This window comes from Callospermophilus lateralis, unplaced genomic scaffold (assembly GCF_048772815.1).
Source record: "Callospermophilus lateralis isolate mCalLat2 unplaced genomic scaffold, mCalLat2.hap1 Scaffold_181, whole genome shotgun sequence".
Taxonomy (NCBI): domain Eukaryota; kingdom Metazoa; phylum Chordata; class Mammalia; order Rodentia; family Sciuridae; genus Callospermophilus; species Callospermophilus lateralis.
In genome coordinates this window covers 2,140,085-2,208,881 of record NW_027512846.1, presented here as the reverse complement: position 1 = coordinate 2,208,881, position 68,797 = coordinate 2,140,085, and the positions used below count along the sequence as shown (strand labels likewise).

The 68,797-nt window shown below is 45.0% G+C and overlaps 3 protein-coding genes and 1 pseudogene across 3 annotated transcripts; all 4 read left to right on the top strand.

The window, feature by feature from the left end:
- The first annotated feature begins 10,604 nt into the window (after positions 1-10,604).
- LOC143640320 (palmitoyltransferase ZDHHC19-like) lies at positions 10,605-13,425 on the top strand. Its single transcript, XM_077108165.1, has 5 exons — positions 10,605-10,735; positions 11,084-11,205; positions 11,752-11,891; positions 12,649-12,821; positions 13,272-13,425. The coding sequence occupies exons 1-5, from the start codon at positions 10,605-10,607 to the stop codon at positions 13,423-13,425; spliced, it is 720 nt and encodes a 239-aa protein (XP_076964280.1).
- A 22,649-nt stretch (positions 13,426-36,074) lies between these two features.
- On the top strand, positions 36,075-38,896 carry LOC143389324 (palmitoyltransferase ZDHHC19-like). Its single transcript, XM_077108164.1, has 5 exons — positions 36,075-36,205; positions 36,554-36,675; positions 37,222-37,361; positions 38,120-38,303; positions 38,754-38,896. Exons 1-5 carry the CDS (start codon positions 36,075-36,077, stop codon positions 38,894-38,896), a joined length of 720 nt encoding a protein of 239 aa, XP_076964279.1.
- A 14,940-nt stretch (positions 38,897-53,836) lies between these two features.
- LOC143640328 (guanine nucleotide-binding protein G(I)/G(S)/G(O) subunit gamma-5 pseudogene) lies at positions 53,837-54,043 on the top strand (annotated as a pseudogene).
- Positions 54,044-61,540: 7,497 nt separating this feature from the next.
- On the top strand, positions 61,541-64,361 carry LOC143389323 (palmitoyltransferase ZDHHC19-like). The gene is made up of 5 exons (XM_077108163.1): positions 61,541-61,671; positions 62,020-62,141; positions 62,688-62,827; positions 63,585-63,757; positions 64,208-64,361. The coding sequence occupies exons 1-5, from the start codon at positions 61,541-61,543 to the stop codon at positions 64,359-64,361; spliced, it is 720 nt and encodes a 239-aa protein (XP_076964278.1).
- Positions 64,362-68,797: the final 4,436 nt, after the last annotated feature.

The window sequence follows — 68,797 nt, the reverse complement described above, 5'->3', positions numbered from 1 at the left end:
AACAAAAATATTGTCTCCATCAACAACTAAAAAAAAAGAAAGAAAGAAAGAGGGGCTGTGGATGTGGCTCAAGTGGTAGGGTGCTCACCTGGCATGCTCGGTGCCCTGGGTTCGATCCTCAGCACCACATGCAAATTAAAGATGTTGTGTCCGCTCAAAAAACAACTATAAAATAAATATCAAAAAATTCTCTCTCTCTCTCTCTCTCTCTCTCTCTCTCTCTCTCTCTCTCTCTTTAAAAAAGAAAGAAAGAAACTGGCTGGGATTTGCAGGCGGTTGCTGGGGAATTTTGAGGAATTAGGAATATCCTATATGTAATGAATTCTTAGTAAGTTTCAAACAAAAACCAGGTAGTCTGACAACTTCTGAATATCAAAGAAAACTATCCATTTCTAGAACTTCAATTGCCAGGCTCCTCTGTGTTTGCAAAGTATCTTTATAGCTAATCTGTCATTACTCACATTACTGATAATAGTTGAGAGATGCTATAAGACTCACTTGGCTTGAAATACCTTGGCCAATAACCTGGGTTTCCTCCTACTCTATTTGGTATAAATTGCCTAGTTATAGCCTCTATCAAAGGGTAATTTAAGTTATCTGGCAGGGGAGAAATGTCTCTCTTTGATGATTTGCAGCTGTTGAAGATTTCTAGTAACTAGCTTGACATAGAAATGTGGGGATGTTTCTCAAGAAATATCAGCTTAGAGGGCTGGGGTTGTGGCTCAGTGGTAAAGTGCTCACCTAGCATGCAGAAGGCACTGGGTTCCATCTTCAGCATCACATAAGTGTAAAATGAAGATATTGTGTCCACCTAAAACAAAGAAATAAACATTTTTTTTAAAAAAAGAAATATCAGCTTAGGGTTTAATTCTGCTAATTCTGGGTATTCTTAGATGACCCCTAAAGCTCAAGTGTTGAAGAGTTGGTCCCCAATGCAGCAGTGTTCAAAGATGGGGGTCTTTGAGAACAGATTAAATCACAAGGACTCGGACTTCAACAATGCATTCATTCATTTATGGTTCAGAGTTTACTGGGTTTTGAGTGAGAGGCTTTGTTATAAAAGCAAATTCTGCTTTGCTTCCTAGGCACCACGAGGTCAATAGCTTTGGTCTACCACATGCTCCCTCAGTGATGTTCTGCCTCACTATAGGCCTAAAAGCAACAGAATCAGCTAATCATAGAATGAAACCTCTGAAACTATAACCCAAATATAAATATTTTCTCTTTTCTAGTTGTATATCTTAAGTATTTTGTCAGTGACACAAAGCTGATCAACAAACTGAATTCCAATCTTTTCCTTGGACATATTACCACAAATCAGTTTGGATAATCACTTTGGCAGACACTGAGACTGACTGGGGCAGGATAGGTGTTCAATAAAATTTATTGCATATTCAGTTGAATGAATGGAAGGTTTACTGCATCAGTTCCAGCTATGATTTGCATAGAACAGGGACCAACTCTAGTTATACAAAGCAAATAGAGAAATACCTGGAAGGGTATCAGGAGTTCATAGAATTAAGGCAGTTATCTGGATTGTGGCAGATTGCAGAATCAAGGCAGTTCCAGGGAGCTGGCACAAATCCACAGGTTCATGAATAATCTGTCCCTAGAATTGCCATTAGCCCCACCTCCAGCATCCCTTCTGATCCAGGATTCAAATTCCTGGGACTTCAATGGTCTAAATTACCTGTTTGAAATAATTAACCCAAAGGAGATAAAAGAAGGGTCTTCAACTCCCATGATGGGAGGCTGCAATGGAAGACACATACTAAGAATTGTTCCAATAAAGCCTTCACACAATAAGAAAAATTTCAAAAAAGAATATGGTGGTAATAGAAGAGGGGAATTAGATATTGCACTGTGAAGAAAGACAAATGTCATTCACATTGATACTAAAAGAGAGATGGGCTGCGTGGGGGGGGCGGCGGTTACTGGTAAAGTAGGAAATATAAGGGTGTAGTTTCAGAAGAAGAAAAAAGTGACCATCACAGTCCTCATGTAGCTGGCCAGACAGCTACAAGAACCTGGACAATGGGGTACAGAAAATAAGTATTTCATGGAGTTCCCAGGCTAACATAGGAGCTGAACAAATATTTGTTCATTGAATTCACAAGAAAATGGAAACCTAAAACATGCTATTTAGATACAAGGAACTGAGTTTCCTTCTGTTAGCTCAGTGGGGAATGTGTCCCCATAGACAGTGACTCATCCTTAGAACCAGTTGAGACTTCCCATTTACTCTTAGGCCCTTATCAAAGATACTGGGTTATCTTTTGCCTTCTGTGTCAGAAGTATGGGGTCTCCATGAAGTTAGTCTTGGGCTTTCCCAGACTTCAGCTACACTGGAATGACTGCTTGCATGCTCCCAAGAGACATGCTTCTCTTTCTGGGTTTTCAGATAAAGAATCAGCCCTTAACCAGGTGAATGAGAAGTAAAACTCTATTTATACATGTTGTGTCAAAATGCATTCTACTTTCATGTAGAATAGAACAATTAAAAAAAAAAAAGAATCAGCCCCTAATTCCTGGCAATTATTTATCTCTTTTTCTATAAGAATCTCTTTTCTAGCCAGTCGCAGTGGTGCACAGCCAGTAATCCCAGTGGCTCGGGAGTCTGAGACAGGAGGATCGTGAGTTGAAAGCCAGCCTCAGCAATGGCGAGGTGCTAAGCAACTCGTGAGACCCTGTGTCTAAAGAAAATACAAAAAAGGGCTGGGAATGTGACTCTGCGGTCAAGTGCCCTGAGTTCAATCCACAGACCCCCTCAAAAAAAGAATCTTCTCTGCTGCACGCTGCCCAGTCATCTGGCCCAGCTGACGGTGACCTGTGGACTCTCTGACAGAAGAGTCACCTGGCCCTCGAATGCACCATGTCTTGTTCCTCCAGCGTTGACACTCTGAAGAAGGTGGTTCAGCAGCTCTGGCTGGAGGCCGGACTCAACCACATGAAGGTTTCCCAGGCAGTTGCTGACTTGAAAAAATTTTGTCTGCAGAATGCTCACCATGATCCCCTACTGACTGGAGTATCTTCATGTACAAGTTCCTTCAGACCCCAGAAAGTCTATTCCTTTTTGTAGTCATCTTTCTGAGGTTTCCCAAACCCACTGCTCAAGAACCAGTGAATATTCAAGAGAGCTTAATTTGAAGCCTGTACAAAAAATTTCCCTGTAACACATGTACCAAAATACAATCTTCTACTTTTGTCAATCCTTAACATCTACCTCTCTGAATTTTCATGAATTTCTATTTCACAATGGTAATTATTTTATATACACTGGCAGCAACATACAATAAAATATTCATTTATTTTTTAGTACCGGGGATTGAACCCAAGGGCATTCAACCACTGAGCCACATCCCCAGCCCTATTTTGTGTTTTTATTTAGAGACAGGATCTCACTGAGTTGTTTAGTGCCTTGCTTTTGCTGAGGCTGGCTTTGAACTCTCGTTCTCCTGTCTCAGTCTCCCCGGCTCTGCTAGGATTACAGGCACGTGCCACTACACCTGGCTCAAAATACTTGGTATTAAAAAGAAAAAAAAAAAACTTTCTTCTTCCTCTTGCAGAGAAGCCACATAACCCAGATATTGAATCCTGGTGTACTATAAATCTGAATTTCAATCTTAGGTCTTTCCCATATTTGCTGGTTGTCTCATCTTGTTGAATATGACCAGAGCCAGTTCAGTACTCTGCAAAACTCCTGTCCTACAGGAATTTTGAGTGAAAATATACTTAAAGTTCCAGACACATAAAATACTGGATTTCTCATGATACCCAGCCATTAGGTCGTGTCCAAAAGATAGACCTATTAAAAATAATGCTCAAGGGCTGGGGATGTACCTCAGTGATAAATTGGTTGCTTGCATGAGGCCCTGGGTTCAATTCCCAGCATTTAAAACAAAAGAAAAGTTCAAGATACCACCTCCCCTCACTCCAAAAGAATATGTTAGACAGGTGTGGTGGCACCTATGATCCCAGTGGCTTTGGAGGATGAGGCAGGAGAACTGTGGGTTCAAAGCCAGCCTTAGCAACTTAGTGAGGCATTAAGAAACTCAGTGAGACTCTATCTCTAAATAAAATACAAAAAACATGCTGGGGATGTTGCTCAGTGGCTAAGCACCCCTGGGTTCAATTCCCAGTACCAAAAAAAAAAAAAAAAAAAAAAAAAAGAATATGTTAGCTGGAACATGAGACTGATCAAATTATGTGCATGCAAGGATATGGTATAATGAATCCCAGTATTATGTAAAATTTTACTAATAAAAATAAATAAATAGATTGCAATTTTTTACTTGGGGGAAAAAAAGCAATGTATTTTCTTATCAACAACCCCAGAGTAAATCTGTAAATCAGATGGCTTGCATCATAAGTGTATCTGGTGGGTACAAATAATCATTTTCTAGAAACCCATTATTTTGTCAAAAAGCAACATTTCATTAGGTACTATCAGAGCTTGAATAAAATTTCCCAGTAAAATCTCTCCATTCTGGTCCAACGGTGTCATTCAGTGATGGAGCAATTGCCTAGCTCATGTGAGGCTCTGGGTTTGATCCACAGCACAGGGATCTCCCAAATCCTTTAAAGAAACAAGTGGTTCGGTACACAAAGATGTTTGTTAGATAGAAGGAAGGTCACCACAGTGTAAAGGTAACATGTAAAGCTTGGAATTACTACAGAGAATTAAATAAATTATAATATAAAATATAATAATTTGTTATAGATTTTTATGTAGCCGTCGTTAAGAGATTCTGCAGAAATATATTTACTCACAAGTGGCTTTCTGAGGTAGTAGCATGCAGTGAGAGTGGTCTGTCAGAGATTCCACCACGGGTATGGTCGGGCCAAAAGCACAGAAGGCAATGGTGCAGCCCATCACCCTCTTCTTCAGATGCTTGCAAAATAGGTGCCAATTTCACGGGTGGTTCTATGAGCAAATGAATATAATGATAAGAGCTGTATCATTGGTTTTGATGAGTACATGAGCATTGTATCAGATGATGAGAACAGATTTATTTTAAAACAGTCAAGAAAACAACTGGGTTGGATCATACTAAAAGAAGATAATATTGGGCTGGGTACAGTGGCGCCTGCCTGTAATCCCTGCAGCTTGGGAGGCTAAGACAGGAGGATCTCAGATTCAAAGCCAGCCTCAGTAAAATCAAGGTGCTAAGCAACTCAGTGAGACCCTGTCTCTAAAATAAAATACCAAATAGGTCTGGGGATATGGGCTCAGTGGTCAAGTGTCATGAGTTCAATCCCCAGTACCCCCCCACCCAGAAAAAGAGATAATATTATTCTGTCACAAAGTGCCTCCAACTAGAAATGATAACTGAAAGGCTGGGACTGTAGCTCAGTGGTAGAGCACCCGAATCACACATGTGAGGCACTGGGTTTGATCCTCAGTACCACATAAAAATAAATAAAGACATTGGGTCCAACTACAACTAAATATATATATATATATATATATATATATATATATATATATATATATATATATATATATATATACACATATATTTGGGGGAAACATTTTTTTCATATAGTTTTTGTTACCTTTTTGATATTATCAGATGAGAATGCTGTGGGGTTGATTTTATTTTAAAAAGTTCTGGGCCTGGACAGTGGCACATGCCTAATTCAGGAGGCTGAGACAAGACTATCACAAGTTGAAGGCTAGCCTTAGCAACTTAATAAAAAGTAAAAAGAAATGATCATTGCATCCTTTTTGCCTTGATATTAGCCTCTTTAAGGACCCCATTTTTTGGTACAGGGGATTGAAATAGGGGCTTTCACATGCTAGGCAAGTGCTCTACTAACGAGCACCATACCCAGCCAATCCCCCTTGATTTTAGACAGGGTCCACCTGAGTTGCCCAAGCTGGCATCAAATTTGCCATCTTCCTGCCTCAACCTTTTGCATAGTGGGAATGAGGAGACATGTCCTGCAATGACTGGCTGAGACTAGATTTTTCAAAAAACTTTTTCTCAAGGATATCTCTTAAGAAGATACAGGAACAAAACTGTGTCCAGAAAAACAATTTAAAATGTATATTGAAGGCATGTCTCCCACATGAGCTTTTGGAGGACACACAATATCAAACCATGATACACTGGGTAGAGGATTATAGGCTGGTGGGTTTTCCTTCAACACTTCAAAATTTCACTCAACTCTCTTTCTCTAGCACATTTTAGGAGAAGTCCACTAAGATTCTTATCTTGGCTCCTGTATGAGTAAGCTGATTTCTTTAAATACCATCTCTTTGGCTTTGATTTACAGCAATTTGAAAGATGGTAGGTGTAGATTTTGGGTATTTGCCTTGTTTGATGTTCTCAGAACTCCCTGTATCTATTACTTCATAAAAGTTTTCTGTCATTATTACTCGAAGTCTTTCCTCAACTCTCTTCTATTTTGCTTCTCCTCCTCCTATTCCAACTGCACGTGTGTTTATCTTTTGAAATTATCCCGTTGTTCTTAAATTTTCTGTTTCAATTTTTCTTTTCTCTTTGCAATTTTGCTGAGAAATTTCTTCTGACCTATCTGCAAGTTCACTAATATTCTCCCCAGTCATGTCCAGGGTACTAGTGAGCCCATCAAAGGTGTTAAGCATTCATCTTAGTCATTTTATCTCCAGTCTTTCCTTTTTTTTTCTTGTTTACCATTTCCATCATCAGCTTACATTATCTATCTTTTCTTGAATATTCTTGTTCAGCTCTAACCCTCTATAACCCTTAGGATCTCAATCATAGTTGTTTCAAATCCCTGTCTGATAATTCCCACAGCCTCATCATTTGAGGGTCTCATTCGAATGCTTGCTTTATGTCCTTTCTTCTTGCTTTTTAGCATGTATACCTTATAATGATTTTTGATTGAAAGCTAGACAGTGTACTGAATAATAGGAACTGAGGTAAATAGGCCATTTATTTGGTGAGATTTTGTGCTCATCTGTCTAGAAGTTCAGTCATGTTTACTGTTTTCTGTTGCCAAAGAGGCCAGAAACTTTCAGATTCCTATAATGTGCTTATTTTCATTTCTTGCCCAGAAAGAATTTGTGTCTTCAACTCTTTCGTCTCTAATTCTCTAAAGTTGTGCGGAGGCTTTTTGGTATAGTGGCACAGTAGAGAGGAAGGAAGGATTCTGTGGTCTATGATTAGATCATGGTGTTGAGTGAGCCTGTATTGCCGGGGTGTGACTTTCACTGGTGTTTCCTACTTTTCCACCACCACTAGCACCTTGCAGGAGATAAGAGCCTGGAGTAGGAGAAATGCCTTCCCTCTTGAGGGACAAGGCTCTGGTGAAATCCTTGTACTTGGAGAGTAGGTTTCTGTTCTGGAGAATGGTTGCTCTTTTCACAATGGTTACCTCCATGTCCAGGATCACTATTCTCAAGGGACCTAAATGTGGTCTGCCCTCTGGGATTCACCAATCAGCGCTCCTTTCCATTATTGGCAGCACCCATCTCAGGCACTGATCCCATGCTCCAACTTCATTCCCTTTCTACTCAGCCCCCTGACTGCAACTCCTCCTGGAGTCACTTGCTTGGTGGTTGGTGGCAAGGACTCTGGAGCCAGACCTCATAAGTCCAAATCACAGCTCTACAACTGTCCAGCAGGGAGACTTTGGGTAGCACTTAGCACCTGGTCACTCAATTTCCCTATCTGTAAAACAAGGAATTGTGGGTTAATTCATGTAAACCACATAGAACAGTGGTTGTGCCACAAAGTGCCCTGTGTGCTGAAGACAGACCACGATATATGCTGATGTAGAAGGGGAAAAGGTACACTCATACACTGCTGGTGGGACTGCAAATTGGTGCCACCCAATCTGGAAAGTAGTATGGAGATTCCTTAGAAAACTTGGAATAGAACCACCATTTGACCCAGCTATCCCTCTCTTAGGTCTATACTTAAATGACTTAAAATCAGCATATTACAGGGACACAGTCACATCAATATTTATAGCAGCTCAATTCACAATTGCTAAACTGTGGAAACAGCCTGGATGCCGGTCAATAGATGAATGGATAGAGAAACTGTGGTATATATACCTAATGGAATATAACTCAGCATTAAAAGAGAATAAAATTACGACAGGTAATGAATGGAGTTAGAGAATATCATGCTAAATCAAGTAAGCCAATCCCAAAAATCCAAAGGCTGAATGTTCTCTCTGATAAGGAAAAATGGAGGAACTTTGATGGGGCAAAGGGGAGGCAGAGGTGATGAGGGGGCATGGGGGTAGGAAAGATGGTGGAATGAGATGGACATCATTACCCTAGGTACATGTATGAATGCACATATGGTGTGAATGCTACATCAGGTACAGCCATAGAAATGTAAATTTGTGCTGCAGTTGTGTACAATGAATTAAAATGCATGGTGCTGTCATATATATCTAATGAAAAATACAAAACAAAAAGAGAAACCCTAAGGCTAGCATGGTCTGCTCCAAAGCTCAATAGACCTGGTAGTTGTGATTCTAGTACCACTGCTAACATTTTTCCATGACCCAATGCATGTCATCCCTTCTTCTTGTGCTACAACAGAAATTGACATAAAACTTGGTGGTAGACTGTGACCCAAACATCACTTCATTCTCAGTAGAAACCCATCTGACCAAGAGAAATCTGGAAAAAAAAATATTCAACATTACTAATCACTAGAGAAATGCAATTAAAATCATAATGGGATACCCTCTCGCACCTATTAGAATGGTTATTATCAAAAAGAAAAAAGAACCAGTGGCACATGCCTTAATCTCAGGAACTCAGGAGGCTGAGGCAGGAGGATTATAAATTCAAGGTAAACCTCAGCAACTCAGTGAGACCTGATCTCAAAATAAAAAGTGAAAAGGTCTCCAGATGGCTATCAGGGTTAAAGTCCCCCTGGGTTCAACCCCCATCATAAATAAAAGAAAAAGAAAGACAAAAGACTTTAAGTACTGGTCAGGATGTGGAGAAACTAGAATTCTTGTACTATGTTTGGGGGAATGTAAATTAGTACAGTCATTATGGAAATTAGTATGGGAAGTTTCTTTAAAACTTAAAAATAGAGCTCAGTTGGGAGAGTGCTTGCCTTGCATGGACAAGGCCCTGGGTTCAATCCCCAGCACCAAAAAAAAAACAAAAACAAAAAACAAAAAACTACCCTATGGTCCAGCCAATCGGTGCATGAATGGATACAGAAAATGTGGTTTAGAAATATAAGGGGATACTCTTTAGTCTTTAAAAAAAATATAAGGAAATTCTGTCCTTTATGACAAATGAATGAGGCCAAAGGACGTTTTATTGGGGGAAATAGCCACGCACAGGGCAACAATCACATGATCTCACCTACATGTGGAATCTATAAAAGTTGAACTCATAGAAACAGAGAACAGAATGGTGACTGCCAGGGGCCCAGGAGTGGCTGGGCTGTGGAGGGGGAAGATGCTGGTCCCAGGAGAACAAATTACACTTAGATGAGAGGGATGAGTTTAAGGGATCTATTGTGCAATATAATGACTACAGTTAATAATAACATACAACAGAATGAGTACAGTTGATAATGTTATCTACACTAAAAATGACTCAAAGAGTAGATTTTAAGGGTCCTCACCACAAATAAGAATATGAAGTAATGTATATGTTAAAAAGCTTGACTCAGACGTTCTTCAATGTAACATTTTTCAAATTATGTTATATGCCATAAATATGTACAAATTATTATTAGTATTGTTATTATCATCATCATCAGGGATTGAACCTAGGATTGTTTAACCATTGAGTCACATCCCCAGCTCATTTTATTTTTGAGAGAGAATTACATCATAAATCCCACCATGGAAGTGAGTAAACTGGGAAGATATTTAATTGGTAGATTTCTACCTCCTTCCCCAAACCTGAGCTCTGTTACAACAAAAAGGAAGAAGTGGAGCTAGGATGAGCAATGAGGACTGTTGACTCCAATTAGCACTGGGCCTGAAAGGGGGATGACCATCACCAAACTTCTCCCCATGCCATCTTCACATAATTAATGGCCTCTGTATTAGCCTGATTTCTGTTGCTCTAACAAAATACCCGAGAACAGATAATTTATAAGGAGATAAGTTTTATTTAACTCAGTATCCAAGATTTGGCAGCTCCTGCAAGTGATCTCTGGTGAGGGTGTTCACCAGATTGTGTGTCAGAAAACAGGGAGGGACCAATCTGGCTCTTTTGATAACAACTCCCTCTTACAGGAGCAAATGGGGGCCCATGAGAAGTCCATTACTCCCTTGAGAGGGCATCTTGCAGAGTGACTGAGTTACCTCCCACTAGGCCCACCTCTTTCAGGTTCTACCACCTCATCACTGAGGACCAACCCTCCAGCCTTTGAACCTTTGGGACAAACCACATCATATCATCACAAGCTCCAACAAAGCTACCATCATAAGAGCAGGATGTCCCAGTCTACAACATGTGCGTATGTGGGGGATGGGGAAGGTTGATCTCACAAGTCACTGGAAGCAGCCAGAGCCCCCATTCCAGAACCTCTGTGATGTCACTTCTGTTGTCATGGCAGTCTGGGTGCCAACCCAGAAGAGTTCGTTGGTGGCTTCAGTCTGTGAGACTTGGTGGTCTAGCCATGGCCTCTTCACAGAGTATCACGCCCCCAAATGAACCTCCGATCGAATCCTCATGGCTGAAACCAAGCCTGTTTCCAGCTTTTAATGCAATGCTTCTTATTACAATAAGTGGCATCTTCTTCGCCTTTCCGTGAGTCTCCCATGGAAGGTGTCAGTGTCTTAGACACAGAAGAGAAAATAGACAAGGACAGTACAGAGGCAGGGAGGGAAGTGGAGAGAAAGGGTCAGCAGGGGAAGGAGGATATAGAGTTAGAGGGAACCCAATGTGAAAGCACAGAGGTCTGGAGTGCCTGACGCATTTAGGGAACTATGAGAGACTGGTAATGCTGGTGACATTTTGTGGAGTCTCCATGGTCTGTCTCTAACCTGGATATTTAGATCAGTCCTTAAGGCGAGTGAGTCCTACCTCAGGTGAACTAGGCCTTGTGGGGAGCTCTGGGTTTCCCCAGACTAGGACTGAGTCTGGCTCTGGTTTCAGGTGCCGGTGGTTGGCTCAGAATGGGCAGTGGGAATTTGCCGTGGTTTCGGGCCTATTCTTTATACTGTCCTTCTGCAGCCTCATTTTCCTCAACGGGTCAGACCCAGGCATTTTGCACAAAGGTAAGGCCTCAGACCCCTGGAGAAGGAGGTGGTATCCCAAGGGCTGATGCCTATAGGGGTGATTTCAAACATGCTAACCCCCCTCAACCCCACCCCCCGCCCCCGTGGCCTCAGGAGCCCTTCCCTCCATGTCATCATTACTTGGGCCCTGGCACTTCATTTCCCAAGCCACTGAAGTGCGAAAAAACAGAATCCTGGAGGTGTTCCAGCTGCTTTCGAAGCAAGGACTGGGCAGGCTGGCAAGAGAGGCCAGCAGGCCCTTCCAAACCACGCAGTTCACTCCTCCTCCTTCCCATTTTACACACGACTTCAAGCACTGATCACTATTCCAAAAGGGGAGAGCTCTGTATAGAGCTCCTGTGGCTGGACAGCCCTTTCTCTCTGACTGCCGCCCATCTGAGTGGTCAGCTTGCTCGACAGGGACCGGGATTCCCCTGCCCTCCTCCTCCCCACCCTTCTTGTTGCCCAATGATGCCATGGGGCAGCCCCAAGCAGTAGAGTGGTGGAAGGGCCTCCTGCCACTGCCCAAATCTCTTCCCCTGCCAGGCTCCTTAGAAGAGGACCCCAACATTCAATACATAGCACGAGTGAACAACACGGCCTTTCGCCTGCAGTGGTGCTCGAAGTGTTCTTTCCATCGTCCACCCCGGACCCACCACTGTCCCTTCTGTAATATCTGTGTGGAGGTAAGTACTCCTCCTTCCTGTCCACTCACCAACCCATCCCAGGGCACCTGGCCAGGACCAGGAACCTCACATCATATGTGGTCCAGGGGTGGGTATGAGATCATCTTCCCACACTGCTACAAGTGGCTCTCAGCCACTCTTGGTCACTTATATATGTTATTGCCTCCAGTTCTGCACTTGTCCTGAGACGCTGGCCTTGCTTGCACAGGTGCTGACATGCAAAGGGCACCATCTGTGCTGAGCCTGGTGGAGTCAAGGGGAGGAAAGGCAGTGACTGTCCCACTAGCTTGCTGATACTAGATACCCATAACTTTAGGCCGGCTGCTGCCCTGTTCTGGGTATTGTTGCCTGTCCACCTCTGGGTGTCCAATTGAGGGTTTCCTGGGTTCCGAGTGCTCTTCTCTCATGTGCACACCTTGCACGGGTTTCCAAGTACAGAAGGCTGGCTGGGCTAGAAATTCTTCTCATCCTTACCCAGTATCTGAAAAAATACAGCTTCACAGCTTTTCTGTATCCTGCTCAAAGTGACACCAGGCAGGTCTTGTCTCTAGAGACCTCACTCATGACAAACGACCTGATGAGCCATGGCGTCCTAACTGTGCTCTATCCATGGACGTGCTGGTTTCACCCTGGAGATGGGAGCTCACGTGCAGGGCCAAGAGCAGGAGTTCTAGGGGCTGGGTTGAGGGGGGGCCTCAAGATTTGGGGGTATTGGGCTAAGCCAATAGACCCTCAAGGTCTGCCTTCTCTCCCCTAGGACTTTGACCACCACTGCCTGTGGGTAAACAATTGTGTAGGTCAAAGAAATTTCCACGTATTCGTGCTGCTGCTGGTGTCCCTGTGCCTTTATCTGGTTGTTCTTCTGGCTACCAGTGTGCTTTTTCTCATTCGTACAAGACACATGCCCTTGTCGCTGGACTCAGCCATGGCGTATCCACCCAGTCCCAAGGGCCCACACTGGGAAGAGAATGGGTTGTGGGGAGGGACGGACAGCCAAGGGGCAGGACAGCCAAGAGGTGGGGTTAACCGAGGGAGGGCTGATGTTGTGGGCAGGGCTAAAGGGAGAAGCTACTTGGGAGGACCTATGAAGGACAGATTGAAGGCGAGTGGGGTCAGGGAGATGGGCGTGGTAGGATGGACTATGGAGTTAAGAATCTAGGGAGGCCAAGAAGTGGGGTAATGAAGGTTGAAAAGGGTCAAGTGGGAGGCCAGCATGGTGGGGTGAGGTTTCTCTTGGGTGTGCTGGATTAATTGTCCAGTCCAGGGAGGCAAAAGTGGGTGGGCGGGGCCAGCCAGGGCGGGGCTAATGAGGGCTGTCGGTCGTTGGGCGGGGCCAGGAGAGAACAGTTTGTCTGTTCTTCTTAGCTTGTGTATGCACAGCATCGCAGTAGCTGTACCCGTCTTGGTACTCCTGCTGCCTGTCATTCTGCTCCTGATGATACAGGCTGTGTCGGTGAGCAAGGTAAGCGAGTACTGCAATACCAGACGGTGCGGAGGCATCTTGCATCTTTGGGAATCCGGCACTTTCGGCTGATCTTCACTGCCCTTGGTCCTGATGGTGCCTCATGAGTCCTTCCAGACCCACCCCTTAAGATGCAGCTCAGATCTTTCCTCCCCCTGGAGCTCAGTGGTCATTCTTCCTCGTGGGTGCATTGCATGGAGAGCCTGTTATTTGAGGGATGGGTGCATCCTGCGCTTGTGTTGATAAGAACCCTGCGATCAGAATAACACCAGCAGACACCTAGGGAAACGCTTGAGACGGGGGTCGGTCCTGAGTGGTGTAGCAGCCTGCAAGAAACTGAGTTTGGCGAGGCCAGCATTGTAGAGGAGGACGTGCCACTCTTCCTGTCCTAGGTGTGATTTTGCAAAGGTGGAAGACAGGAGGGTGTTGTCTGTGAGAGGCACACCTTTGCAAAAAGGCAGAGAAACCCGAATGTAGGATGTTAAGGAAATGAGGAAGGAACGATTCTAAATCAAACCCAAGGTGCCAGATAATTTATAAGGAGGAGTCAAGATTAAAAAGCCCCTAAAAGTTGAGCGTGAAATTTAGTTTTGATGAAGTGGAAACCTGGGAGCCATGGTGGGATTTAAAAAAAAAAAACAACAAAAACTCATTTATTGAGGAATAAATTAAAACTGCCAAATTCACCCTTTTAGTCTAGGATACGGGATTTTGACAACTGGATACTGTCCTGCATTCTCCAGCATGATCAAGTTTAGGCAGTTTCTTTACTCCAGAATATCCTTTCATTCACCTGTTGTTGTCAGTCTCTCTCCCTATGTCCTTCTGGTTTTTCTTTTTTTCCAGGATCACATATAAATGGAGTCATTGCCTTCTTTTCTCTGGCTTTATTTATTTAGGACAATGTATTTGAGATTCATCCACGTTGTCGCTCATATCAGTATTTTATTTCTTTTATTGCTGTGTAGAAGCGTATGGATGCCCTATAGATTGTTTATACATTCATCAAACGAAGGATTTTTTACATTATGTCTAGTTTTTGCCAGTATTTTTGTTTGTTTTGTTTTGTTTGTTTCATACTAGAAATTGAACCGCGGGGTGTTTAATCACTGAGGCACATTCCTAGCACCCCTCAAATTATGTTTAAATTTTTTTTTTTTAATTTTGAGACAGGGTCTCACTAAGTTGCTTAGCGCATCACTAAGTTGCTGAGGCTGACTTTGAACTTGCCATCCTCTTGCTTCAGGCTCCCAAGCCTCTGGGATTATAGGTGTGGGCCACTATGCCTAGCTAGTTTGGGGTAGTTATAAATAAAGCTGCCCCAAACATTGATGCACAGGCATGTGAACATAAATTTTCATTTTTGTTGAATAAATTCTTAAGGGTGGCATTGCTGAGTCATAAGGTAAACACGTGTGTAACTTTGTAGGAAATTGCCAAATTTGTCTTCCAAAAGAACTGTAAGGTTTCTAAATTCTACCAGCAATGTTGGGAATTCCAGTTGCTTCACATCCTCACCAACATTTCACACTTTTTTTTTTCAAATATATTTTAGGTATCAGTTGACCTTTTATTTATTTATATGCAGTGCTAAGAATCGAATTCAGTGCCTCACACACACTAGGCAAGCATTGTACCACTGAGCCACAACCCCAGCCCCTCACACTGTCCTTTGTTATTTTGTTTTGTCTTTTAATCAAACCTGTCTTATTAAATGAGTCGTAGTATTTCATTAAGGTTCCAGGTTGTGTTTTCCTAATGAGTAATGATGTTGAGCCTATTTTCATGTCTGTTTGGCCTTCATTAGGTCTTTGGTAAAATGTTTACTCCTGGCAGGGCACAGTGGCGCACACCTGTAATCCCAGCAGCTTGGGAGGCTGAGACAGGAGGATTCCGAGTTCAAAGCCAGCCTCAGCAAAGCGAGGCACTAAGCAACTCTGTGAGAACCTGTCTCTAATAAAATACACACAAAAAAATGGACTGGGGATGTGGCTCAGTGGTTGAGTGTCCCTATATTCAATCCGTGGTACCCACTCCCCCCAAAACCGTTTACTCCAATCTTTTGCCCATTTGAAAAAACGGTTGTTTTCTTATTGAGTTTTAAGAGTTTTCTACATCAGATTCAGATCTAGGTTTTGCACATCTCTTCTTGCAATCTGTGACTTGTCATTCCATTTTCTTCATAGCATCTTCCCAAGAGCAGGAGTCCTTAGTGTTGTTTTTCTAGGACTAGGGGTTGAATCAGGGGTGCTCAACCACTGAGTTCTCCCTCAGCATTTTGTGGCTGTTGTACATTCTACATAGAAAATTGTCATTTGTGAAGAACAGTTTCATTACCTTCTTTCCAATCTGTGTATCTTTATTGCTTTTTCTTTTTAGTGTTGAATAGGAATGATAGGGGTGGGCATCTCTGCCCTGGGATTCCTTTAGTATGGCAATCTCTTGACTAAAGGCTCTTTCAGTAAGACTGGTGGGCAGCATCAGTGGGGGAGGGGACGCTGCAGACCCCGAGACAGTGAACAGACAGAGGAGCCTACCTGCTCATCACCTCCCATCCTTTTAGTCCCCAGCCCACCACTGCCATATCTGGTCCTCCTCCCACCTGAGACTCTGTGCTTGGCCCTTATTCATCAGCCCTGTGGTCTGCCTTTACTTTGAGCTTGACCTTTACTGTTTTGTGTACTGAAGGCCTTCAGCCCAGATTTTCCTGGGCCATGTGATTTTTGACTAGGAAACTATGATGGGGCCTCCCCACTGGCCCTGTCCTCCCAGATAGTGAAATTCAGTTAAGGCATAAATTTAGAAAAAAAAATGAGAGGTGGGGAAATGAAGTGGGAGTGGGGTGGTGACATTGTCTTTGGAGCAATTGAGCAGCACAAGGAAGAGTTTAAAAGGTATCTGAAAGGGGCTGTGGTTGTAGCTCAGTGGCAGAGATCTTGCCTAGCATGTGTGAGGCACTGAGTTTGATCCTCAGCACCCCATACAAATTAAAAAAAATAATAAGGTCTATCAACAACTAAAAAATATTTTTTTAAAAAAGGGGGGTGTGTGGAAGGATGAGGTAAGAGGACAGGTGTGGCCAATGGAGACAGAACAAGGATCTTGCACAGGGAGGCACAGGATGATGAGGAGCCCTGAGAAGGCAGGAGAAAGGAGTGCAGTGTCAGCACTGTCTGCGGAGAGCTGCTCACAATTGGGTCAAGGGAGGTCACTCTTCCTAGGAGCATAGGAAGGCAGGAGGCCCTGGGTCACTCTTGGGCTCCCCTGCCCTTAGAATCTTGCTCCAGGCCTGGGCTGAGCCCTGGCTAAGCTGACTGACTTAGGAGGAGTCACTGGGAGATGGCCTTGCCCAGTCCTGCTGATTCTGAGCTCCTCTTCCCATCCCCATCTCCCTCCAGGGCAAATCACTCCGGAACAACAACCCCTTCGACCAGGGCTGTGCCAACAACTGGTATTTGACCATTTGTATGCCAGTGGGACCCAAGTGAGTTGGTAAACTGAAGGCTCAAGTGGTGGATCTCTGGGGCTGGTGGGAGTGGGGTGAGATAAAGCTGGGTTTTCTTCTTTGGTCCCTGACCCCAGCTCCCAGGCCCTGTCACCCATTGTCCTTTCCTTTGGGGTTTTCTCCAGGGCACTCTGGGAGCCTCTGGGAACGTCCCTATTCATTGCCCTTCTAGGTTCTTGCCCTAAGAAATGGAGTAGAGGGGAAATGCAGCCTGGATGAGACTCCTGGCTGGGAACCCTGGGCTCTGTGCTTTCCAAGCTGAGGGTGAGGGTGGTCAGGGGGACCAGGCCAAGGTGGGTAGTGACTCCCTGCATTTGGTCTATCACGCCCCAGGTACATGTCTGCAGCTACTTGGATGCAGCAGGCGGAAGGCACGGAGTGGGACCCTGAGCAAGGGGACCCAGTGCACACACGGTTCTCGCCACAATATTCCCGTCAACACCGTCCCACAGAGCTCCCTGGGCCCACATCTCCAACACATGGGCAGGGCCCCCCAGGGAGTGGCGAGGCTGCAGCTTTACAGGAGGTGAGGAATAGTGGGTGTGCATTGGGAGAAGGATGTCTGTGGGTCACACATGTGTTGGGGGAGGCTCCTGAGGTTGGGCTGGCCCTGAAGCTGAAGCACATGGAGCTTAAGGAACAGAAATATGAACCTGAGTGTGCGGGTTCCAGGTTTCAGAGTACTCCCAGGTGTTGCTGAATAGACAAAGAGAAAAGACTGCACCACTAATTTGCTAGTTGGCCTTGGCCAGTCCCTTACCTTTCTAGGCCTCAGTTTCCTCAGTTATTAATGAGGACTGAGACTAGTAATTTATGTTTTAAAGGAGATTCTTTTTTGTGGGGGAGGGGGACAGGGAATTGAACTCAGGGCACTCGACCCCTGAGCCACATCCCCAGCCCTATTTTGTATTTTATTTAGAGACAGGTTCTCACTAAGTTACTTAGTGCCTCACTTTTGCTGAGGCTGGCTTTGAACTTTTGATCCTCCTGCCTCAGCCTCCCAGGCCACTAGAATTATAGTCATGTGCCACTGTGCCTGGCTCTTTATTTTTTTTTTTTTTTATGGAAATTTGTACTTGAAATCCCATGTGAAATGTATGAAGTGGAGCATTAGGAGTGCAGTAGGGTAGATAACCCATGGTGCCCACCAAGGGCCCTTGCATTACTTGGGGTACCAGCCCTCTCCTTTGTCCTGTCTCCTGGGGCCCAGAGCCACAACTGTGAACTGCAGGGTAGAAGCTAGAAAGAACACCCATGTATTGACTTATGTGTTTAGATTTCCATCAGCCCGATGCCGCAGCAAAAAGCCCACAGAGAAGACTTGGCCTCCCATCCACGAGCCTCTCACTCACCCATTCACACTGCTGGATACCAGGACATCTGAACTTCACCTTTTGAGCCTCCATGTGGAGGCCTCTCGTAGCTGAGCCCTCAATCACTCCCCTATTGGGAGTGCTAAGACTTCCATTCCTGTTGTACATTTGTAAATAGTTTTTACTTCTTCCTATGGCTGCTCTGTCTGTTTGTTCTAGGTTTAGAGAAGCGGTGTTTCCTGGGGATGTAGGGAGGCTCTGAGGGGTTGGAACAAAGCCCTCTTGGAAGGGAAAGATCCTTGCTCTCTGAGAACCCAAGCTAGGGAACCAACATTGTCTAGCTCATTGACCTTGAGCAAGACACTTGTCATTTCTCTCATCCTTAAAATGTGGCAACAGTAATAATCACAGTGACTGACCTGGCTGGCTTCCTGGCAAGGGCTGGAGATGGGAGGAGAGAAAACCCCCAGCTAGCACTAGGGATGGAGCAAGCCCTGTCCTGCAGCATCCCTGTCTGACTACAGGGGGTGCCAGCTGCCCAGGAATTTGAAAACCAAGTCTGGCCCAGCCCTCTAGTGGGAGGTGAGCCAGCCTGAGTCAGTCTGGAGCCCCCTCCTGGGCGCCTCCTCCCCAGATGTGGGAGGGTGGGGGCATTCATCCTGCATCTCTCCTGCAACTGTGTCCCACCCTGGTCCCTTCCCCCTGGGGTGCATCAGGTGCTGGTTCTGGTCCTGTCCCTGGGGTAGACTCAGGAATTTTGAGTCTGCAGGCCCCAGAGTGTTGGGCAGGGGGCACATCAAACCGTGTGTCTGTTAGTCTCCAGAGTGTGATCTTGGGACTGGGAATAATATCACCTTCGTAGTAGGTTGTTGGAGGAGGAGGTGAGGTGTTTCATCTAGTGCACAGCAGGCAAGCAATGGATGCAGCTGGAATGATTTATGGTTATTTTCTCCACTAGTTGGGCGACCCAACCATGTCAGAATTTCCAGAGTACTATTAGTGGTTGTGGGGCTCTCTGAATTTGTATCAAGGACCCCATATCATCTTGCCACATGAAGCATCAGGACAGACAAACTATACTGCTTCTTTCCATACTAGTATCTGGGTGAAACCATCTTGTGTGATAAAGGTGGAGGCAAAAGGATGTCACCCAAGGGGTCAGATGCATGTCCCTAGGGTGTGTGTGTGTGTGTGTGTGTGTGAGAGAGAGAGAGAGAGAGAGAGAGAGAGAGAGAGAGAGAGAGAGAGAGAGAGAGTATGCACATGTTTGGTATGAGCTCATCCTCGGGGGTGTGTTCGCCCAGCCCCTTATCCTTTCTGACCAACTTTAGGAGGTGGGTGACCTATGATGCAGGATGTGTCTCCAAGTCTCCAGACCACAAAGTCCCACGACAAGACTGCTCTTCCCTCTTCCTTTCCTCCTCAACCTCTCCTGGGAAGCCCAGGCCCAGCCCCACCCGCCTGCCCTGGCTTGAACTCCAACACTTCTCATCCCCTTTCCCTGTCCCAATATCTATCTCCCTGGGCTCAAGTCCTTTTGGGGCTTAAGGCTTTTCTCAAATCTTATTCCTGCTCACTTCCTCTGTCTGGGAAGCCCGAGTTCATGGGCCCATGGCAGAGAAAGAGGGGAGGAGTCCCTGTGCCCAGGTTTTAGTGCCTGTGAACCTGTGTGTGCAGTAGGGATGGCTCAACCCTGCTGACCAACAGGGGGAAAGGCCGAGTGGGGAAGCCAGAGGCTCCCAAGCTCATTCCCAAAGGACAGCCCTCCCAATAAACTGGATCTGAGTGAGGGAGGAGAGAGGTGGTCCAGGAGCCTGGGCCAAGGCCTGGATGTGCATCATGGAACTGCCTGGGTGGGGGAGTGCTGGAGGGAGTCCAGCTCCAAGCGGGGCCCAGAAGGCCAGGCCCCAGTCTCTGAGGAGTTCATGCTGCCTCCTCCAGCCCCGCTGGCTGTCCCCCTGCCATCCTGCCTATCCCCCTGCCATCCTGCCTGGTTCAGGTCTGCACTCATTGGCTCCCTGCCTTCAGGTATACAGGGCCTCACTCAGTCTCAGGCAAGGGCCTTTTAAGTCCTAAGCTAGATGTGACACATCTCCTTGACAATCTGGTCCTCAGTTTCCCCACTAGAAAAGGACGTAATTTCCCTCAGATTCTCAAAAGAGGACATGGCTTTTCCAAAGGCAAAGACTTCCTGCTCTGGGATGAAGATTTTAGGTGTGTCCGCCACCTGCCCCCAGCCTAGGATTCCTAGGATTTCCTTAAGAAAGACCCTTGGATCAGGCTCATTGCTTCTTGAGCATTAAGTGGGACATAGAACATTCCTTCCTTTGAGGTCCTCCACCATACCCTCTACCCTAAGCCTTGGGCCAGTCTTGTGACTCCTTGCCAAGTTGAGAGGACGCAACTGGGCTACACCCCCTTCCCTTTTTGCCCCCTTCTCATTTCTGCTGAATGTGCCCTTGATTCTCAGACATGCCCCACCCAATCCTTGGCCCATGGATAAGGCAAGGGGTGTTATAGGGGACCAGTTATGGGGCCCACTGTCCACCTACCCAGGAAACTCTGCCATCCCTGGGCCAGAGCCAAGAAATGGCCCCCACGCCTGCAGGGCTACCAGGTGCCCACAAGCTCCTAGAACCGTAATGCCAGATTCGTGGGACCCCAATAGACCTCCAGGAGCCGAATCTGATGCAATTACACAAGAGTCTTTATTGCAGGCTCCCGCCAGGACTCTCAACCGTTTACAATACAGCGTTCCTGAGTAGTGAGTCCCAACCCTTAGTTAGTGAGAATTTATAGGTTTTGGGGGGATACACTATGCATCACAACATCACACAGAAAATCATTTTATACCGCGGGAAAATCAAACAACAATTCTTAACATTGATGAGCACATTCACTGGCCGGAACAAGTTGGGTAATGGTAGTGGGTGAATTCAAATGGTGGATATATTTGAACTGATTGCTTTAGGCCCGGAAGGGTTGCAAGAGTCTCTATGCCAAACTGCAGGGTTGCCTAATCATGTTATACATCACGGAAACTACTGGGAGGTCACCTGACATTTCAGATATTTTTCCTGTCTCCTGCTGATTGGTGGTTGCTAGGGGGTTGCTATGGGTCCTCACCTAGCTTAACTGAGTCAGGGTCACCTAGCACCACAGATCCCTTTTGTTAAACAACTCAGCAGGGTGGGTATGTGCCTAAGAACCTTCTGTGGGTTTTTCCAAGGACAAGAGTCATGCCCCCTCCCTCTGGACAGGCCTTGAGGTAGAAGCTGATTTCTCAAAAATGGAGTCACATCAGTTTCTCAGAACCTGGGTGGAGAGCCTAGCATCTCCAGACCTTTCCTCATGGGCCTCTTGGGAAGTCAGGGCATATAGGATGAGACTCAACCTAGTCACCCAGCTCTGCCGCCAACTAATGTGCCACAGGAGAATCTGTCTTCCCTTTGCTAAAACTTGGAGTCCTCAAGGTAATCATAGATATCACACTGAGGGTCACAGACTCTTAAGTCTTTAGGGAATGTAGGGACTCAGGGATACCTCATCCAGCTGTCTGCCACCCCCAGTTTTGCAGATGGGGCTCTTAGGTCCTGCAGAGGGAAGAGTTTGCCCAAGATAACCTGGTGGCATCAGCCTGATGGCTTTCTCTGGTTCCCAGGGGACCACTCTCATTCCTGCTTCCAGGGCCATTCCAGCAGGGGAAGGGCTTGGACAGTGACCACAGGGCCCCACTCTCGAGGCAAACTTAGAACTGGCAGTGAAGTTCAGCACAGGGCTGTCTACTGAAATGGCGGCCAGTTTGAACCCCTCTCCAACCCTGCACTGTGCCCATAGTGCTCCTGCTGCCTCTGGCTCAGCCCTGTCCTGCTCTGCCCTGAGGACCCCACCCAAGAAGGCCTGCAAGTGGCTGAGGGTGAGGCAAGGCTAGGACCCCTGGGGCAGAGGAGCTGGTTGTCTGAGGAAGTGGGGGTGTCCTGCCCCTTTTACACACTTTAGAATTCCTTTGTTCTCATGCCTTCACTTCCTCACAACCTGCTTACTTGACCTAAAAGATGGAGTGATCCAAGGGCCAGAAGGAAGTGGATCAGGGGTCCTGGCAAGAAGGGAGCAGCCTAGGAGGCATTCATTAACAGCCCCTACAACTCCCTGCAGGGAGGAATAATCCCTGGAGGCTGGTAACCTTGGCAACAGGTGGAAAAGGGGAAGTGCTCTAGAGGTATTAACATTTTATTACTTTTCCTTTCAAACCAGCCTCCATCTTTCTGATCTGACCCATTATTTATTACTTGCACTGTCCTTTTGTCCCCATCAATAACACTTTCTGAATATGTGTCCTATGAAGACAATGAAATTTGATTCCACGTGCACAGACCACTGATTACTTCAATTTGTCTTACTTCCAATCACCTCTCCCCGTACCTTCGACCTCCCTGCTTCGTTATCATAAATATCCCTAAACCTTATGGGGGAGAGATCTGAGACTTGATCTGTCTTCTGGCTTGGCTGCCTCCTAAATAAACCTTTTCTCGTTTGCAAAACTGGTCATTTTGAGATAGTAATTTGGGAAGACAGAGAGACATACTAAGTGTCAAAAGCAGCGCAATACACCGCTAAATGTGAAAGGCTCCCTCCAACACTTGCAACTTTGAGGGCAATGTGCAAAGGAGGGTGTAAAATTGTGTAGCTCTACCCTGCCTCCACCTCTAGACCAGCCCCTAGCTATCCTCCCTCTGCAAATACTAACACCCTATACCAACAGGTTGCTGTCTGTCTCTCTGGAGATAGCCTGCTTTTCCCCAAAGGGGTCTCTCTCTTAAGATAAGCCCCCATTCTTCCTTGAATATGTATCTACTTCACAAATAAACCTCTGTCTCTGCCTTTGACTGGTGCATGGTAAAATTCTTTTCTGTCATGTCTGCAAGAACCCTGCTGGCCCTGAGTCAAGTTCTCCCTTTCTCTGGAAACTTCTCAGACCATTCTTCAGAGAAATATCTTCACCTGTGACAGGTTCAGTGATTGGCATGCCATCTATGGGAGGCGGGTGGCCAGGACCATGCCTAATTCAGTAACTGACTGTCATGGAGAAGAGATCTCTTCCAAGAAGGGCAGCAAAGAATTTCAGCATGAGTCTGGCAAACGCAGAGACAAAGGTTTATTTAGAAAGTAGATACACATTTAAGGGAGAATGCCATCTGTCTCAAGAGTGAGAAGCCCCTCCTGGAGTTGGAGGTCCAACATTTGTAGAAGGGCCATAGTCAGGGACAGGACTGAGGTGGAGACAGGGTGGAGCTGCACAATTGTAAGCTCAGTTTTCCCTGAGTTTATGTATTTCCCTCATTTTACAAGGACATGAGCCAAGAGCCTGTCAAGATTTTAACACAGTGACTCCCACTGCTTGCCTGTCCTCAAGCTTGTCTCTTTTGTCTAAAGAAAACACAGAGACCAAGCTAGAATTTCATAGGACCAAGCAAATGGGGAAAGGGCCGAGAAAGGAGTGCAGGTTTGGGGTTTGGGGAGGGAATACTGAGAAGATAGCTCTGGCTGTCTCCCTATTCATTCGTACCTACTCCCTTTCTTGCAGTTTTGGAGAGAATACAGGTATGGGGGGAAGGCTGCAAAAGGGGTGGGGGGAGGCTTTCTTTTTGCCCCAGTGGTATATGAAGAGCCAAAATGGGCAGCAGGACAGAAGCTGACTCTCTTGCCTAGCTGACTCACAGTTTTTATTATTTGATTGCTTGTTTTCTTTTGGCTGACTATACCTACCCTCAATTTTGCCTAAACACACACACTGGCTCATTAATTTAGAGGCATATGCTGAATACCCACCAGTGACAAGAGTAAGATGTGACCCCGTGCTCATTGTTCACAGACCTAGAAAGGGAGATGGACACTTAAAGAGTTAGTAAAAAAGATGAAAAGTGCCAAAACAAGTAGGACTGTCTGTGAATGTATTAATCATACCTTTATATTCTGCTTTTTGTTGTTATTGTTGTAGTTTTTAAATAAGGGACTGCTTCTTTGGGGTTATCCATTTCCTAAAGACAATAAAAAACTGCCTAAGGCACACCTCTTATATGCATACCAACCACTGGGGGTGGGGGCTATACTTCTAACCTCTTCTTTTAGCAAGCTCTTAATGTTCCCTTTACCTAATTGCCCCAGGGCCAGGTACCAGATTGCAAGAGACATTCCTAAATGCTGCAGCCTGTTGGAGTTAGCCAAACCAAACAATTCAAAACTTATGCTCCTTTACCCAGTCCTTCCCTTAAAAACCACAATAAAGGCTCTGACCTTGTTTTCTGACTGACCTGGTATTTCCCTGTGTGCTCCCCATTCACAGCCTGCAGTGCCTTCTCTTTGTAGGGATCAGTAGTATAAGTCCCTTCTTCCTTCATGACAGTACTTTCTTTGTCTATGTGACTTAACACACATTTCAAACAATCCTGGGATTGGGTATGATGGTGCATACCAGTAATCCCAGCAGTTCAGTAGGCTGAGACAGGAAGATAACAAGTTCAAAGCCACCTCAGCAATTTAGCAAGGCCCTGTCTCAAAATGAAAAATAAAAAAAAAGGCTGGGGATGTATGATATACTCAATGATTAAGTGCCTTTGGGCTCAATCCATGGTGTCCAAACAACCAAGGGAAAAAAAAAAAACAACCACCACCATTTCTGGTTACACTTAAAACAGTGAATACCTATATCTCCCCTACTATTTTGTTTAGTATAAACAAACATAACTAGATAAGAGTTTGTTCCCCACATGGGTTCTGTTTCATCATTCTCAGAGCAAAGAGTCTACTTATTTGTTTATGAAGTACCTTAGTATTCCTGGGATGCTAAAATAAAAAATAACAAATTTATTCCTCACAGTTCTGGGGACTGGAAAATGTAAGGTCATGGTACCAGCTTTCCTGATTCATAAATAACTTCCTGCTGTGTCCTCACTTACTGAAAGGGGCAGATAAGCCCCCTTGGCTTATTTTGAAGAACACTATCCCATTTTTAAAGATAGTAATCTCTGGCAATAGGCATGCACTGTATACAGGAATATAGGGCTCTGCCCTCATGACTTCATCATCTCCCATAGGTCCCACTTCCTGATGCCATCCCCTTGGAGGCTTAGAAATTCAACATATGAATTTGGGGGTTGGAAGCAGGAATACAAACATTCAGACCATAGCAAGAATTTTTGTTTAAGAAACTGGGTGGGGGCCTGGGGCTGAAGCTCAGTGGTAGAGCGCTTGCCTCACCCGTGTGAGGCACTGGATTTGATCCTCAGCACCACATTAAAAAATAAATTCATAAACAAAAATATTGTCTCCATCAACAACTAAAAGAAAGAAAGAAAGAAAGAGGGGCTGTGGATGTGGCTCAAGTGGTAGCGTGCTCACCTGGCATGCTCGGTGTTCTGGGTTCCATCCTCAGCACCACATGCAAATTAAAGATGTTGTGTCCGCTCAAAAAAAAAACTATAAAATAAATATCAAAAAATTCTCTCTCTCTCTCTCTCTCTCTCTCTCTCTCTCTCTCTCTCTCTCTTTAAAAAAAGAAAGAAAGAAACTGGGTGGGATTTGGAGGCGGTTGCTGGGGAATTTTGAGGAATTAGGAATATCCTATATGTAATGAATTCTTAGTAAGTTTCAAACAAAAACCAGGTAGTCTGACATCTTCTGAATATGAAAGAAAACTATCCATTTCTTGAACTTCAATTGCCAGGCTCCTCTGTGTTTGCAAAGTATCTTTGTAGCTAATCTGACATTACTCACATTACTGATAATAGTTGAGAGATGCTATAAGACTCACTTGGCTTGAAATACCTTGGCCAATAACCTGGGTTTCCTCCTACTCTATTTGGTATAAATTGCCTAGTTATAGCCTCTATCAAAGGGTAATTTAAGTTATCTGGCAGGGGAGAAATGTCTCTCTTTGATGATTTGCAGCTGTTGAAGATTTCTAGTAACTAGCTTGACATAGAAATGTGGGGATGTTTCTCAAGAAATATCAGCTTAGAGGGCTGGGGTTGTGGCTCAGTGGTAAAGTGCTCGCCTAGCATGCAGAAGGCACTGGGTTCCATCTTCAGCACCACATAAGTGTAAAATGAAGATATTGTGTCCACCTAAAACTAAGAAATAATCATTTTTTTTAAAAAAGAAATATCAGCTTAGGGTTTAATTCTGCTAATTCTGGGTATTCTTAGATGACCCCTAAAGCTCAAGTGTTGAAGAGTTGGTCCCCAATGCAGCAGTGTTCAAAGATGGGGGTCTTAGAGAACAGATTAAATCACAAGGACTCGGACTTCAACAATGCATTCATTCATTTATGGTTCAGAGTTTACTGGGTTTTGAGTGAGAGGCTTTGTTATAAAAGCAAATTCTCCTTTGCTTCCTAGGCACCACGAGGTCAATAGCTTTGGTCTACCACATGCTCCCTCAGTGATGTTCTGCCTCACTATAGGCCTAAAAGCAACAGAATCAGCTAATCATAGAATGAAACCTCTGAAACTATAACCCAAATATAAATATTTTCTCTTTTCTAGTTGTATATCTTAAGTATTTTGTCAGTGACACAAAGCTGATCAACAAACTGAATTCCAATCTTTTCCTTGGACATATTACCACAAATCAGTTTGGATAATCACTTTGGCAGACACTGAGACTGACTGGGGCAGGATAGGTGTTCAATAAAATTTATTGCATATTCAGTTGAATGAATGGAAGCTTTACTGCATCAGTTCCAGCTGTGATTTGCATAGAACAGGGTCCAACTCTAGTTATACAAAGCAAATAGAGAAATTCCTGGAAGGGTATCAGGAGTTCATAGAATTAAGGCAGTTATCTGGATTGTGGCAGATTGCAGAATCAAGGCAGTTCCAGGGAGCTGGCACAAATCCACAGGTTCATGAATAATCTGTCCCTAGAATTGCCATTAGCCCCACCTCCAGCATCCCTTCTGATCCAGGATTCAAATTCCTGGGACTTCAATGGTCTAAATTACCTGTTTGAAATAATTAACCCAAAGGAGATAAAAGAAGGGTCTTCAACTCCCAAGATGGGAGGCGGCAATGGAAGACACATACTAAGAATTGTTCCAATAAAGCCTTCACACAATAAGAAAAATTTCAAAAAAGAATATGGTAGTAATAGAAGAGGGGAATTAGATATTGCACTGTGAAGAAAGACAAATGTCATTCACATTGATACTAAAAGAGAGATGGGCTGCATGGGGCGGGGGCGGCGGTTACTGGTAAAGTAGGAAATATAAGGGTGAAGTTTCAGAAGAAGAAAAAAGTGACCATCACAGTCCTCATGTAGCTGGCCAGACAGCTACAAGAACCTGGACAATGGGGTACAGAAAATAAGTATTTCATGGAGTTCCCAGGCTAACATAGGAGCTGAACAAATATTTGTTCATTGAATTCACAAGAAAATGGAAACCTAAAACATGCTATTTAGATACAAGGAACTGAGTTTCCTTCTGTTAGCTCAGTGGGGAATGTGTCCCCATAGACAGTGACTAACCTTAGAACCAGTTGAGACTTCCCATTTACTCTTAGGCCCTTATCAAAGATACTGGGTTATCTTTTGCCTTCTGTGTCAGAAGTATGGGGTCTCCATGAAGTTAGTCTTGGGCTTTCCCAGACTTCATCTACACTGGAATGACTGCTTGCATGCTCCCAAGAGACATGCTTCTCTTTCTGGATTTTCAGATAAAGAATCAACCCTTAACCAGGTGAATGAGAAGTAAAACTCTATTTATACATGTTGTGTCAAAATGCATTCTACTGTCATGTAGAATAGAACAATTAAAAAAAAAAGAATCAGCCCTTAATTCCTGGCAATTATTTATCTCTTTTTCTATAAGAATCTCTTTTCTAGCCAATCGCAGTGGTGCACAGCCAGTAATCCCAGTGGCTCGGGAGTCTGAGACAGGAGGATCGTGAGTTGAAAGCCAACCTCAGCAATGGCGAGGTGCTAAGCAACTCGTGAGACCCTGTGTCTAAAGAAAATACAAAAAAGGGCTGGGAATGTGACTCTGCGGTCAAGTGCCCTGAGTTCAATCCACAGACCCCCTCAAAAAAAGAATCTTCTCTGCTGCACGCTGCCCAGTCATCTGGCCCAGCTGACGGTGACCTGTGGACTCTCTGACAGAAGAGTCACCTGGCCCTCAAATGCACCATGTCTTGTTCCTCCAGTGTTGACACTATGAAGAAGGTGGTTCAGCAGCTCTGGCTGGAGGCCAGACTCAACCACATGAAGGTTTCCCAGGCAGTTGCTGACTTGAAAAAATTTTGTCTGCAGAATGCTCACCATGATCCCCTACTGACTGGAGTATCTTCATGTACAAGTTCCTTCAGACCCCAGAAAGTCTATTCCTTTTTGTAGTCATCTTTCTGAGGTTTCCCAAACCCACTGCTCAAGAACGAGTGAATATTCAAGAGAGCTTAATTTGAAGCCTGTACAAAAAATTTCCCTGTAACACATGTACCAAAATACAATCTTCTACTTTTGTCAATCCTTAACATCTACCTCTCTGAATTTTCATGAATTTCTATTTCACAATGGTAATTATTTTATATACACTGGCAGCAACATACAATAAAATATTAATTTATTTTTTAGTACCGGGGATTGAACCCAAGGGCATTCAACCACTGAGCCACATCCCCAGCCCTATTTTGTGTTTTTATTTAGAGACAGGATCTCACTGAGTTGTTTAGTGCCTTGCTTTTGCTGAGGCTGGCTTTGAACTCTCGTTCTCCTGTCTCAGTCTCCCCGGCTGCTAGGATTACAGGCACGTGCCAAGACACCTGGCTCAAAATACTTGGTATTAAAAAGAAAACAAAAAAAACTTTCTTCTTCCTCTTGCAGAGAAGCCACATAACCCAGATATTGAATCCTGGTGTACTATAAATCTGAATTTCAATCTTAGGTCTTTCCCATATTTGCTGGTTGTCTCATCTTGTTGAATATGACCAGAGCCAGTTCATTACTCTGCAAAACTCCTGTCCTACAGGAATTTTGAGTGAAAATATACTTAAAGTTCCAGACACATAAAATAATGGATTTCTCATGATACCCAGCCATTAGGTCGTGTCCAAAAGATAGACCTATTAAAAATAATGCTCAAGGGCTGGGGATGTACCTCAGTGATAAATTGGTTGCTTGCATGAGGCCCTGGGTTCAATTCCCAGCATTTAAAACAAAAGAAAAGTTCAAGATACCACCTCCCCTCACTCCAAAAGAATATGTTAGACAGGTGTGGTGGCACCTGTGATCCCAGTGGCTTTGGAGGATGAGGCAGGAGAACTGTGGGTTCAAAGCCAGCCTTAGCAACTTAGTGAGGCCTTAAGAAACTCAGTGAGACTCTATCTCTAAATAAAATACAAAAACATGCTGGGGATGTTGCTCACTCAGTGGCTAAGCACCCCTGGGTTCAATTCCCAGTACCAAAAAAAAAAAAAAAAAAGAATATGTTAGCTGGAACATGAGACTGATCAAATTATGTGCATGCAAGGATATGGTATAATGAATCCCAGTATTATGTAAAATTTTACTAATAAAAATAAATAAATAGATTGCAATTTTTTACTTGGGGGAAAAAAAGCAATGTATTTTCTTATCAACAACCCCAGAGTAAATCTGTAAATCAGATGGCTGGCATCATAAGTGTATCTGGTGGGTACAAATAATCATTTTCTAGAAACCCATTATTTTGTCAAAAAGCAACATTTCATTAGGTACTATCAGAGCTTGAATAAAATTTCCCAGTAAAATCTCTCCATTCTGGTCCAACGGTGTCATTCAGTGATGGAGCAATTGCCTAGCTCATGTGAGGCTCTGGGTTTGATCCACAGCACAGGGATCTCCCAAATCCTTTAAAGAAACAAGTGGTTCGGTACACAAAGATGTTTGTTAGATAGAAGGAAGGTCACCACAGTGTAAAGGTAACGTGTAAAGCTTGAAATTACTACAGAGAATTAAATAAATTATAATATAAATTATAATAATTTGTTATAGTTTTTTATGTAGCCGTTGTTAAGAGATTCTGCAGAAATATATTTACTCACAAGTGGCTTTCTGAGGTAGTAGCATGCAGTGAGAGTGGTCTGTCAGAGATTCCACCACGGGTATGGTCGGGCCAAAAGCACAGAAGGCAATGGTGCAGCCCATCACCCTCTTCTTCAGATGCTTGCAAAATAGGTGCCAATTTCACGGGTGGTTCTATGAGCAAATGAATATAATGATCAGAGCTGTATCATTGGTTTTGATGAGTACATGAGCATTGTATCAGATGATGAGAACAGATTTATTTTAAAACAGTCAAGAAAACAACTGGGTTGGATCATACTAAAAGAAGATAATATTGGGCTGGGTACAGTGGCGCCTGCCTGTAATCCCTGCAGCTTGGGAGGCTAAGACAGGAGGATCTCAGATTCAAAGCCAGCCTCAGTAAAATCAAGGTGCTAAGCAACTCAGTGAGACCCTGTCTCTAAAATAAAATACCAAATAGGTCTGGGTATATGGGCTCAGTGGTCAAGTGTCATGAGTTCAATCCCCAGTACCCCCCCACCCAGAAAAAGTGATAATATTATTCTGTCACAAAGTGCCTCCAACTAGAAATGATAACTGAAAGGCTGGGACTGTAGCTCAGTGGTAGAGCACCCGAATCACACATGTGAGGCACTGGGTTTGATCCTCAGTACCACATAAAAATAAATAAAGACATTGGGTCCAACTACAACTAAATATATATATATATATATATATATATATATATATATACATATATATATATATATATATATACATATATTTGGGGGAAACATTTTTTTCATATAGTTTTTGTTACCTTTTTGATATTATCAGATGACAAGGCTGTGGGGTTGATTTTATTTTAAAAAGTTCTGTGCCAGGACAGTGGCACATGCCTAAATTCAGGAGGCTGAGACAAGACTATCACAAGTTGAAGGCTAGCCTTAGCAACTTAATAAAAAGTAAAAAGAAATGATCATTGCATCCTTTTTGCCTTGATATTAGCCTCTTCAAGGACCCCATTTTTTGGTACAGGGGATTGAAATAGGGGCTTTCACATGCTAGGCAAGTGCTCTACTAACGAGCACCATACCCAGCCAATCCCCCTTGATTTTAGACAGGGTCCACCTGAGTTGCCCAAGCTGGCATCAAATTTGCCATCTTCCTGCCTCAGCCTTTTGCGTAGTGGGGATGAGGAGACATGTCCTGCAATGACTGGCTGAGACTAGATTTTTCAAAAAACTTTTTCTCAAGGATATCTCCTAAGAAGATACAGGAACAAAACTGTGTCCAGAAAAACAATTTAAAATGTATATTGAAGGCATGTCTCCCACATGAGCTTTTGGAGGACACACAATATCAAACCATGATACACTGGGTAGAGGATTATAGGCTGGTGGGTTTTCCTTTCAACACTTCAAAATTTCACTCAACTCTCTTTCTCTAGCACATTTTAGGAGAAGTCCACTAAGATTCTTATCTTGGCTCCTGTATGAGTAAGATGATTTCTTTAAATACCATCTCTTTGGCTTTGATTTTCAGCAATTTGAAAGATGGTAGGTGTAGATTTTGGGTATTTGCCTTGTTTGATGTTCTCAGAACTCCCTGTATCTATTACTTCATAAAAGTTTTCTGTCATTATTACTCAAAGTCTTTCCTCAACTCTCTTCTATTTTGCTTCTCCTCCTCCTATTCCAACTGCACGTGTGTTTATCTTTTGCAATTGCCCCGTTGTTCTTAAATTTTCTGTTTCAATTTTTCTTTTCTCTTTGCAATTTTGCCTGAGAAATTTCTTCTGACGTATCTGCAAGTTCACTAATATTCTCCCCAGTCATGTCCAGGGTACTAGTGAGCCCATCAAAGGTGTTAAGCATTCATCTTAGTCATTTTATCTCCAGTCTTTCCTTTTTTTTCTTGTTTACCATTTCCATCATCAGCTTACATTATCTATCTTTTCTTGAATATTCTTGTTCAGCTCTAACCCTCTATAACCCTTAGGATGTCAATCATAGTTGTTTCAAATCCCTGTCTGATAATTCCCACAGCCTCATCATTTGAGGGTCTCATTCGAATGCTTGCTTTATGTCCTTTCTTCTTGCTTTTTAGTATGTATACCTTATAATTATTTTTGATTGAAAGCTAGACAGTGTACTGAATAATAGGAACTGAGGTAAATAGGCCATTTATTTGGTGAGATTTTGTGCTCATCTGTCTAGAAGTTCAGTCATGTTTAGTGTTTTCTGTTGCCAAAGAGGCCAGAAATTTTCATATTCCTATAATGTGCTTATTTTCATTTCTTGCCCAGAAAGAATTTGTGTCATCAACTCTTTCATCTCTAATTCTCTAAAGTTGTGCGGAGGCTTTTTGGTATAGTGGCACAGTAGAGAGGAAGGAAGGATTCTGTGGTCTATGATTAGATCATGGTGTTGAGTGAGCCTGTATTGCTGGGGTGTGACTTTCACTGGTGTTTCCTACTTTTCCACCACCACTAGCCCCTTGCAGGAGATAAGAGCCTGGAGTAGGAGAAACGCCTTCCCCCCTTGAGGGACAAGGCTCTGGTGAAATCCTTGTACTTGGAGAGTAGGTTTCTGTTCTGGAGAATGGTTGCTCTTTTCACAATGGTTACCTCCATGTCCAGGATCACTATTCTCAAGGGACCTAAATGTGGTCTGCCCTCTGGGATTCACCAATCAGGGCTCCTTTCCATTATTGGCAGCACCCATCTCAGGCACTGATCCCATGCTCCAACTTCATTCCCTTTCTACTCAGCCCCCTGACTGCAACTCCTCCTGGAGTCACTTGCTTGGTGGTTGGTGGCAAGGACTCTGGAGCCAGATCTCATAAGTCCAAATCACAGCTCTACAACTGTCCAGCAGGGAGACCTTGGGTAGCACTTAGCACCTGGTCACTCAATTTCCCTATCTGTAAAACAAGGAATTGTGGGTTAATTCATGTAAACCACATAGAACAGTGGTTGTGCCACAAAGTGCCCTGTGTGCTGAAGACAGACCACGATATATGCTGATGTAGAAGGGGAAAAGGTACACTCATACACTGCTGGTGGGACTGCAAATTGGTGCCACCCAATCTGGAAAGCAGTATGGAGATTCCTTAGAAAACTTGGAATAGAACCACGATTTGACCCAGCTATCCCTCTCTTAGGTCTATACCTAAATGACTTAAAATCAGCATATTACAGGGACACAGTCACATCAATGTTTATAGCAGCTCAATTCACATTTGCTAAACTGTGGAAACAGCCTGGATGCCCGTCAATAGATGAATGGATAGAGAAACTGTGGTATATATACCTAATGGAATATTACTCAGCATTAAAAGAGAATAAAATTACGACATGTATTGAATGGAGTTAGAGAATATCATGCTAAATCAAGTAAGCCAATCCCAAAAATCCAAAGGCTGAATGTTCTCTCTGATAAGGAAAAATGGAGGAACTTTGATGGGGCAAAGGGGAGGCAGAGGTGAGGAGGGGGCATGGGGGTAGGAAAGATGGTGGAATGAGAGGGACATCATTACCCTAGGTACATGTATGAATGCATATATGGTGTGAACGCTACATCAGGTACAACCATAGAAATGTAAATTTGTGCTGCAGTTGTGTACAATGAATTAAAATGCATGGTGCTGTCATATATATCTAATGAAAAATACAAAACAAAAAGAGAAACCATAAAGCTAGCATGGTCTGCTCCAAAGCTCAATAGACCTGGTAGTTATGATTCTAGTACCACTGCTAACCTTTTTCCATGACCCAATGCATGTCATCCCTTCTTCTTGTGCTACAACAGAAATTGACATAAAACTTGGTGGTAGACTGTGACCCAAACATCACTTCATTCTCAGTAGAAACCCAACTGACCAAGAGAAATCTGAAAAAAAATATTCAACATTACTAATCACTAGAGAAATGCAATTAAAATCATAATGGGATACCCTCTCGCACCTATTAGAATGGTTATTATCAAAAAGACAAAAGAACCAGTGGCACATGCCTTAATCTCAGGAACTCAGGAGGCTGAGGCAGGAGGATTATAAATTCAAGGTAAACTGCAGCAACTCAGTGAGACCTGATCTCAAAATAAAAAGTAAAAAGGTCTCCAGATGGCTATCAGGGTTAAAGTCCCCCTGGGTTCAACCCCCATCATAAATAAAAGAAAAAGAAAGACAAAAGACTTTAAGTACTGGTCAGGATGTGGAGAAACTAGAATTCTTGTACTATGTTTGGGGGAATGTAAATTAGTTCAGTCATTATGGAAATTAGTATGGGAAGTTTCTTTAAAACTTAAAAATAGAGCTCAGTTGGGAGAGTGCTTGCCTTGTATGGACAAGGCCCTGGGTTCAATCCCCAGCACCAAAAAAAAAAAAACAAAAAACAAAAAACTACCCTATGGTCCAGCCAATCGGTGCATGAATGGATACAGAAAATGTGGTTTAGAAATATAAGGGGATACTCTTTAGTCTTTAAAAAAAAATATAAGGAAATTCTGTCATTTATGACAAATGAATGAGGCCAAAGGACGTTTTATTGAGGGAAATAGCCATGCACAGGGCAACAATCACATGATCTCCCCTACATGTGGAATCTATAAAAGTTGAACTCATAGAAACAGAGAACAGAATGGTGACTGCCAGGGGCCCAGGAGTGGCTGGGCTGTGGAGGGGGAAGATGCTGGTCCCAGGAGAACAAATTACACTTAGATGAGAGGGATGAGTTTAAGGGATCTATTGTGCAATATAATGACTACAGTTAATAATAACATACAACAGAATGAGTACAGTTGATAATGTTATCTACACTAAAAATGACTCAAAGAGTAGATTTTAAGGGTCCTCACCACAAATAAGAATATGAAGTAATGTATATGTTAAAAAGCTTGACTCAGACGTTCTTCAATGTAACATTTTTCAAATTATGTTATATGCCATAAATATGTACAAATTATTATTAGTATTGTTATTATCATCATCATCAGGGATTGAACCTAGGATTGTTTAACCATTGAGTCACATCCCCAGCTCATTTTATTTTTGAGAGAGAATTACATCATAAATCCCACCATGGAAGTGAGTAAACTGGGAAGATATTTAATTGGTAGATTTCTACCTCCTTCCCCAAACTGGAGCTCTGTTACAACAAAAAGGAAGAAGTGGAGCTAGGATGAGCAATGAGCACTGTTGACTCCAATTAGCACTGGGCCTGAAAGGGGGATGACCATCACCAAACTTCTCCCCATGCCATCTTCACATAATTTATGGCCTCTGTATTAGCCTGCTTTCTGTTGCTCTAACAAAATACCCGAGAACAGATAATTTATAAGGAGGTAAGTTTTATTTAACTCAGTATCCAAGATTTGGCAGCTCCTGCAAGTGATCTCTGGTGAGGGTGTTCACCAGATTGTGTGTCAGAAAACAGGGAGGGACCAATCTGGCTCTTTTGATAACAACTCCCTCTTACAGGAGCAAATGGGGGCCCATGAGAAGTCCATTACTCCCTTGACAGGGCATCTTGCAGAGTGACTGAGTTACCTCCCACTAGGCCCACCTCTTTCAGGTTCTACCACCTCATCACTGAGGACCAACCCTCCAGCCTTTGAACCTTTGGGACAAACCACATCATATCATCACAAGCTCCAACAAAGCTACCATCATAAGAGCAGGATGTCCCAGTCTACAACATGTGCGTATGTGGGGGATGGGGAAGGTTGATCTCACAAGTCACTGGAAGCAGCCAGAGCCCCCATTCCAGAACCTCTGTGATGTCACTTCTGTTGTCATGGCAGTCTGTGTGCCAACCCAGAAGAGTTCGTTGGTGGCTTCAGTCTGTGAGACTTGGTGGTCTAGCTATGGCCTCTTCACAGAGTATCACGCCCCCAAATGAACCTCCGATGGAATCCTCATGGCTGAAACCAAGCCTGTTTCCAGCTTTTAATGCAATGCTTCTTATTACAATAAGTGGCATCTTCTTCGCCTTTCCGTGAGTCTCCCATGGAAGGTGTCAGTGTCTTAGACACAGAAGAGAAAATAGACAAGGACAGTACAGAGGCAGGGAGGGAAGTGGAGAGAGAGGGTCAGCAGGGGAAGGAGGATATAGAGTTAGAGGGAACCCAATGTGAAAGCACAGAGGTCTGGAGTGCCTGACGCATTTAGGGAACTATGAGAGACTGCTAATGCTGGTGACATTTTGTGGAGTCTCCATGGTCTGTCTCTAACCTGGATATTTAGATCAGTCCTTAAGGCGAGTGAGTCCTACCTCAGGTGAACTAGGCCTTGTGGGGAGCTCTGGGTTTCCCCAGACTAGGACTGAGTCTGGCTCTGGTTTCAGGTGCCGGTGGTTGGCTCAGAATGGGCAGTGGGAATTTGCCGTGGTTTCGGGCCTATTCTTTATACTGTCCTTCAGCAGCCTCATTTTCCTCAACGGGTCAGACCCAGGCATTTTGCACAAAGGTAAGGCCTCAGACCCCTGGAGAAGGAGGTGGTATCCCAAGGGCTGATGCCTATAGGGGTGATTTCAAACATGCTAACCCCCCTCAACCCCACCCCCCGCCCCCGTGGCCTCAGGAGCCCTTCCCTCCATGTCATCATTACTTGGGCCCTGGCACTTCATTTCCCAAGCCACTGAAGTGCGAAAAAACAGAATCCTGGAGGTGTTCCAGCTGCTTTCGAAGTAAGGACTGGGCAGGCTGGCAAGAGAGGCCAGCAGGCCCTTCCAAACCACGCAGTTCACTCCTCCTCCTTCCCATTTTACACACGACTTCAAGCACTGATCACTATTCCAAAAGGGGAGAGCTCTGTATAGAGCTCCTGTGGCTGGACAGCCCTTTCTCTCTGACTGCCGCCCATCTGAGTGGTCAGCTTGCTCAACAGGGACCGGGATTCCCCTGCCCTCCTCCTCCCCACCCTTCTTGTTGCCCAATGATGCCATGGGGCGGCCCCAAGCAGTAGAGTGGTGGAAGGGCCTCCTGCCACTGCCCAAATCTCTTCCCCTGCCAGGCTCCTTAGAAGAGGACCCCAACATTCAATACATAGCACGAGTGAACAACACGGCCTTTCGCCTGCAGTGGTGCTCGAAGTGTTCTTTCCATCGTCCACCCCGGACCCACCACTGTCCCTTCTGTAATATCTGTGTGGAGGTAAGTTCTCCTCCTTCCTGTCCACTCACCAACCCATCCCAGGGCACCTGGCCAGGACCAGGAACCTCACATCATATGTGGTCCAGGGGTGGGTATGAGATCATCTTCCCACACTGCTACAAGTGGCTCTCAGCCACTCTTGGTCACTTATATATGTTATTGCCTCCAGTTCTGCACTTGTCCTGAGACGCTGGCCTTGCTTGCACAGGTGCTGACATGCAAAGGGCACCATCTGTGCTGAGCCTGGTGGAGTCAAGGGGAGGAAAGGCAGTGACTGTCCCACTAGCTTGCTGATACTAGATACCCATAACTTTAGGCCGGCTGCTGCCCTGTTCTGGGTATTGTTGCCTGTCCACCTCTGGGTGTCCAATTGAGGGTTTCCTGGGTTCCGAGTGCTCTTCTCTCATGTGCACACCTTGCACGGGTTTCCAAGTACAGAAGGCTGGCTGGGCTAGAAATTCTTCTCATCCTTACCCAGTATCTGAAAAAATACAGCTTCACAGCTTTTCTGTATCCTGCTCAAAGTGACACCAGGCAGGTCTTGTCTGTAAAGACCTCACTCATGACAAACGACCTGATGAGCCATGGCGTCCTAACTGTGCTCTATCCATGGACGTGCTGGTTTCACCCTGGAGATGGGAGCTCACGTGCAGGGCCAAGAGCAGGAGTTCTAGGGGCTGGGTTGAGGGGGGGCCTCAAGATTTGGGGGTATTGGGCTAAGCCAAATAGACCCTCAAGGTCTGCCTTCTCTCCCCTAGGACTTTGACCACCACTGCCTGTGGGTAAACAATTGTGTAGGTCAAAGAAATTTCCACGTATTCGTGCTGCTGCTGGTGTCCCTGTGCCTTTATCTGGTTGTTCTTCTGGCTACCAGTGTGCTTTTTCTCATTCGTACAAGACACATGCCCTTGTCGCTGGACTCAGCCATGGCATATCCACCCAGTCCCAAGGGCCCACACTGGGAAGAGAATGGGTTGTGGGGAGGGACGGACAGCCAAGGGGCAGGACAGCCAAGAGGTGGGGTTAACCGAGGGAGGGCTGATGTTGTGGGCAGGGCTAAAGGGAGAAGCTACTTGGGAGGACCTATGAAGGACAGATTGAAGGCGAGTGGGGTCAGGGAGATGGGCGTGGTAGGATGGACTATGGAGTTAAGAATCTAGGGAGGCCAAGAAGTGGGGTAATGAAGGTTGAAAAGGGTCAAGTGGGAGGCCAGCATGGTGGGGTGAGGTTTCTCTTGGGTGTGCTGGATTAATTGTCCAGTCCAGGGAGGCAAAAGTGGGTGGGCGGGGCCAGCCAGGGCGGGGCTAATGAGGGCTGTCGGTCGTTGGGCGGGGCCAGGAGAGAACAGTTTGTCTGTTCTTCTTAGCTTGTGTATGCACAGCATCGCAGTAGCTGTACCCGTCTTGGTACTCCTGCTGCCTGTCATTCTGCTCCTGATGATACAGGCTGTGTCGGTGAGCAAGGTAAGCGAGTACTGCAATACCGGACGGTGCGGAGGCATCTTGCATCTTTGGGAATCCGGCACTTTCGGCTGATCTTCACTGCCCTTGGTCCTGATGGTGCCTCATGAGTCCTTCCAGACCCACCCCTTAAGATGCAGCTCAGATCTTTCCTCCCCCTGGAGCTCAGTGGTCATTCTTCCTCGTGGGTGCATTGCATGGAGAGCCTGTTATTTGAGGGATGGGTGCATCCTGCGCTTGTGTTGATAAGAACCCTGCGATCAGAATAACACCAGCAGACACCTAGGGAAACGCTTGAGACGGGGGTCGGTCCTGAGTGGTGTAGCAGCCTGCAAGAAACTGAGTTTGGCGAGGCCAGCATTGTAGAGGAGGACGTGCCACTCTTCCTGTCCTAGGTGTGATTTTGCAAAGGTGGAAGACAGGAGGGTGTTGTCTGTGAGAGGCACACCTTTGCAAAAAGGCAGAGAAACCCGAATGTAGGATGTTAAGGAAATGAGGAAGGAACGATTCTAAATCAAACCCAAGGTGCCAGATAATTTATAAGGAGGAGTCAAGATTAAAAAGCCCCTAAAAGTTGAGCGTGAAATTTAGTTTTGATGAAGTGGAAACCTGGGAGGCATGGTGGGATTTAAAAAAAAAAAACAACAAAAACTCATTTATTGAGGAATAAATTAAAACTGCCAAATTCACCCTTTTAGTCTAGGATACGGGATTTTGACAACTGGATACTGTCCTGCATTCTCCAGCATGATCAAGTTTAGGCAGTTTCTTTACTCCAGAATATCCTTTCATTCACCTGTTGTTGTCAGTCTCTCTCCCTATGTCCTTCTGGTTTTTCTTTTTTTCCAGGATCACATGTAAATGGAGTCATTGCCTTCTTTTCTCTGGCTTTATTTATTTAGGACAATGTATTTGAGATTCATCCATGTTGTCGCTCATATCAGTATTTTATTTCTTTTATTGCTGTGTAGAAGCGCATGGATGCCCTATAGATTGTTTATACATTCATCAAACGAAGGATTTTTTACATTATGTCTAGTTTTTGCCAGTATTTTTGTTTGTTTTATTTTGTTTGTTTCATACTAGAAATTGAACCGGGGGGTGTTTAATCACTGAGGCACATTCCTAGCACCCCTCAAATTATGTATAATTTTTTTTTTTTAATTTTGAGACAGGGTCTCACTAAGTTGCCTAGCGCATCACTAAGTTGCTGAGGCTGACTTTGAACATGCCATCCTCTTGCTTCAGGCTCCCACGCCTCTGGGATTATAGGTGTGGTCCACTATGCCTAGCTAGTTTGGGGTAGTTATAAATAAAGCTGCCCCAAACATTGATGCACAGGCATGTGAACATAAGTTTTCATTTTTGTTGAATAAATTCTTAAGGGTGGCATTGCTGAGTCATAAGGTAAACACGTGTGGAACTTTGTAGGAAATTGCCAAATTTGTCTTCCAAAACAACTGTAAGGTTTCTAAATTCTACCAGCAATGTTGGGAACTCCAGTTGCTTCACATCCTCACCAACATTTCACACTTTTTTTTTTTCAAATATATTTTAGGTATCAGTTGACCTTTTATTTATTTATATGCAGTGCTAAGAATCGAATTCAGTGCCTCACAGAAACTAGGCAAGCATTGTACCACTGAGCCACAACCCCAGCCCCTCACACTGTCCTTTGTTATTTTGTTTTGTCTTTTAATCAAACCTGTCTTATTAAATGAGTCGTAGTATTTCATTAAGGTTCCAGGTTGTGTTTTCCTAATGAGTAATGATGTTGAGCCTATTTTCATGTCTGTTTGGCCTTCATTAGGTCTTTGGTAAAATGTTTACTCCTGGCAGGGCACAGTGGCACACACCTGTAATCCCAGCAGCTTGGGAGGCTGAGACAGGTGGATTCCGAGATCAAAGCCAGCCTCAGCAAAGCGAGGCACTAAGCAACTCTGTGAGAACCTGTCTCTAATAAAATACAAAAAAAAATGGACTGGGGATGTGGCTCCGTGGTTGAGTGTCCCTATATTCAATCCGTGGTACCCACTCCCCCCAAAAGCGTTTACTCCAATCTTTTGCCCATTTGAAAAAACGGTTGTTTTCTTATTGAGTTTTAAGAGTTTTCTACATCAGATTCAGATCTAGGTTTTGCACATCTCTTCTTGCAATCTGTGACTTGTCATTCCATTTTCTTCATAGCATCTTCCCAAGAGCAGGAGTCCTTAGTGTTGTTTTTCTAGGACTAGGGGTTGAATCAGGGGTGCTCAACCACTGAGTTCTCCCTCAGCATTTTGTGGCTGTTGTACATTCTACATAGAAAATTGTCATCTGTGAAGAACAGTTTCATTACCTTCTTTCCAATCTGTGTATCTTTATTGCTTTTTCTTTTTAGTGTTGAATAGGAATGATAGGGGTGGGCATCTCTGCCCTGGGATTCCTTTAGTATGGCAATCTCTTGACTAAAGGCTCTTTCAGTAAGACTGGTGGGCAGCATCTGTGGGGGAGGGGACGCTGCAGACCCCGAGACAGTGAACAGACAGAGGAGCCTACCTGCTCATCACCTCCCATCCTTTTAGTCCCCAGCCCACCACTGCCATATCTGGTCCTCCTCCCACCTGAGACTCTGTGCTTGGCCCTTATTCATCAGCCCTGTGGTCTGCCTTTACTTTGAGCTTGACCTTTACTGCTTTGTGTACTGAAGGCCTTCAGCCCAGATTTTCCTGGGCCATGTGATTTTTGACTAGGAAACTATGATGGGGCCTCCCCACTGCCCCTGTCCTCCCAGATAGTGAAATTCAGTTAGGGCATAATTTTAGAAAAAAAAATGAGAGGTGGGGAAATGAAGTGGGAGTGGGGTGGTGACATTGTCTTTGGAGCAATTGAGCAGCACAAGGAAGAGTTTAAAAGGTATCTGAAAGGGGCTGTGGTTGTAGCTCAGTGGCAGAGAACTTGCCTAGCATGTGTGAGGCACTGAGTTTGATCCTCAGCACCCCATACAAATTAAAAAAAAATAATAAGGTCTATCAACAACTAAAAAATATTTTTTTTAAAAAGGGGGGTGTGTGGAAGGATGAGGTAAGAGGACAGGTGTGGCCAATGGAGACAGAACAAGGATCTTGCACAGGGAGGCACAGGATGATGAGGAGCCCTGAGAAGGCAGGAGAAAGGAGTGCAGTGTCAGCACTGTCTGCGGAGAGCTGCTCACAAGTGGGTCAAGGGAGGTCACTCTTCCTAGGAGCATAGGAAGGCAGGAGGCCCTGGGTCACTCTTGGGCTCCCCTGCCCTTAGAATCTTGCTCCAGGCCTGGGCTGAGCCCTGGCTAAGCTGACTGACTTAGGAGGAGTCACTGGGAGATGGCCTTGCGCAGTCCTGCTGATTCTGAGCTCCTCTTCCCATCCCCATCTCCCTCCAGGGCAAATCACTCCGGAACAACAACCCCTTCGACCAGGGCTGTGCCAACAACTGGTATTTGACCATTTGTATGCCAGTGGGACCCAAGTGAGTTGGTAAACTGAAGGCTCAAGTGGTGGATCTCTGGGGCTGGTGGGAGTGGGGTGAGATAAAGCTGGGTTTTCTTCTTTGGTCCCTGACCCCAGCTCCCAGGCCCTGTCACCCATTGTCCTTTCCTTTGGGGTTTTCTCCAGGGCACTCTGGGAGCCTCTGGGAACGTCCCTATTCATTGCCCTTCTAGGTTCTTGCCCTAAGAAATGGAGTAGAGGGGAAATGCAGCCTGGATGAGACTCCTGGCTGGGAACCCTGGGCTCTGTGCTTTCCAAGCTGAGGGTGAGGGTGGTCAGGGGGCCCAGGCCAAGGTGGGTAGTGACTCCCTGCATTTGGTCTATCACGCCCCAGGTACATGTCTGCAGCTACTTGGATGCAGCAGGCGGAAGGCACGGAGTGGGACCCTGAGCAAGGGGACCCAGTGCACACACGGTTCTCGCCACAATATTCCCGTCAACACCGTCCCACAGAGCTCCCTGGGCCCACATCTCCAACACATGGGCAGGGCCCCCCAGGGAGTGGCGAGGCTGCAGCTTTACAGGAGGTGAGGAATAGTGGGTGTGCATTGGGAGAAGGATGTCTGTGGGTCACACATGTGTTGGGGGAGGCTCCTGAGGTTGGGCTGGCCCTGAAGCTGAAGCACATGGAGCTGAAGGAACGGAAATATGAACCTGAGTGTGCGGGTTCCAGGTTTCAGAGTACTCCCAGGTGTTGCTGAATAGACAAAGAGAAAAGACTGCACCACTAATTTGCTAGTTGGCCTTGGCCAGTCCCTTACCTTTCTAGGCCTCAGTTTCCTCAGTTATTAATGAGGACTGAGACTAGTAATTTATGTTTTAAAGGAGATTCTTTTTTGGGGGGGAGGGGGACAGGGAATTGAACTCAGGGCACTCGACCCCTGACCCACATCCCCAGCCCTATTTTGTATTTTATTTAGAGACAGGTTCTCACTAAGTTACTTAGTGCCTCACTTTTGCTGAGGCTGGCTTTGAACTTGTGATCCTCCTGCCTCAGCCTCCCAGGCCACTAGAATTATAGTCATGTGCCACTGTGCCTGGCTCTTCATTTTTTTTTTTATGGAAATTTGTACTTGAAATCCCATGTGAAATATATGAAGTGGAGCATTAGGAGTGCAGTAGGGTAGATAACCCATGGTGCCCACCAAGGGCCCTTGCATTACTTGGGGTACCAGCCCTCTCCTTTGTCCTGTCTCCTGGGGCCCAGAGCCATGACTGTGAACTGCAGGGTAGAAGCTAGAAAGAACACCCATGTATTGACTTATGTGTTTAGTTTTCCATCAGCCCGATGCCGCAGCAAAAAGCCCACAGAGAAGACTTGGCCTCCCATCCACGAGCCTCTCACTCACCCATTCACACTGCTGCATACCAGGACATCTGAACTTCATCTTTTGAGCCTCCATGTGGAGGCCTCTCGTAGCTGAGCCCTCAATCACTCCCCTATTGGGAGTGCTAAGACTTCCATTCCTGTTGTACATTTGTAAATAGTTTTTACTTCTTCCTATGGCTGCTCTGTCTGTTTGTTCTAGGTTTAGAGAAGCGGTGTTTCCTGGGGATGTAGGGAGGCTCTGAGGGGTTGGAACAAAGCCCTCTTGGAAGGGAAAGATCCTTGCTCTCTGAGAACCCAAGCTAGGGAACCAACATTGTCTAGCTCATTGACCTTGAGCAAGACACTTGTCATTTCTCTCATCCTTAAAATGTGGCAACAGTAATAATCACAGTGACTGACCTGGCTGGCTTCCTGGCAAGGGCTGGAGATGGGAGGAGAGAAAACCCCCAGCTAGCACTAGGGATGGAGCAAGCCCTGTCCTGCAGCATCCCTGTCTGACTACAGGGGGTGCCAGCTGCCCAGGAATTTGAAAACCAAGTCTGGCCCAGCCCTCTAGTGGGAGGTGAGCCAGCCTGAGTCAGTCTGGAGCCCCCTCCTGGGCGCCTCCTCCCCAGATGTGGGAGGGTGGGGGCATTCATCCTGCATCTCTCCTGCAACTGTGTCCCACCCTGGTCCCTTCCCCCTGGGGTGCATCAGGTGCTGGTTCTGGTCCTGTCCCTGGGGTAGACTCAGGAATTTTGAGTCTGCAGGCCCCAGAGTATTGGGCATGGGGCACATCAAACCGTGTGTCTGTTAGTCTCCAGAGTGTGATCTTGGGACTGGGAATAATATCACCTTCGTAGTAGGTTGTTGGAGGAGGAGGTGAGGTGTTTCATCTAGTGCACAGCAGGCAAGCAATGGATGCAGCTGGAATGATTTATGGTTATTTTCTCCTCTAGTTGGGCGACCCAACCATGTCAGAATTTCCAGAGTACTATTAGTGGTTGTGGGGCTCTCTGAATTTGTATCAAGGACCCCATATCATCTTGCCACATGAAGCATCAGGACAGACAAACTATACTGCTTCTTTCCATACTAGTATCTGGGTGAAACCATCTTGTGTGATAAAGGTGGAGGCAAAAGGATGTCACCCAAGGGGTCAGATGCATGTCCCTAGGGTGTGTGTGTGTGTGTGTGTGTGTGTGTGTGTGTGTGAGAGAGAGAGAGAGAGAGAGAGAGAGAGAGAGAGAGAGAGAGAGAGAGAGTATGCACATGTTTGGTATGAGCTCATCCTCGGGGGTGTGTTCGCCCAGCCCCTTATCCTTTCTGACCAACTTTAGGAGGTGGGTGACCTATGATGCAGGATGTGTCTCCAAGTCTCCAGACCACAAAGTCCCACGACAAGACTGCTCTTCCCTCTTCCTTTCCTCCTCAACCTCTCCTGGGAAGCCCAGGCCCAGCCCCACCCGCCTGCCCTGGCTTGAACTCCAACACTTCTCATCCCCTTTCCCTGTCCCAATATCTATCTCCCTGGGCTCAAGTCCTTTTGGGGCTTAAGGCTTTTCTCAAATCTTATTCCTGCTCACTTCCTCTGTCTGGGAAGCCCAAGTTCATGGGCACATGGCAGAGAAAGAGGGGAGGAGTCCCTGTGCCCAGGTTTTAGTGCCTGTGAACCTGTGTGTGCAGTAGGGATGGCTCAACCCTGCTGACCAACAGGGGGAAAGGCCGAGTGGGGAAGCCAGAGGCTCCCAAGCTCATTCCCAAAGGACAGCCCTCCCAATAAACTGGATCTGAGTGAGGGAGGAGAGAGGTGGTCCAGGAGCCTGGGCCAAGGCCTGGATGTGCATCATGGAACTGCCTGGGTGGGGGAGTGCTGGAGGGAGTGCAGCTCCAAGCGGGGCCCAGAAGGCCAGGCCCCAGTCTCTGAGGAGTTCATGCTGCCTCCTCCAGCCCCGCTGGCTGTCCCCCTGCCATCCTGCCTATCCCCCTGCCATCCTGCCTGGTTCAGGTCTGCACTCATTGGCTCCCTGCCTTCAGGTATACAGGGCCTCACTCAGTCTCAGGCAAGGGCCTTTTAAGTCCTAAGCTAGATGTGACACATCTCCTTGACAATCTGGTCCTCAGTTTTCCCACTAGAAAAGGATGTAATTTCCCTCAGATTCTCAAAAGAGGACATGGCCTTTCCAAAGGCAAAGACTTCCTGCTCTGGGATGAAGGTTTTAGGTGTGTCCGCCCCCTGCCCCCAGCCTAGGATTTCTAGGATTTCCTTAAGAAAGACCCTTGGATCAGGCTCATTGCTTCTTGAGCATTAAGTGGGACATAGAACATTCCTTCCTTTGACGTCCTCCACCATACCCTCTACCCTAAGCCTTGGGCCAGTCTTGTGACTCCTTGCCAAGTTGAGAGGACCCAACTGGGCTGCACCCCCTTCCCTTTTTGCCCCCTTCTCATTTCTGCTGAATGTGCCCTTGATTCTCAGACATGCCCCACCCAATCCTTGGCCCATGGATAAGGCAAGGGGTGTTATAGGGGACCAGTTATGGGGCCCACTGTCCACCTACCCAGGAAACTCTGCCATCCCTGGGCCAGAGCCAAGAAATGGCCCCCACGCCTGCAGGGCTACCAGGTGCCCACAAGCTCCAAGAACCATAATGCCAGATTCGTGGGACCCCAATAGACCTCCGGGAGCCGAATCTGATGCAATCACACAAGAGTCTTTATTGCAGGCTCGCGCCTGGACTCTCAACCGTTTACAATACAGCGTTCCTGAGTAGTGAGTCCCAACCCTTAGTTAGTGAGAATTTATAGGTTTTGGGGGGATACACTATGCATCACAAGATCACACAGAAAATCATTTTATACCGCGGGAAAATCAAACAACAATTCTTAACATTGATGAGCACATTCACTGGCCAGAACAAGTTGGGTAAGGGTAGTGGGTGAATTCAAATGGTGGATATATTTGAACTGATTGGTTTAGGCCCGGAAGGGTTGCAAGAGTCTCTATGCCAAACTGCAGGGTTGCCTAATCATGTTATACATCACGGAAACTACTGGGAGGTCACCTGACATTTCAGATATTTTTCCTGTCTCCTGCTGATTGGTGGTTGCTAGGGGGTTGCTATGGGTCCTCACCTAGCTTAACTGAGTCAGGGTCACCTAGCACCACAGATCCCTTTTGTTAAACAACTCAGCAGGGTGGGTATGTGCCTAAGAACCTTCTGTGGGTTTTTCCAAGGACAAGAGTCATGCCCCCTCCCTCTGGACAGGCCTTGAGGTAGAAGCTGATTTCTCAAAAATGGAGTCACATCAGTTTCTCAGAACCTGGGATGGAGAGCCTAGCATCTCCAGACCTTTCCTCATGGGCCTCTTGGGAAGTCAGGGCATATAGGATGAGACTCAACCTAGTCACCCAGCTCTGCCGCCAACTAATGTGCCACAGGAGAATCTGTCTTCCCTTTGCTAAAACTTGGAGTCCTCAAGGTAATCATAGATATCACACTGAGGGTCACAGACTCTTAAGTCTTTAGGGAGGGTAGGGACTCAGGGATACCTCATCCAGCTGTCTGCCACCCCCAGTTTTGCAGATGGGGCTCTTAGGTCCTGCAGAGGGAAGAGTTTGCCCAAGATAACCTGGTGGCATCAGCCTGATGGCTTTCTCTGGTTCCCAGGGGACCACTCTCATTCCTGCTTCCAGGGCCATTCCAGCAGGGGAAGGGCTTGGACAGTGACCACAGGGCCCCACTCTCGAGGCAAACTTAGAACTGGCAGTGAAGTTCAGCACAGGGCTGTCTACTGAAATGGCGGCCAGTTTGAACCCCTCTCCAACCCTGCACTGTGCCCATAGTGCTCCTGCTGCCTCTGGCTCAGCCCTGTCCTGCTCTGCCCTGAGGGCCCCACCCAAGAAGGCCTGCAAGTGGCTGAGGGTGAGGCAAGGCTAGGACCCCTGGGGCAGAGGAGCTGGTTGTCTGAGGAAGTGGGGGTGTCCTGCCCCTTTTACACACTTTAGAATTCCTTTGTTCTCATGCCTTCACTTCCTCACAACCTGCTTACTTGACCTAAAAGATGGAGTGATCCAAGGGCCAGAAGGAAGTGGATCAGGGGTCCTGGCAAGAAGGGAGCAGCCTAGGAGGCATTCATTAACAGCCCCTACAACTCCCTGCAGGGAGGAATAATCCCTGGAGGCTGGTAACCTTGGCAACAGGTGGAAAAGGGGAAGTGCTCTAGAGGTATTAACATTTTATTACTTTTCCTTTCAAACCAGCCTCCATCTTTCTGATCTGACCCATTATTTATTACTTGCACTGTCCTTTTGTCCCCACCAACAACACATTCTGAATATGTGTCCTATGAAGACAATGAAATTTGATTCCACGTGTACAGACCACTGATTACTTCAATTTTCCTTACTTCCAATCACCTCTCCCCGTACCTTCGACCTCCCTGCTTCGTTATCATAAATATCCCTAAACCTTATGGGGGAGAGATCTGAGACTTGATCTGTCTTCTGGCTTGGCTGCCTCCTAAATAAAACTTTTCTCGTTTGCAAAACTGGTCATTTTGAGAAAGTAATTTGGGAAGACAGAGAGACATACTAAGTGTCAAAAGCAGCGCCATAAACCGCTAAATGTGAAAGGCTCCCTCCAACACTTGCAACTTTGAGGGCAATGTGCAAAGGAGGGTGTAAAATTGTGTAGGTCTACCCTTCCTCCACCTCTAGACCAGCCCCTACCTATCCTCCCTCTGCAAATACTAACACCCCATACCAACAGGTTGCTGTCTGTCTCTCTGGAGATAGCCTGCTTTTCCGCAAAGGGGTCTCTCTCTTAAGATAAGCCCCCATTCTTCCTTGAATATGTATCTACTTCACAAATAAACCTCTGTCTCTGCCTTTGACTGGTGCATGGTAAAATTCTTTTCTGTCATGTCTGCAAGAACCCTGCTGGCCCTGAGTCAAGTTCTCCCTTTCTCTGGAAACTTCTCAGACCATTCTTCAGAGAAATATCTTCTCCTGTGACAGGTTCAGTGATTGGCATGCCATCTATGGGAGGCGGGTGGCCAGGACCATGCCTAATTCAGTAACTGACTGTCATGGAGAAGAGATCTCTTCCAAGAAGGGCAGCAAAGAATTTCAGCATGAGTCTGACAAAGGCAGAGACAAAGGTTTATTTAGAAAGCAGATACACATTTAAGGGAGAATGCCATCTGTCTCAAGAGTGAGAAGCCCCTCCTGGAGTTGGAGGTCCAACATTTGTAGAAGGGCCATAGTCAGGGACAGGACTGAGGTGGAGACAGGGTGGAGCTGCACAATTGTAAGCTCAGTTTTCCCTGAGTTTATGTATTTCCCTCATTTTACAAGGACATGAGCCAAGAGCCTGTCAAGATTTTAACACAGTGACTCCCACTGCTTGCCTGTCCTCAAGCTTGTCTCTTTTGTCTAAAGAAAACACAGAGACCAAGCTAGAATTTCATAGGACCAAGCAAATGGGGAAAGGGCCGAGAAAGGAGTGCAGGTTTGGGGTTTGGGGAAGGAATACTGAGAAGATAGCTCTGGCTGTCTCCCTATTCATTCGTACCTACTCCCTTTCTTGCAGTTTTGGAGAGAATACAGGTATGGGGGAAGGCTGCAAAAGGGGTGGGGGGAGGCTTTCTTTTTGCCCCAGTGGTATCTGAAGAGCCAAAGTGGGCAGCAGGACAGAAGCTGACTCTCTTGCCTAGCTGACTCACAGTTTTTATTATTTGATTGCTTGTTTTCTTTTGGCTGACTATACCTACCCTCAATTTTGCCTAAACACACACACTGGCTCATTAATTTAGAGGCATATGCTGAATACCCACCAGTGACAAGAGTAAGATGTGACCCCGTGCTCATTGTTCACAGACCTAGAAATTGAGATGGACACTTAAAGAGTTAGTAAAAAAGATGAAAAGTGCCAAAACAAGTAGGACTGTCTGTGAATGTATTAATCATACCTTTATATTCTGCTTTTTGTTGTTATTGTTGTAGTTTTTAAATAAGGGACTGCTTCTTTGGGGTTATCCATTTCCTAAAGACAGTAAAAAACTGCCTAAGGCACACCTCTTATATGCATACCAACCACTGGGGGTGGGGGCTATACTTCTAACCTCTTCTTTTAGCAAGCTCTTAATGTTCCCTTTACCTAATTGCCCCAGGGCCAGGTACCAGATTGCAAGAGACATTCCTAAATGCTGCAGCCTGTTGGAGTTAGCCAAACCAAACAATTCAAAACTTATGCTCCTTTACCCAGTCCTTCCCTTAAAAACCACAATAAAGGCTCTGACCTTGTTTTCTGACTGACCTGTTATTTCCCTGTGTGCTCCCCATTCACAGCCTGCAGTGCCTTCTTTTTGTAGGGATCAGTAGTATAAGTCCCTTCTTCCTTCATGACAGTACTTTCTTTGTCTATGTGACTTAACACACATTTCAAACAATCCTGGGATTGGGTATGATGGTGCATACCAGTAATCCCAGCAGTTCAGTAGGCTGAGACAGGAAGATAACAAGTTCAAAGCCACCTCAGCAATTTAGCAAGGCCCTGTCTCAAAATGAAAAATAAAAAAAAGGCTGGGGATGTATGATATACTCAATGATTAAGTGCCCTTGGGCTCAATCCATGGTGTCCAAACAACCAAGGAAAAAAAAAACAACCACCACCATTTCTGGTTACACTTAAAACAGTGAATACCTATATCTCCCCTACTATTTTGTTTAGTATAAACAAACATAACTAGATAAGAGTTTGTTCCCCACATGGGTTCTGTTTCATCATTCTCAGAGCAAAGAGTCTACTTATTTGTTTATGAACTACCTTAGTATTCCTGGGATGCTAAAATAAAAAATAACAAATTTATTCCTCACAGTTCTGGGGACTGGAAAATGTAAGGTCATGGTACCAGCTTTCCTGATTCATAAATAACTTTCTGCTGTGTCCTCACTTACTGAAAGGGGCAGATAAGCCCCCTTGGCTTATTTTGAAGAACACTATCCCATTTTTAAAGATAGTAATCTCTGGCAATAGGCATGCACTGTATACAGGAATATAGGGCTCTGCCCTCATGACTTCATCATCTCCCATAGGTCCCACTTCCTGATGCCATCCCCTTGGAGGCTTAGAAATTCAACATATGAATTTGGGGGTTGGAAGTAGGAATACAAACATTCAGACCATAGCAAGAATTTTTGTTTAAGAAACTGGGTGGGGGCTTGGGGCTGAAGCTCAGTGGTAGAGCGCTGGCCTCACCCGTGTGAGGCACTGGATTTGATCCTCAGCACCACATTAAAAAATAAATTCATAAACAAAAATATTGTCTCCATCAAAACTAAAAAAAAAGAAGGAAAGAAAGAGGGGCTGTGGATGTGGCTCAAGTGGTAGCGTGCTCACCTGGCATGCTCAGTGCCCTGAGTTCGATCCTCAGCACCACATGCAAATTAAAGATGTTGTGTCCGCTCAAAAAAAAACTATAAAATAAATATCAAAAAATTCTCTCTCTCTCTCTCTCTCTCTCTCTCTCTCTCTCTCTCTCTCTCTCTCTCTCTCTTTAAAAAAAGAAAGAAAGAACCTGGGTGGGATTTGGAGGCGGTTGCTGGGGAATTTTGAGGAATTAGGAATATCCTATATGTAATGAATTCTTAGTAATTTTCAAACAAAAACCAGGTAGTCTGACAACTTCTGAATATCAAAGAAAACTATCCATTTCTAGAACTTCAATTGCCAGGCTCCTCTGTGTTTGCAAAGTATCTTTATAGCTAATCTGTCATTACTCACATTACTGATAATAGTTGAGAGATGCTATAAGACTCACTTGGCTTGAAATACCTTGGCCAATAACCTGGGTTTCCTCCTACTCTATTTGGTATAAATTGCCTAGTTATAGCCTCTATCAAAGGGTAATTTAAGTTATCTGGCAGGGGAGAAATGTCTCTCTTTGATGATTTGCAGCTGTTGAAGATTTCTAGTAACTAGCTTGACATAGAAATGTGGGGATGTTTCTCAAGAAATATCAGCTTAGAGGGCTGGGGTTGTGGCTCAGTGGTAAAGTGCTCACCTAGCATGCAGAAGGCACTGGGTTCCATCTTCAGCACCACATAAGTGTAAAATGAAGATATTGTGTCCACCTAAAACTAAGAAATAAACATTTTTTTTTAAAAAAAGAAATATCAGCTTAGGGTTTAATTCTGCTAATTCTGGGTATTCTTAGATGACCCCTAAAGCTCAAGTGTTGAAGAGTTGGTCCCCAATGCAGCAGTGTTCAAAGATGGGGGTCTTTGAGAACAGATTAAATCACAAGGACTCGGACTTCAACAATGCATTCATTCATTTATGGTTCAGAGTTTACTGGGTTTTGAGTGAGAGGCTTTGTTATAAAAGCAAATTCTCCTTTGCTTCCTAGGCACCACGAGGTCAATAGCTTTGGTCTACCACATGCTCCCTCAGTGATGTTCTGCCTCACTATAGGCCTAAAAGCAACAGAATCAGCTAATCAGAGAATGAAACCTCTGAAACTATAACCCAAATATAAATATTTTCTCTTTTCTAGTTGTATATCTTAAGTATTTTGTCAGTGACACAAAGCTGATCAACAAACTGAATTCCAATCTTTTCCTTGGACATATTACCACAAATCAGTTTGGATAATCACTTTGGCAGACACTGAGACTGACTGGGGCAGGATAGGTGTTCAATAAAATTTATTGCATATTCAGTTGAATCAATGGAAGGTTTACTGCATCAGTTCCAGCTGTGATTTGCATAGAACAGGGACCAACTCTAGTTATACAAAGCAAATAGAGAAATTCCTGGAAGGGTATCAGGAGTTCATAGAATTAAGGCAGTTATCTGGATTGTGGCAGATTGCAGAATCAAGGCAGTTCCAGGGAGCTGGCACAAATCCACAGGTTCATGAATAATCTGTTCCTAGAATTGCCATTAGCCCCACCTCCAGCATCCCTTCTGATCCAGGATTCAAATTCCTGGGACTTCAATGGTCTAAATTACCTGTTTGAAATAATTAACCCAAAGGAGATAAAAGAAGGGTCTTCAACTCCCAAGATGGGAGGCGGCAATGGAAGACACATACTAAGAATTGTTCCAATAAAGCCTTCACACAATAAGAAAAATTTCAAAAAAGAATATGGTGGTAATAGAAGAGGGGAATTAGATATTGCACTGTGAAGAAAGACAAATGTCATTCACATTGATACTAAAAGAGAGATGGGCTGGGTGGGGGGGGGGGCGGCGGTTACTGGTAAAGTAGGAAATATAAGTGTGTAGTTTCAGAAGAAGAAAAAAGTGACCATCACAGTCCTCATGTAGCTGGCCAGACAGCTACAAGAACCTGGACAATGGGGTACAGAAAATAAGTATTTCATGGGGTTCCCAGGCTAACATACGAGCTGAACAAATATTTGCTCATTGAATTCACAAGAAAATGGAAACCTAAAACATGCTATTTAGATACAAGGAACTGATTTTCCTTCTGTTAGCTCAGTGGGGAATGTGTCCCCATAGACAGTGACTCATCCTTAGAACCAGTTGAGACTTCCCATTTACTCTTAGGCCCTTATCAAAGATACTGGGTTATCTTTTGCCTTCTGTGTCAGAAGTATGGGGTCTCCATGAAGTTAGTCTTGGGCTTTCCCAGACTTCAGCTACACTGGAATGACTGCTTGCATGCTCCCAAGAGACATGCTTCTCTTTCTGGGTTTTCAGATAAAGAATCAGCCCTTAACCAGGTGAATGAGAAGTAAAACTCTATTTATACATGTTGTGTCAAAATGCATTCTACTGTCATGTAGAATAGAACAATTAAAAAAAAAATAATCAGCCGTTAATTCCTGGCAATTATTTACCTCTTTTTCTATAAGAATCTCTTTTCTAGCCAATCGCATTGGTGCACAGCCAGTAATCCCAGTGGCTCGGGAGTCTGAGACAGGAGGATCGTGAGTTGAAAGCCAGCCTCAGCAATGGCGAGGTGCTAAGCAACTCGTGAGACCCTGTGTCTAAAGAAAATACAAAAAAGGGCTGGGAATGTGACTCTGCGGTCAAGTGCCCTGAGTTCAATCCACAGACCCCCTCAAAAAAAGAATCTTCTCTGCTGCACGCTGCCCAGTCATCTGGCCCAGCTGACGGTGACCTGTGGACTCTCTGACAGAAGAGTCACCTGGCCCTCGAATGCACCATGTCTTGTTCCTCCAGCGTTGACACTATGAAGAAGGTGGTTCAGCAGCTCTGGCTGGAGGCCGGACTCAACCACATGAAGGTTTCCCAGGCAGTTGCTGACTTGAAAAAATTTTGTCTGCAGAATGCTCACCATGATCCCCTACTGACTGGAGTATCTTCATGTACAAGTTCCTTCAGACCCCAGAAAGTCTATTCCTTTTTGTAGTCATCTTTCTGAGGTTTCCCAAACCCACTGCTCAAGAACCAGTGAATATACAAGAGAGCTTAATTTGAAGCCTGTACAAAAAATTTCCCTGTAACACATGTACCAAAATACAATCTTCTACTTTTGTCAATCCTTAACATCTACCTCTCTGAATTTTCATGAATTTCTATTTCACAATGGTAATTATTTTATATACACTGGCAACAACATACAATAAAATATTTATTTATTTTTAAGTACCGGGGATTGAACCCAAGGGCATTCAACCACTGAGCCACATCCCCAGCCCTATTTTGTGTTTTTATTTAGAGACAGGATCTCACTGAGTTGTTTAGTGCCTTGCTTTTGCTGAGGCTGGCTTTGAACTCTCGTTCTCCTGTCTCAGTCTCCCCGGCTCTGCTAGGATTACAGGCACGTGCCACTACACCTGGCTCAAAATACTTGGTATTAAAAAGAAAAAAAAAACAAAACAAAAAAAAACAAAACAAAAAAAACCTTTCTTCTTCCTCTTGCAGAGAAGCCACATAACCCAGATATTGAATCCTGGTGTACTATAAATCTGAATTTCAATCTTAGGTCTTTCCCATATTTGCTGGTTGTCTCATCTTGTTGAATATGACCAGAGCCAGTGCATTACTCTGCAAAACTCCTGTCCTACAGGAATTTTGAGTGAAAATATACTTAAAGTTCCAGACACATAAAATACTGGATTTCTCATGATACCCAGCCATTAGGTCGTGTCCAAAAGATAGACCTATTAAAAATAATGCTCAAGGGCTGGGGATGTACCTCAGTGATAAATTGGTTGCTTGCATGAGGCCCTGGGTTCAATTCCCAGCATTTAAAACAAAAGAAAAGTTCAAGATACCACCTCCCCTCACTCCAAAAGTATATGTTAGACAGGTGTGGTGGCACCTGTGATCCCAGTGACTTTGGAGGATGAGGCAGGAGAACTGTGGGTTCAAAGCCAGCCTTAGCAACGTAGTGAGGCCTTAAGAAACTCAGTGAGACTCTATCTCTAAATAAAATACAAAAACATGCTGGGGATGTTGCTCAGTGGCTAAGGACCCCTGGGTTCAATTCCCAGTACAAAAAAAAAAAAAAAATAGAATATGTTAGCTGGAACATGAGACTGATCAAATTATGTGCATGCAAGGATGTGGTATAATGAATCCCAGTATTATGTAAAATTTTACTAATAAAAATAAATAAATAGATTGCAATTTTTTACTTGGGGGAAAAAAAGCAATGTAATTTCTTATCAACAACCCCAGAGTAAATCTGTAAATCAGATGACTGGCATCATAAGTGTATCTGGTGGGTACAAATAATCATTTTCTAGAAACCCATTATTTTGTCAAAAAGCAACATTTCATTAGGTACTATCAGAGCTTGAATAAAATTTCCCAGTAAAATCTCTCCATTCTGGTCCAACGGTGTCATTCAGTGATGGAGCAATTGCCTAGCTCATGTGAGGCTCTGGATTTGATCCACAGCACAGGGATCCCCAAAATCCTTTAAAGAAACAAGTGGTTCGGTACACAAAGATGTTTGTTAGATAGAAGGATGGTCACCACAGTGTAAAGGTAATGTGTAAAGCTTGAAATTACTACAGAGAATTAAATAAATTATAATATAAATTATAATAATTTGTTATAGATTTTTATGTATCCGTCGTTAAGAGATTCTGCAGAAATATATTTACTCACAAGTGGCTTTCTGAGGTAGTAGCATGCAGTGAGAGTGGTCTGTCAGAGATTCCACCACGGGTATGGTCAGGCCAAAAGCACAGAAGGCAATGGTGCAGCCCATCACCCTCTTCTTCAGATGCTTGCAAAATAGGTGCCAATTTCACGGGTGGTTCTATAAGCAAATGAATATAATGATAAGAGCTGTATCATTGGTTTTGATGAGTACATGAGCATTGTATCAGATGATGAGAACAGATTTATTTTAAAACAGTCAAGAAAACAACTGGGTTGGATCATACTTAAAGAAGATAATATTGGGCTGGGTACAGTGGCGCCTGCCTGTAATCCCTGCAGCTTGGGAGGCTAAGACAGGAGGATCTCAGATTCAAAGCCAGCCTCAGTAAAATCAAGGTGCTAAGCAACTCAGTGAGACCCTGTCTCTAAAATAAAATACCAAATAGGTCTGGGGATATGGGCTCAGTGGTCAAGTGTCATGAGTTCAATCCCCAGTACCCCCCCACCCAGAAAAAGAGATAATATTATTCTGTCACAAAGTGCCTCCAACTAGAAATGATAACTGAAAGGCTGGGACTGTAGCTCAGTGGTAGAGCACCCGAATCACACATGTGAGGCACTGGGTTTGATCCTCAGTACCACATAAAAATAAATAAAGACATTGGGTCCAACTACAACTAAATATATATATATATATATATATACATATATTTGGGGGAAACTTTTTTTCATATAGTTTTTGTTACCTTTTTGATATTATCAGATGACAATGCTGTGGGGTTGATTTTATTTTAAAAAGTTCTGGGCCAGGACAGTGGCACATGCCTAAATTCAGGAGGCTGAGACAAGACTATCACAAGTTGAAGGCTAGCCTTAGCAACTTAATAAAAAGTAAAAAGAAATGATCATTGCATCCTTTTTGCCTTGATATTAGCCTCTTCAAGGACCCCATTTTTTGGTACAGGGGATTGAAATAGGGGCTTTCACATGCTAGGCAAGTGCTCTACTAACGAGCACCATACCCAGCCAATCCCCCTTGATTTTAGACAGGGTCCACCTGAGTTGCCCAAGCTGGCATCAAATTTGCCATCTTCCTGCCTCAGCCTTTTGCGTAGTGGGGATGAGGAGACATGTCCTGCAATGACTGGCTGAGACTAGATTTTTCAAAAAACTTTTTCTCAAGGATATCTCTTAAGAAGATACAGGAACAAAACTGTGTCCAGAAAAACAATTTAAAATGTATATTGAAGGCATGTCTCCCACATGAGCTTTTGGAGGACACACAATATCAAACCATGATACACTGGGTAGAGGATTATAGGCTGGTGGGTTTTCCTTTCAACACTTCAAAATTTCACTCAACTCTCTTTCTCTAGCACATTTTAGGAGAAGTCCACTAAGATTCTTATCTTGGCTCCTGTATGAGTAAGATGATTTCTTTAAATACCATCTCTTTGGCTTTGATTTTCAGCAATTTGAAAGATGGTAGGTGTAGATTTTGGGTATTTGCCTTGTTTGATGTTCTCAGAACTCCCTGTATCTATTACTTCATAAAAGTTTTCTGCCATTATTACTCGAAGTCTTTCCTCAACTCTCTTCTATTTTGCTTCTCCTCCTCCTATTCCAACTGCACGTGTGTTTATCTTTTGCAATTGCCCCGTTGTTCTTAAATTTTCTGTTTCAATTTTTCTTTTCTCTTTGCAATTTTGCCTGAGAAATTTCTTCTGACCTATCTGCAAGTTCACTAATATTCTCCCCAGTCATGTCCAGGGTACTAGTGAGCCCATCAAAGGTGTTAAGCATTCATCTTAGTCATTTTATCTCCAGTCTTTCCTTTTTTTTCTTGTTTACCATTTCCATCATCAGCTTACATTATCTATCTTTTCTTGAATATTCTTGTTCAGCTCTAACCCTCTATAACCCTTAGGATGTCAATCATAGTTGTTTCAAATCCCTGTCTGATAATTCCCACAGCCTCATCATTTGAGGGTCTCATTCGAATGCTTGCTTTATGTCCTTTCTTCTTGCTTTTTAGTATGTATACCTTATAATGATTTTTGATTGAAAGCTAGACAGTGTACTGAATAATAGGAACTGAGGTAAATAGGCCATTTATTTGGTGAGATTTTGTGCTCATCTGTCTAGAAGTTCAGTCATGTTTACTGTTTTCTGTTGCCAAAGAGACCAGAAACTTTCAGATTCCTATAATGTGCTTATTTTCATTTCTTGCCCAGAAAGAATTTGTGTCATCAACTCTTTCATCTCTAATTCTCTAAAGTTGTGCGGAGGCTTTTTGGTATAGTGGCACAGTAGAGAGGAAAGAAGGATTCTGTGGTCTATGATTAGATCATGGTGTTGAGTGAGCCTGTATTGCTGGGGTGTGACTTTCACTGGTGTTTCCTACTTTTCCACCACCACTAGCACCTTGCAGGAGATAAGAGCCTGGAGTAGGAGAAACGCCTTCCCCCCTTGAGGGACAAGGCTCTGGTGAAATCCTTGTACTTGGAGAGTAGGTTTCTGTTCTGGAGAATGGTTGCTCTTTTCACAATGGTTACCTCCATGTCCAGGATCACTATTCTCAAGGGACCTAAATGTGGTCTGCCCTCTGGGATTCACCAATCAGGGCTCCTTTCCATTATTGGCAGCACCCATCTCAGGCACTGATCCCATGCTCCAACTTCATTCCCTTTCTACTCAGCCCCCTGACTGCAACTCCTCCTGGAGTCACTTGCTTGGTGGTTGTTGGCAAGGACTCTGGAGCCAGACCTCATAAGTCCGAATCACAGCTCTACAACTGTCCAGCAGGGAGACCTTGGGTAGCACTTAGCACCTGGTCACTCAATTTCCCTATCTGTAAAACAAGGAATTGTGGGTTAATTCATGTAAACCACATAGAACAGTGGTTGTGCCACAAATGCCCTGTGTGCTGAAGACAGACCACGATATATGCTGATGTAGAAGGGGAAAAGGTACACTCATACACTGCTGGTGGGACTGCAAATTGGTGCAACCCAATCTGGAAAGCAGTATGGGGATTCCTTAGAAAACTTGGAATAGAACCACCATTTGACCCAGCTATCCCTCTCTTAGGTCTATACCTAAATGACTTAAAATCAGCATATTACAGGGACACAGTCACATCAATGTTTATAGCAGCTCAATTCACAATTGCTAAACTGTGGAAACAGCCTGGATGCCCGTCAATAGATGAATGGATAGAGAAACTGTGGTATATATACCTAATGGAATATTACTCAGCATTAAAAGAGAATAAAATTACGACATGTAATGAATGGAGATAGAGAATATCATGCTAAATCAAGTAAGCCAATCCCAAAAATCCAAAGGCTGAATGTTCTCTCTGATAAGGAAAAATGGAGGAACTTTGATGGGGCAAAGGGGAGGCAGAGGTGAGGAGGGGGCATGGGGGTAGGAAAGATGGTGGAATGAGATGGACATCATTACCCTAGGTACATGTATGAATGCACATATGGTGTGAACGCTACATCAGGTACAACCATAGAAATGTAAATTTGTGCTGCAGTTGTGTACAATGAATTAAAATGCATGGTGCTGTCATATATATCTAATGAAAAATACAAAACAAAAAGAGAAACCCTAAGGCTAGCATGGTCTGCTCCAAAGCTCAATAGACCTGGTAGTTATGATTCTAGTACCACTGCTAACTTTTCCCATGACCCAATGCATGTCATCCCTTCTTCTTGTGCTACAACAGAAATTGACATAAAACTTGGTGGTAGACTGTGACCCAAACATCACTTCATTCTCAGTAGAAACCCAACTGACCAAGAGAAATCTGAAAAAAAATATTCAACATTACTAATCACTAGAGAAATGCAATTAAAATCATAATGGGATACCCTCTCGCACCTATTAGAATGGTTATTATCAAAAAGACAAAAGAAACAGTGGCACATGCCTTAATCTCAGGAACTCAGGAGGCTGAGGCAGGAGGATTATAAATTCAAGGTAAACCTAAGCAACTCAGTGAGACCTGATCTCAAAATAAAAAGTAAAAAGGTCTCCAGATGGCTATCAGGGTTAAAGTCCCCCTGGGTTCAACCCCCATCATAAATAAAAGAAAAAGAAAGACAAAAGATTTTAAGTACTGGTCAGGATGTGGAGAAACTAGAATTCTTGTACTATGTTTGGGGGAATGTAAATTAGTACAGTCATTATGGAAATTAGTTTGGGAAGTTTCTTTAAAACTTAAAAATAGAGCTCAGTTGGGAGAGTGCTTGCCTTGCATGGACAAGGCCCTGGGTTCAATCCCCAGCACCAAAAAAAACAAAAACAAAAAACAAAAAACTACCCTATGGTCCAGCCAATCTGTGCATGAATGGATACAGAAAATGTGGTTTAGAAATATAAGGGGATACTCTTTATTCTTTAAAAAAAATATAAGGAAATTCTGTCATTTATGACAAATGAATGAGGCCAAAGGACGTTTTATTGGGGGAAATAGCCACGCACAGGGCAACAATCACATGATCTCACCTACATGTGGAATCTATAAAAGTTGAACTCATAGGAACAGAGAGCAGAATGGTGACTGCCAGGGGCCCAGGAGTGGCTGGGCTGTGGAGGGGGAAGATGCTGGTCCCAGGAAAACAAATTACACTTAGATGAGAGGGATGAGTTTAAGGGATCTATTGTGCAATATAATGACTACAGTTAATAATAACATACAACAGAATGAGTACAGTTGATAATGTTATCTACACTAAAAATGACTCAAAGAGTAGATTTTAAGGGTCCTCACCACAAATAAGAATATGAAGTAATGTATATGTTAAAAAGCTTGACTCAGACGTTCTTCAATGTAACATTTTTCAAATTATGTTATATGCCATAAATATGTACAAATTATTATTAGTATTGTTATTATCATCATCATCAGGCATTGAACCTAGGATTGTTTAACCATTGAGTCACATCCCCAGCTCATTTTATTTTTGAGAGAGAATTACATCATAAATCCCACCATGGAAGTGAGTAAACTGGGAAGATATTTAATTGGTAGATTTCTACCTCCTTCCCCAAACTGGAGCTCTGTTACAACAAAAAGGAAGAAGTGGAGCTAGGATGAGCAATGAGGACTGTTGACTCCAATTAGCACTGGGCCTGAAAGGGGGATGACCATCACCAAACTTCTCCCCATGCCATCTTCACATAATTTATGGCCTCTGTATTAGCCTGCTTTCTGTTGCTCTAACAAAATACCCGAGAACAGATAATTTATAAGGAGGTAAGTTTTATTTAACTCAGTATCCAAGATTTGGCAGCTCCTGCAAGGGATCTCTGGTGAGGGTGTTCACCAGATTGTGTGTCAGAAAACAGGGAGGGACCAATCTGGCTCTTTTGATAACAACTCCCTCTTACAGGAGCAAATGGGGGCCCATTAGAAGTCCATTACTCCCTTGAGAGGGCATCTTGCAGAGTGACTGAGTTACCTCCCACTAGGCCCACCTCTTTCAGGTTCTACCACCTCATCACTGAGGACCAACCCTCCAGCCTTTGAACCTTTGGGACAAACCACATCATATCATCACAAGCTCCAACAAAGCTACCATCATAAGAGCAGGATGTCCCAGTCTACAACATGTGCGTATGTGGGGGTTGGGGAAGGTTGATCTCACAAGTCACTGGAAGCAGCCAGAGCCCCCATTCCAGAACCTCTGTGATGTCACTTCTGTTGTCATGGCAGTCTGGGTGCCAACCCAGAAGAGTTCGTTGGTGGCTTCAGTCTGTGAGACTTGGTGGTCTAGCCATGGCCTCTTCACAGAGTATCACGCCCCCAAATGAACCTCCGATCGAATCCTCATGGCTGAAACCAAGCCTGTTTCCAGCTTTTAATGCAATGCTTCTTATTACAATAAGTGGCATCTTCTTCGCCTTTCCGTGAGTCTCCCATGGAAGGTGTCAGTGTCTTAGACACAGAAGAGAAAATAGACAAGGACAGTACAGAGGCAGGGAGGGAAGTGGAGAGAGAGGGGCAGCAGGGGAAGGAGGATATAGAGTTAGAGGGAACCCAATGTGAAAGCACAGAGGTCTGGAGTGCCTGACGCATTTAGGGAACTATGAGAGACTGGTAATGCTGGTGATATTTTGTGGAGTCTCCATGGTCTGTCTCTAACCTGGATATTTAGATCAGTCCTTAAGGCGAGTGAGTCCTACCTCATGTGAACTAGGCCTTGTGGGGAGCTCTGGGTTTCCCCAGACTAGGACTGAGTCTGGCTCTGGTTTCAGGTGCCGGTGGTTGGCTCAGAATGGGCAGTGGGAATTTGCCGTGGTTTCGGGCCTATTCTTTATACTGTCCTTCTGCAGCCTCATTTTCCTCAACGGGTCAGACCCAGGCATTTTGCACAAAGGTAAGGCCTCAGACCCCTGGAGAAGGAGGTGGTATCCCAAGGGCTGATGCCTATAGGGGTGATTTCAAACATGCTAACCCCCCTCAACCCCACCCCCCGCCCCCGTGGCCTCAGGAGCCCTTCCCTCCATGTCATCATTACTTGGGCCCTGGCACTTCATTTCCCAAGCCACTGAAGTGCGAAAAAACAGAATCCTGGAGGTGTTCCAGCTGCTTTCGAAGCAAGGACTGGGCAGGCTGGCAAGAGAGGCCAGCAGGCCCTTCCAAACCACGCAGTTCACTCCTCCTCCTTCCCATTTTACACACGACTTCAAGCACTGATCACTATTCCAAAAGGGGAGAGCTCTGTATAGAGCTCCTGTGGCTGGACAGCCCTTTCTCTCTGACTGCCGCCCATCTGAGTGGTCAGCTTGCTCAACAGGGACCGGGATTCCCCTGCCCTCCTCCTCCCCACCCTTCTTGTTGCCCAATGATGCTATGGGGCGGCCCCAAGCAGTAGAGTGGTGGAAGGGCCTCCTGCCACTGCCCAAATCTCTTCCCCTGCCAGGCTCCTTAGAAGAGGACCCCAACATTCAATACATAGCACGAGTGAACAACACGGCCTTTCGCCTGCAGTGGTGCTCGAAGTGTTCTTTCCATCGTCCACCCCGGACCCACCACTGTCCCTTCTGTAATATCTGTGTGGAGGTAAGTACTCCTCCTTCCTGTCCACTCACCAACCCATCCCAGGGCACCTGGCCAGGACCAGGAACCTCACATCATATGTGGTCCAGGGGTGGGTATGAGATCATCTTCCCACACTGCTACAAGTGGCTCTCAGCCACTCTTGGTCACTTATATATGTTATTGCCTCCAGTTCTGCACTTGTCCTGAGACGCTGGCCTTGCTTGCACAGGTGCTGACATGCAAAGGGCACCATCTGTGCTGAGCCTGGTGGAGTCAAGGGGAGGAAAGGCAGTGACTGTCCCACTAGCTTGCTGATACTAGATACCCATAACTTTAGGCCGGCTGCTGCCCTGTTCTGGGTATTGTTGCCTGTCCACCTCTGGGTGTCCAATTGAGGGTTTCCTGGGTTCCGAGTGCTCTTCTCTCATGTGCACACCTTGCACGGGTTTCCAAGTACAGAAGGCTGGCTGGGCTAGAAATTCTTCTCATCCTTACCCAGTATCTGAAAAAATACAGCTTCACAGCTTTTCTGTATCCTGCTCAAAGTGACACCAGGCAGGTCTTGTCTCTAGAGACCTCACTCATGACAAACGACCTGATGAGCCATGGCGTCCTAACTGTGCTCTATCCATGGACGTGCTGGTTTCACCCTGGAGATGGGAGCTCACGTGCAGGGCCAAGAGCAGGAGTTCTAGGGGCTGGGTTGAGGGGGGGCCTCAAGATTTGGGGGTATTGGGCTAAGCCAATAGACCCTCAAGGTCTGCCTTCTCTCCCCTAGGACTTTGACCACCACTGCCTGTGGGTAAACAATTGTGTAGGTCAAAGAAATTTCCGCGTATTCGTGCTGCTGCTGGTGTCCCTGTGCCTTTATCTGGTTGTTCTTCTGGCTACCAGTGTGCTTTTTCTCATTCGTACAAGACACATGCCCTTGTCGCTGGACTCAGCCATGGCGTATCCACCCAGTCCCAAGGGCCCACACTGGGAAGAGAATGGGTTGTGGGGAGGGACGGACAGCCAAGGGGCAGGACAGCCAAGAGGTGGGGTTAAACGAGGGAGGGCTGATGTTGTGGGCAGGGCTAAAGGGAGAAGCTACTTGGGAGGACCTATGAAGGACAGATTGAAGGCGAGTGGGGTCAGGGAGATGGGCGTGGTAGGATGGACTATGGAGTTAAGAATCTAGGGAGGCCAAGAAGTGGGGTAATGAAGGTTGAAAAGGGTCAAGTGGGAGGCCAGCATGGTTGGGTGAGGTTTCTCTTGGGTGTGCTGGATTAATTGTCCAGTCCAGGGAGGAAAAAGTGGGTGGGCGGGGCCAGCCAGGGCGGGGCTAATGAGGGCTGTCGGTCGTTGGGCGGGGCCAGGAGAGAACAGTTTGTCTGTTCTTCTTAGCTTGTGTATGCACAGCATCGCAGTAGCTGTACCCGTCTTGGTACTCCTGCTGCCTGTCATTCTGCTCCTGATGATACAGGCTGTGTCGGTGAGCAAGGTAAGCGAGTACTGCAATACCAGACGGTGCGGAGGCATCTTGCATCTTTGGGAATCCGGCACTTTCGGCTGATCTTCACTGCCCTTGGTCCTGATGGTGCCTCATGAGTCCTTCCAGACCCACCCCTTAAGATGCAGCTCAGATCTTTCCTCCCCCTGGAGCTCAGTGGTCATTCTTCCTCGTGGGTGCATTGCATGGAGAGCCTGTTATTTGAGGGATGGGTGCATCCTGCGCTTGTGTTGATAAGAACCCTGCGATCAGAATAACACCAGCAGACACCTAGGGAAACGCTTGAGACGGGGGTCGGTCCTGAGTGGTGTAGCAGCCTGCAAGAAACTGAGTTTGGCGAGGCCAGCATTGTAGAGGAGGACGTGCCACTCTTCCTGTCCTAGGTGTGATTTTGCAAAGGTGGAAGACAGGAGGGTGTTGTCTGTGAGAGGCACACCTTTGCAAAAAGGCAGAGAAACCCGAATGTAGGATGTTAAGGAAATGAGGAAGGAACGATTCTAAATCAAACCCAAGGTGCCAGATAATTTATAAGGAGGAGTCAAGATTAAAAAGCCCCTAAAAGTTGAGCGTGAAATTTAGTTTTGATGAAGTGGAAACCTGGGAGCCATGGTGGGATTTAAAAAAAAAAAACAACAAAAACTCATTTATTGAGGAATAAATTAAAACTGCCAAATTCACCCTTTTAGTCTAGGATACGGGATTTTGACAACTGGATACTGTCCTGCATTCTCCAGCATGATCAAGTTTAGGCAGTTTCTTTACTCCAGAATATCCTTTCATTCACCTGTTGTTGTCAGTCTCTCTCCCTATGTCCTTCTGGTTTTTCTTTTTTTCCAGGATCACATGTAAATGGAGTCATTGCCTTCTTTTCTCTGGCTTTATTTATTTAGGACAATGTATTTGAGATTCATCCACGTTGTCGCTCATATCAGTATTTTATTTCTTTTATTGCTGTGTAGAAGCGTATGGATGCCCTATAGATTGTTTATACATTCATCAAACGAAGGATTTTTTACATTATGTCTAGTTTTTGCCAGTATTTTTGTTTGTTTTGTTTTGTTTGTTTCATACTAGAAATTGAACCGCGGGGTGTTTAATCACTGAGGCACATTCCTAGCACCCCTCAAATTATGTTTAATTTTTTTTTTTTTTAATTTTGAGACAGGGTCTCACTAAGATGCTTAGCGCATCACTAAGTTGCTGAGGCTGACTTTGAACTTGCCATCCTCTTGCTTCAGGCTCCCAAGCCTCTGGGATTATAGGTGTGGGCCACTATGCCTAGCTAGTTTGGGGTAGTTATAAATAAAGCTGCCCCAAACATTGATGCACAGGCATGTGAACATAAGTTTTCATTTTTGTTGAATAAATTCTTAAGGGTGGCATTGCTGAGTCATAAGGTAAACACGTGTGGAACTTTGTAGGAAATTGCCAAATTTGTCTTCCAAAAGAACTGTAAGGTTTCTAAATTCTACCAGCAATGTTGGGAATTCCAGTTGCTTCACATCCTCACCAACATTTCACACTTTTTTTTTTCAAATATATTTTAGGTATCAGTTGACCTTTTATTTATTTATATGCAGTGCTAAGAATCGAATTCAGTGCCTCACACACACTAGGCAAGCATTGTACCACTGAGCCACAACCCCAGCCCCTCACACTGTCCTTTGTTATTTTGTTTTGTCTTTTAATCAAACCTGTCTTATTAAATGAGTCGTAGTATTTCATTAAGGTTCCAGGTTGTGTTTTCCTAATGAGTAATGATGTTGAGCCTATTTTCATGTCTGTTTGGCCTTCATTAGGTCTTTGGTAAAATGTTTACTCCTGGCAGGGCACAGTGGCGCACACCTGTAATCCCAGCAGCTTGGGAGGCTGAGACAGGTGGATTCCGAGTTCAAAGCCAGCCTCAGCAAAGCGAGGCACTAAGCAACTCTGTGAGAACCTGTCTCTAATAAAATACACACAAAAAAATGGACTGGGGATGTGGCTCAGTGGTTGAGTGTCCCTATATTCAATCCGTGGTACCCACTCCCCCCAAAACCGTTTACTCCAATCTTTTGCCCATTTGAAAAAACGGTTGTTTTCTTATTGAGTTTTAAGAGTTTTCTACATCAGATTCAGATCTAGGTTTTGCACATCTCTTCTTGCAATCTGTGACTTGTCATTCCATTTTCTTCATAGCATCTTCCCAAGAGCAGGAGTCCTTAGTGTTGTTTTTCTAGGACTAGGGGTTGAATCAGGGGTGCTCAACCACTGAGTTCTCCCTCAGCATTTTGTGGCTGTTGTACATTCTACATAGAAAATTGTCATCTGTGAAGAACAGTTTCATTACCTTCTTTCCAATCTGTGTATCTTTATTGCTTTTTCTTTTTAGTGTTGAATAGGAATGATAGGGGTGGGCATCTCTGCCCTGGGATTCCTTTACTATGGCAATCTCTTGACTAAAGGCTCTTTCAGTAAGACTGGTGGGCAGCATCAGTGGGGGAGGGGACGCTGCAGACCCCGAGACAGTGAACAGACAGGGGAGCCTACCTGCTCATCACCTCCCATCCTTTTAGTCCCCAGTCCACCACTGCCATATCTGGTCCTCCTCCCACCTGAGACTCTGTGCTTGGCCCTTATTCATCAGCCCTGTGGTCTGCCTTTACTTTGAGCTTGACCTTTACTGCTTTGTGTACTGAAGGCCTTCAGCCCAGATTTTCCTGGGCCATGTGATTTTTGACTAGGAAACTATGATGGGGCCTCCCCACTGGCCCTGTCCTCCCAGATAGTGAAATTCAGTTAAGGCATAATTTTAGAAAAAAAAATGAGAGGTGGGGAAATGAAGTGGGAGTGGGGTGGTGACATTGTCTTTGGAGCAATTGAGCAGCACAAGGAAGAGTTTAAAAGGTATCTGAAAGGGGCTGTGGTTGTAGCTCAGTGGCAGAGAACTTGCCTAGCATGTGTGAGGCACTGAGTTTGATCCTCAGCACCCCATACAAATTAAAAAAAAATAATAAGGTCTATCAACAACTAAAAAATATTTTTTTAAAAAGGGGGGTGTGTGGAAGGATGAGGTAAGAGGACAGGTGTGGCCAATGGAGACAGAACAAGGATCTTGCACAGGGAGGCACAGGATGATGAGGAGCCCTGAGAAGGCAGGAGAAAGGAGTGCAGTGTCAGCACTGTCTGCGGAGAGCTGCTCACAAGTGGGTCAAGGGAGGTCACTCTTCCTAGGAGCATAGGAAGGCAGGAGGCCCTGGGTCACTCTTGGGCTCCCCTGCCCTTAGAATCTTGCTCCAGGCCTGGGCTGAGCCCTGGCTAAGCTGACTGACTTAGGAGGAGTCACTGGGAGATGGCCTTGCGCAGTCCTGCTGATTCTGAGCTCCTCTTCCCATCCCCATCTCCCTCCAGGGCAAATCACTCCGGAACAACAACCCCTTCGACCAGGGCTGTGCCAACAACTGGTATTTGACCATTTGTATGCCAGTGGGACCCAAGTGAGTTGGTAAACTGAAGGCTCAAGTGGTGGATCTCTGGGGCTGGTGGGAGTGGGGTGAGATAAAGCTGGGTTTTCTTCTTTGGTCCCTGACCCCAGCTCCCAGGCCCTGTCACCCATTGTCCTTTCCTTTGGGGTTTTCTCCAGGGCACTCTGGGAGCCTCTGGGAACGTCCCTATTCATTGCCCTTCTAGGTTCTTGCCCTAAGAAATGGAGTAGAGGGGAAATGCAGCCTGGATGAGACTCCTGGCTGGGAACCCTGGGCTCTGTGCTTTCCAAGCTGAGGGTGAGGGTGGTCAGGGGGACCAGGCCAAGGTGGGTAGTGACTCCCTGCATTTGGTCTATCACGCCCCAGGTACATGTCTGCAGCTACTTGGATGCAGCAGGCGGAAGGCACGGAGTGGGACCCTGAGCAAAGGGACCCAGTGCACACACGGTTCTCGCCACAATATTCCCGTCAACACCGTCCCACAGAGCTCCCTGGGCCCACATCTCCAACACATGGGCAGGGCCCCCCAGGGAGTGGCGAGGCTGCAGCTTTACAGGAGGTGAGGAATAGTGGGTGTGCATTGGGAGAAGGATGTCTGTGGGTCACACATGTGTTGGGGGAGGCTCCTGAGGTTGGGCTGGCCCTGAAGCTGAAGCACATGGAGCTTAAGGAACGGAAATATGAACCTGAGTGTGCGGGTTCCAGGTTTCAGAGTACTCCCAGGTGTTGCTGAATAGACAAAGAGAAAAGACTGCACCACTAATTTGCTAGTTGGCCTTGGCCAGTCCCTTACCTTTCTAGGCCTCAGTTTCCTCAGTTATTAATGAGGACTGAGACTAGTAATTTATGTTTTAAAGGAGATTCTTTTTTGGGGGGGAGGGGGACAGGGAATTGAACTCAGGGCACTCGACCCCTGAGCCACATCCCCAGCCTTAATTTGTATTTTATTTAGAGACAGGTTCTCACTAAGTTACTTAGTGCCTCACTTTTGCTGAGGCTGGCTTTGAACTTGTGATCCTCCTGCCTCAGCCTCCC

Bases quoted from the DNA above. Each gene is read 5' to 3' on its own strand.
- LOC143640320 (XM_077108165.1), top strand. From the start codon at position 10,605: ATGGCCTCTTCACAGAGTATCACGCCCCCAAATGAACCTCCGATCGAA. The intron at 10,736-11,083 runs GTGAGTCTCCCA...CTCTGGTTTCAG, and splicing joins GGCATCTTCTTCGCCTTTCC to GTGCCGGTGGTTGGCTCAGA. The intron at 12,822-13,271 runs GTATCCACCCAG...GTGTATGCACAG, and splicing joins TCGCTGGACTCAGCCATGGC to CATCGCAGTAGCTGTACCCG.
- LOC143389324 (XM_077108164.1), top strand. From the start codon at position 36,075: ATGGCCTCTTCACAGAGTATCACGCCCCCAAATGAACCTCCGATGGAA. The intron at 36,676-37,221 runs GTAAGGCCTCAG...TTCCCCTGCCAG, and splicing joins CCCAGGCATTTTGCACAAAG to GCTCCTTAGAAGAGGACCCC. The intron at 38,304-38,753 runs GTCCCAAGGGCC...GCATCGCAGTAG, and splicing joins AGCCATGGCATATCCACCCA to CTGTACCCGTCTTGGTACTC.
- LOC143389323 (XM_077108163.1), top strand. From the start codon at position 61,541: ATGGCCTCTTCACAGAGTATCACGCCCCCAAATGAACCTCCGATCGAA. The intron at 62,142-62,687 runs GTAAGGCCTCAG...TTCCCCTGCCAG, and splicing joins CCCAGGCATTTTGCACAAAG to GCTCCTTAGAAGAGGACCCC. The intron at 62,828-63,584 runs GTAAGTACTCCT...TCTCTCCCCTAG, and splicing joins TCTGTAATATCTGTGTGGAG to GACTTTGACCACCACTGCCT.